This window comes from Hibiscus syriacus, unplaced genomic scaffold (genome assembly GCF_006381635.1).
Source record: "Hibiscus syriacus cultivar Baekdansim isolate YM2019G1 unplaced genomic scaffold, ASM638163v2 tig00110185_pilon, whole genome shotgun sequence".
Taxonomy (NCBI): Eukaryota; Viridiplantae; Streptophyta; class Magnoliopsida; order Malvales; family Malvaceae; genus Hibiscus; species Hibiscus syriacus.
Genome location: NW_024062616.1, coordinates 28,539 through 97,032, shown reverse-complemented (window position 1 = coordinate 97,032; position 68,494 = coordinate 28,539). Strand labels below are relative to the sequence as shown.

Below are 68,494 nucleotides of genomic sequence, written 5' to 3'. Positions count from 1 at the left end.
CTTATCATCCCAAAAATCAAAATTAAGCTTAAAACTCAGGAATTAATCAGTTGAAATTAAACTTACCTTTGCTATGGAGCTTACGTGAAGAGAATAAGAAGAAGGTTGAACCAAAGTCTCCAGACTTTTCTATTTTATTTTCTCCCTTTCCCACATGCCATCTCCTATATAAAGGAGGAATAAAAATCTTTCTTATGAAATTACTATTATACCCTTAAAATTTTCCATAATTATCATTTAATATAACATTGAAATTTTCCATTTAAGTCATTGAACTTTTAACTTGTTTCAAAATTGAGCACAAAGTTTCCAAAAATTACTTTTTAGTCACTAACTCTGATTTGGAATGTTACATAAATCCTCCACTTTTATAGTTGAGTTGGTATTATATGTTGTTCCGAAATAATTAGAAATATGGGTCTTATTCATGTGAAGAATTGAAACTACACTCCCATTAATCTTCAAGCTAGAAAATGACATTGATCTTATTTCTATTCAGAGCACAAAGATGAAAGAATCTTGTATTTCTATCCTTGTCTTTGATCCATCTCATTCTTGATTTCTAAAACCAAATACTTTCAACAATCCTATGCAGCCTCCAAAGATTATTTCTAAACTGTAGCAGCTGATCCCACTCCTGAGGAGAAAGACTACTAACATACGAGTATTTAGCGACGTTTATGATTAAAACGCCACTAAAGTACGAGTCTTTAACGATATTTGTATAAAAATTCCACTAAAGTACGAGTCTTTAGCGGCGTTTGTATTAAAACGCCACTAAAATACGAGTCTTTGGCGGCATTTGTATACAAACATCGCTAAAGTACAATATTTAACGACATTTATATAAAAACGCCACTAAAGTATGAGTATTTAGTGGCGTTTGTGCTTAAAACGCCACTAAGTGCGAGTCTTTAGCGGTGTTTGTACAAAAACACCACTAAAGTACAATATTTAGTGGCATTTATATGAAAACGCCACTAAAGTACGGGTATTTACTGGCGTTTGATAAAAAACACCACTAAAAATGCCGCTAAAAACTCATTTTGCTGTAGTCATTTCGTTTTTATTTAATTAAATATGATTATCAAGGGTTAACCGATGTTAACAATTAATAGAATATGTGACATGATAGTTGGTATAATCACACATTTAATCCCTGTTATTTATATATTCTCTCAATTTAATCATACTTTTAAATAAAATTTAACAAAAAAATATATTTTTTACATAAAACCAAAAAAAATATTTTTAAATTAAGTTAATAATAAAATATATTTAATAAGTTAATATAAAATATTTTTAAGTTAATATATATTAAATGTTATGAATTTAAGTATTTATATACTAAGATACAAAATATATGCACCATGTTGTTTTCTATAGACCAAGCAATATCTTGGCTTAATAGTTGGATAAATGTTTAGTTTCCTAAGTGACCAAGGTTTAAATATTTTCTACCCTAATTTGCTCTCCATTATTTTCTTTCAACCAGAGGGTGATATATGTTATTTTTTGATTGGTGAAAATAAATATATTAAATTAAAATAAAATTAGTCCTCCAACCGAATGATGACACTAGCATGACATGTGGCATCATTTGATTGGAGGATTAAATTTATTTTAATTTATTAAAAGTATGACTAATTTGAGAAAATACGTAAATAACAAGGACCAAATATGTGATTATATCAAAATATTTAACTGTTGTTAACGATTGTTAACTCGGGGTGACCACATTTTAATTAAATAAAATCGAAAGTGACCTTGTCTTATCTTTTTGAAATTAGTGACCAAAAGTAGATAAAACACAAACATAAGTGATCGTCCATGTAATTAACCCATAAATTTAAAATAAAACATAAAATGAGAAAAATATTTAAAACATGAAAGGATACAAAAACAAATGTATTAACGTGTTAAATTAAACAAAATGAAGGGTAGAAAATATATAAGCTTATTAAAACTGAAATATGCATAAAATAGTATGAGCATTAAATATAATAAGTGGGTAAATTACTAATTTAGTACTTAAAACTATCAGTTTTAATCAATTTTAGTACATAAACTTTCAATTCTTTCCAAAATCATACATAATTTTTTCAATTTCATCCAAAGATACAATGGCCATGAAGATGAGCAAGTGAAGAATGGTGATGATGATAGGGTATGCAGAGTATGCTTGGAATCCTTGTAGACAAGTGATGAGACGAGAGAGCTTTGCATGTTTTCTCATGTGTTCCGTAAGGACTGTATTTAAGAGTGAGCGTTCGATTAAGTTAAGTAAAAAAAAATTGAGTTATTCGAGTTGTTGATTCCTATTTTATAACTCGGATTTGATTTGAAATTTTTTCGAGTTGAGCTGGTTTTAAAAATTTTGAGTCGAGTCAAATTTTCGAGTTTCTATTTAAATTTAATTATAAATATTTATAATACTATGAAATTGTTTAATTTTAATTTAAATGATATTTTATAATCATATACAATACATATATACATTTTTTGTATTTTTTTCATATGTGATTTACATATGTCATATAAAGTCGACGGACTCAACTCAAGCCTTGACTTAAACTTGAAAATCAATCTACTAATTATTAAAAAGTTCAAACAATTCGAGTTGTATTTTACAATGCAAACAATGTGTAAATTAATTAATTGTGAAATGTAAAGGCTCCAATGCAAACGGCTGAAATTGAAATAAATGCGAAATCTAAATATATAAACGTAAATAAAATATAATGCACTAATTGATCGGAGCGGGAATTTCACAAACTAGCCTTGATCTTAACTTGTATCTTCATTTTAATGCACTAATTTATTTTCTATAATGTCTACAAAGGTAAATTTATGTTCCGATGCATTAAAACAGATTAAAATTAATAATTTAGGTATTAAATACGTAATTTACCCTTATTTTTTCTTTAATTTAGTGTTCTTCTTCATTTTCAGAAACTAGAGTGTTATTACCGTTTTTCTTTGTAACGGTAACTTTCGGATTCTCTATAAAATCAAGAAAAAGATTTCTTCTTATTTTTGGTAAGTTCCCTCTCATTCTATCTTTTTCTTTTTCTTGATTACATTATTTCAGTGCAAGTTCCCAAGATATTGTTCTTGTTTTTTGTGGGCATCACAGGAACAAGTTTTTGATTTTGTTGCGTCTTCAATTTGATAATCGGGACTGTAAATACCGTTGAAAATCAAGATTTACTTGGAAGATTGATAACTTCTCTAGGTACATTGCTCATTCCCCTGTTGATAAATTCAAATTCTGAGTTTTGAATTTCTTTAGCGTTTACCCTACGGATGGAGTAGATAATAAAATCCATGATGATTTTTCAATCAGAAGAGGTATTCATACGCTTACTATTTAGTAATCTTTTTGGGTTTGTAACATGGTTGAAAAAAATATTATGATTTGATTTTGTTATAGGGGGTTTCACAAGCATCTGTTTTTTTCCCAAGCCAAGAACATCACTTATTGGTGATTTATAGGGGGGGTTCACGAGCATCTGTTTTTGGGTTTTGAATTATGATTTGATTTTGAACCATGTTAGTCTTCTACATGGTTCGGCAAAAATAGTAACAGATTCTTGAAGTTTCAGTATCATCAACCCATACAAATCAACACAATTGCTACAATGATTTGACGACAGGTAGTGGTGATCATCGGAAAAACATGATAATCTTTGCCAGCATTCAATGGCTTCTTTGTCATTCTATCAATTAAGTTAGTTTATAAAGTTAACCTTTAAGGTGGTCATCTTTTCTTAATAGTCTGCCTTTTTTATTTTTTGCAGATTGAATGAGCACATAAAGATGGTAAGGTGGAATTCCTAGATGGATCAATTGTTGATGCAGTTGCCATTATTCATTGCACTGGGTATTTCCTGAAATATTTTGTCCTTTTAGATTCAAATACATTTTTTCAATCCTTGAGGTGCGAAAGAATCTCTTGCAGGTACAAATACCATTACCCGTTTCTCAAATCAAATGGAGTAGTTAATGTGAACGAATATCATGTTGGACTTCTCTATAAACATGTATTTGCCTATCCCCCTGGCTTTCTTTTGTGGGACTACATCACAGGTAAACCTTTGTATTCCACTTGAATCTAGTATTTCCGAGGGTATTAACTATTTCTGAACTAGAAATCGACTTTGACACGATCAGGCAAAATGGGTATTTCTGAGGCTAGTAAGTGTTTAGAGTGATGGAATTACAAGCAAAATGGGTGGCAAAAGTTTTTTCATTTTCCACAACTAAGTCTGGTTTCTATCTCTGGCTATGTTCAGTTTCTTGATATTTCGTGGCAGGTTTGTAAGCTCATTTGATCTATGTTGTTTGATTATGAGGTTTTTCTTAGACAATGGTGACTTTGTAATTCTTGGTATGTTTGATATATGGTTTTAGTTGGTAGGTGTAATGCATGCTGTTTTTATGACCTGAACTCTTGTTTAATATTTCTTGTTTTCTTATTAAAGAAGTATTCAAGATCTTGAATTTTGAAACTGGAGATGTGTAAGTGAAATATTATGGTTTACCAATCATTTAATGTCAGTCAGAGCCTGTAGAATATGATCTTATTTATTGTTGTAAGCTCATTTGATCTGTGTTGTTTGATTATGATGTTTTTCTTAGCCAATGACTTCATCATCAATGCTCAGTACAAACCACAAAATGTTAGGTGCGATGATATTTATTGACACTTTGGCTGCTTATTTTATGAGTTTTAGTAATGTACAAAATCATTTCACTTTGATTGACTATTTTTCCTTTTAACAGATATGACTTGATTAATTATTTCCTTGGTTTATTTCTTGTTTGCAGGCATTTTTGTAGCGCTAGTGTTAAGATTTTTGTCGGAACAATCTTAGCAATATTTGGTGTTTGATTATACTTTCTTTCAGGATGGTCATAATTCGGATGAGTCAAAGCAAAACACTGCTGGTATGATTATTTTTGTGAGTTCCTAACCTTTTCTTTGTAAGATGAAAGAACTGCTTTTAAAGTATGATGTTGATGCTATTACCATGATGGCATCATCACTGCCAATTTTGATTCATTTTGAACTGTTAAGATTGCCTTTGTCGGATAATACTCTCCGATGGATTTAAATCAGTAATCAGTTGCTTTGGTTTTCTAATTTCCTTTATTATAAGTGTTTGATAACGATTTCTTTGATTTTTTTTATAGGTGCAAAATTTGCTTCAACAAATTGTGAGTTATAATTGGACCCTTTCTTGTTAGATTTTTTTATGTGTTGACGAAATTTTGTTTGAAGCAATCTAGGTTTCAAACAATGTCTGATTCCAATATCACCAAGAATATCCTTTCAAATGTTCTTTCATAAGATAGAAACTTTTGTCAACAATATCTGATTAAGTAAATAGTTTGTCGTAAATGTTACTTCTTACTGAAAATTCTCTCTCTTTCTTGTTGAGCTTCTAGTTCTATTGTTACATAAATAGATTGAATTGTGTAAAGTAGTCATTAGTTTAGTTATACATTTGCAGGAAATCCTAGACTATATGACTAAGATTCTTTCTGAGATAGTGATGTGAACCTATATCTAATAGTTTATATGATGGCCAGATTTGCAGTTCGAAGCTTTCTTATGTTTCGATGGTTTAGCATTACTTTTAAGTGAAAATAGTTCTGCATTACTAAGAGTGTAGTTAATTTTTCCATTTGAGAGGGTAGATTGAATTTGAGAGGGTCTAAATATGTAATTTTTCCATTTAACCAAGTTGTTGAAATTTGAAAAGACTTGCCTTGAGTTGTTAATTTTAAAGGGGCTAAAATTACTAATTTTTCATTTAACAAGGAGAGTTACAAGGTCTTAAAGTTTTAAATTTTGATTTTGGGATGGAATGAGATTGTAGTTTTCCCATCTAACCAAGGGGCCACTGCATGTTTTGATAGCTGTTTCAAATTGAATTGAGTTCTAATAGGAAGTTAGCAAGAATCATAGTTAGAGGAGTTGCAATAGAGATTTTCCTAGGAAACAAACAGTGCCAGTTATGGTTCCGACGTACTGATGCTTAGTTTGTTTTTATTAACTTCCAGATTTTTTCTCATAATTTTTTTTTTCATATTTTCCTCGAAGACATTCCACTAACTGAGAAAGTGTAGCTTCTTTGCGTGATCCTGGAAAGGAGAACATTCGAGACTCGAAATCTGTGGTTGAACTCAAAATCTTCTGATACAGAACACATACTCACAATGTCTTGAATGCTTCTATTTCATATATATGACATTTAAGATTTAATGTGTTCACAATCATAGCAATATTTGATGGTTTTGACTGTTATACTTTCTTTCAGGATGGTCATAATTCGGACGAGTCCAAGCAAAACATTGCTGATATGACAGTTTTTGTAAGTTCCTAACCTTTTCTTTGTAAGATGAAAGAACTGATTTTTAAAGTATGATGTTTATGCTAGTACCATGATGGCATAATCACTGCTGATTTTGATTTATTTTGAACTATTAAGATTGCCTTTGTCGGATAATACTCTCTAATGAATGTAAATCAGTAATCAGTTGCTTTGGTTTTCTAATTTCCTTTATTGCAAGTGTTTGATAACAAATTCTTTGATTTTTATAGCTGCAAAATCTTCTTCAACAAATGGTGAGTTATAATTAGACCCTCTTTTGTTAGGTTTTTTATTTGTGTTGACGGAATTTTGTTTGCAGCAATCTAGGTTTCAAACAATGTCTGATTCCATTGTCACCAAGAATATCCTTTCAAATGTTCTTTCATAAGATAGAAACTTTTGTCAACAATGTCTGATTAAGTAAATAATTTGTCATAGATGAAAGAACTGATTTTTAAAGTATGATGTTTATGCTAGTACCATGATGGCATAATCATTGCTGATTTTGATTTATTTTGAACTATTAAGATTGCCTTTGTCGGATAATACTCTCTAATGAATGTAAATCAGTAATTAGTTGCTTTGGTTTTCTAATTTCCTTTATTGCTAGTGTTTGATAACAAATTCTTTGATTTTTATAGTTGCAAAATCTTCTTCAACAAATGGTGAGTTATAATTAGACCCTCTTTTGTTAGGTTTTTTATTTGTGTTGACGGAATTTTGTTTGCAGCAATCTAGGTTTCAAACAATGTCTGATTCCATTGTCACCAAGAATATCCTTTCAAATGTTCTTTCATAAGATAGAAACTTTTGTCAACAATGTCTGATTAAGTAAATAATTTTTCATAAATGTTACTTCTTACTGAAAAATTTCTCTCTTTCTCTTTGAGCTTCTAGTTCTATTGTTACATAAATAGATTGAATTGTGTAAAGCAGCATTTAGTTTAGTTATATATTTGCAGGAAATCCTAGACTATATTTAATGTTTAGTTTAAGTTTTAATTCATTACATCACCGTAAAAAATTTAACATAACTGCTAACATGATATTGAATCTCTCTATAAACATGGATTGGCAAACATAGTGACTTTGTATTGGTAGTATTTTCTGTTGGATTTATAATAAAATTGAAGCACTCTTTTCCTCCTTCCAATGTTCATTGAGATACTATTTTATATTTCAATGGATATGAAAGGGTTTTTTTCATGAGGACTCCCTTTCTATAAAAAAATTGAACTAGGATATTCTTGATTGTTGCAGCGATTGGGTTGTTGAAGTTCAGTTTGTGATCCATGCAGGTCTGAAAGGGAGAAATCAATAAAGTTGATTTACTTAGTGATGTTTTATTTCTTTCAATATTAGAATAAATAGGCATTTAATTTTTTTTCGGTCACATTAGTAGCTTTTCTCGCTTGCTACCCTTAACAGATAAAATATGATCTTGTATACATCATTTGGTTTGAGTGTGCTTTTTCTTGTTGTATGTCTAGGACTCTTGCTCTTATTTTTTGTTTTTCACTGTATTTTATTCCCTTATGCCTAGTATAACTTCCTATTTATTCGTGAATGTGATAGATTACTTTTTATTGTTTAATTGCATAGATATAATGATGGGGAAGAATATCAAGTCTTTGTCAAAGTCATATCTTTATGAGTAAGCCAAAGTAAATTTTTGTTATTTTTGTATTTGTTAATTGCTTTTCCAATGCTTTTCTATAGCTTTTTATTTGATGTTTGATCTTAGTTGGTTTTTTGGTTAAATTGTATTTCCTTGTTTCATACAACATTTGTGACAATTTTGTTTTCGGTGCTTCTTTACTTCTTAAATCCTTTAACTTGTCAAAGCAAATCACTGCTGATATGACTGTTTTTTTTTGAATTCCTAACCTTTTCTTTATAAGATGAAAGAACTGCTCTTAAAGTATGATGTTTATGCTTGTACCATGATGGCATAATCACTGCCGATTTTGATTCATTTTGAACTGTTAATTTGACCTTGTCGGATAATACTCTCTAATGGATGTAAATCAGTAATCAGTTGCTTTGGGTTTCTAATTTCCTTTATTATAAATGTTTGATAACGATTTCTTTGATTTTTATAGGTGCAAAATCTTCAACAAATGGTGAGTGATTATGCAGCAATCTAGGTTTCAAACAATGTCTGATTCCATTATCGTCGAGAATATCCTTTCAAATGTTCTTTCATAGGATAGAAACTTTTGTCAACAATGTCTGATAAAGTAAATAGTTTGTCGTAAATGTTACATCTTACTGGAAAATTTCTCTATTTCTCGTTGAGCTTCTAGTTCTGTTGTTACATAAATAGATTGAATTGTGTAAAGTAGTCATTAGTTTAGTTATACATTTGCAGGAAATCCTAGAGTATATTTAATGTTTAGTTTAAGTTTTAATTCAGTACATCACCGTAAAAAAATTAACATAACTGCTAACATGATATTTTTTATTTTCTAATGATGATGTGGCATTACCTTGTGGTGACACATTAACACTGTTAAGTTTTTAACGACGGGTACCAAAATGAAACCTAAATTAAATGTTAGGTATGCTTTTGACTAGGAAACAAACAGTGCTAGTTATGGTTCTGACATACTGATGGTTTGTTTGTTTTTATTAACTTCCAGATTTTCCTCGAAGACATTCCACTAGCCGAGAAAGTGTAGCTTCTTTGCCTGATCCGGCCAGGAAAACACTCGAGACTCGAAATATGTGGTATGCAATATTCAGTATCGATTCCATTTAAGCTTCATTGGAAATCTGTGGTTGAACATGAAATCTTCTGATACAAAACACATACTCTGTGTAAGTCCTTGAATGCTTCTGTTTCATATATCTGACATTGAAGATTTAATGTGTTCTGATTCTCATTTTTTGTTTCGTAGGGTTTATTTCTTTCACTTTAGAGTGTATGCAGAAATCCAAAGGTGAGGAGCTGGCAAGAACACTCTAGCAATGCTCAAGGCAGAAACGGAAGAACTAGAATCACCACTCCACAATGAGAAATTGTTGTCTGTCCAGCAAAAGCAAGAACTAGCATATGCAGAGGCTTAAAACATAGACCTGTGTGAGGTATAGTTTTTTCAGATGCATCATGGGGGGCCATGTAATTCTTCGACTGTTTTAATTGTATAAGTTTGGAAAAGTAGCTTAGAAAATTTACCCACTAAATTCCATTTACATCTTAAGAGCTCCAATCCGTATGTGGTCGAGTGCATGTGTGTTTATATAGTTTTCTTCCTCTTTATGGTAGTATTTTTTCTGAAAAATTCTTTCCCAAGAGTTATGAGTTTTTCACCCTAATTTGACTGTATTGCAGGTGGCTCGCGGTGGTCAATTTGTAACCCTTGTCGGAACAATCTTAGCAATATTTGGTGGACAAGATGCAGAGCAAATGCTCTGGAATGATCTACATATACTTGACCTAGAAACCTTGACCTGGGATGAATTTGATGTTGTGTAAGAATATTTTTGGCAATTTTGGTTATGCACTGCCTCTCCACATATGTTATTGGATGTCTTAATATTACTTTTATATGGTAATCATGCTTTGATTATGATTTCTTCTCATTTAACATGCTTTCTTAGTATTGTTATTCGTCAATCTAATTTTTATTTCAGTGAATTAAGTACCATTGTGAGTTCCCAACTCCCTTTACTAGTGTATGCTTTATTGAATTTTCTACTGCATTAGCTGCTGTTAGAATGGTACTAGGGACGTAAGTTATGATTTTGGAGTAGTTGTGGAATTTAAAAGTTACAATCTCTGCTTACATTTGATTAAGAAACTTGGTTTTTCAATAGATTACTTGATGCCTTACATACATAAGTAATTGCATTTACATTTTTATGAGAAAATGGGTAGGAGTTTCTGTTTCATATCTGTTGGATTTTAGAAGAAATATCATGAGTGAAGTCTGTGTTCATTTCAAAATTGTTTTTATACAAATGGAATGTTGAAAAAAAAATTATTTTTATCGCTTCCTTGTAGTTGTTTGCTAAAAGTTCTTGAATTCGTACTGGTTGTCTTTCTGCAGTTACATTTGATTAAGTTCTTTCAATTGTTGACCTTAAAAAGGGTCCTTCTGAAACTATCTAGGGTACTCGTTCTTTCCCCTTATAACTATTTGAAAATTTGAAACTATTTTTTCTGCTTCTTTCCCTTGTTTTCTTATTCTACTGTTCTGTATTCTTATGGCAGTATGGACATTTGATCTGCAAACCGGCACATGGTCAGTGTTGAAAATTTATGGAAAAGCACCGGTATTTATCTTTTCTTCTGGTTATCTTTCTTTCCCCTTTACCAACTAGAAAAACTATATTTAGAAACTAGCAAGTTCATGGTTATTGTTGTTGTGGTATTCACAAAAAATTACAGCACACGGCCAAGGTTGAATCCTTTGCATTAATCCCCTATAACTGGAACTAATCTTTCTATTTCTCATCAATTACAGTTGCTCCAACTATTGCTGTTCCCTCTGCTTCAACCGATGCTCAAATAGACTTACTGGATGTTCGGTCTGATTCATTTGCCATCGTCCTAGTTACACCTGAAAACCATGCTACTGAATTTGATGCCTGTGCCAACTCCAGTGCTATGACCACCTTTGTTACTAATCAGCCGACATTTAAATTTGGAAACCATGCTAATATGATTCTTTTAATTGAGGGACTTATTAAAAATTTTCCCCTATTTCATCTTTCCTGTCTCCCTCTTATTTACTCTGAACTTTTTCTTCTTTGATTCTAGTGGACTTGCAATATATATTTTAGTTAATTCGTTGCCATCTAAAATCATGTTATATGTTCTTGATTCAGGGTTTCATTATCCATTTGGTGATGATCCTTTTAAAGTTGTCCCTTCAACTGTTGTTCTGGCTGCACAACATATTTCTACTTACATGCCTATTTTTGTCCTGCTACAATGCAAAATGCATTTGTTCCTTAACCCCTTTATGTGAATTCGGAGACAACCACAAACTGCCAATGCTTACTTTGGAGACTCATTCTCTAACAATGCTTACTTTTCACCTAGCTTGTCTAGTGTTCAACCTCCATCAACAAACTGTCAGTTTCTGCCTCTAGAATTGTCAACTCCAAATGAGGAAACTGATATACTGCAGCGATATCAGAGATTGTTCCTGGCATACACTACGCTAGCATAAGAATATATGGTACGTCTGAATCTTTGTGCTGCTATGTTCTGTTTGCTCAAGAATTAAAGGACAATAACGAAACATAAAGCAATTTCTCGCATGAGTTAAATCCAATTTCTTATATTCCAATTTAATTTTTTTTTTAAAAAGAAACATCATCAGACATTTTCTTTGGGTTTGTGTTTGTCTTTCGTGTCATGCATTAATTACATACTAACACATGTATCGCGGACAGGGTGAAAGAGTTGGCAGGCAGTGGAAGTAAGTGGAAACTTTTGTTCAATGTATATGTTTATATATATATATATATATGACCAGCCAATAAAAAAATAGATTTTGAGGGCGCTCTTGGAATTGTTAGTTAAATCTGTGCAAGTTGGTGGTGGTATTTGAGCCACGGTCGTCTACTGTATATAGGAGGTAATATGATATATTCCTTTCTGGTGTATCACATGACACATATGTTCATTATCTATTCATCCATATTATTTTTTTCTCTTAATTAGGTTATGCTTTTGGATAATTTTTAGCTTCTTGATGTGTAACATGAGCGGTAGCATTTTGACCTAGATGCTAGTGCTCCCAGTTATGTAGAAGCACTAAGAGTGATTCAGATTCCTACCCATAATGAAAGGTATTTCTTTTTAGAGACATGTTACTTGCAATTATGCTTTGCTTGATAGTGCATACTGCTAAAAGTTTTGTTGATAGGGTTGGCCAAACTTCTGTAGAAGCTACTGCCGGGGGTTCTCCTCCTGCTAGCAATAATAATCATAACCAATGTTCTGAGATAAATGTTTCTTTACTTCCCAATGTTTCTGGAAAAAGGTCTATCTACGGTGCAGTTAAAGTAAAAAGGAGAAATAGTGTACTTAGGGATGGACCCTGACTGATGAACCACTCGACAAACTCTGCCAAAAACCATGTGAGTGAGAACTAATTACACTTTATTTGTATACCATTTATGATGTCACTGGCCTTTTTTGTTTTGAGGGGGAGAAATGCTCCCCAATATTTTGACCTAGCAACAAATTCCTCGGTGAGGTTGGTCACAATGCTTCTTTACTACTTGACCATTTTATCCATCTTTCGAATTTTCACCTTTTAAGAGCATTTTTAATGAGACAACTCAAAATTTCCCTGAACTTTTTCAACTTGACCATGGTATCTGCACAAATTGCCATTAGACTGCCATAAACTTGTGAAGAACTTAAAACCTTTATCGTTAGAGAGGCGACAGGAGTATATTAGCAAAGTTGCACCAAAAATTGCAAGCCAGAAGAGCCTTTTTGTCAATCAGGATAAGTTATCGATGCTAGTTTCTTAATTATTGTAGAATACTTTGTTGTAGAAAATAAGCATAACAACTTTCTGGGTAAATGTCTAGTTGAGTCTTCACTTTTACTTTCCAAATCACGGTATTTTTTATGAACCAATTTTCTAATTTACCTTTTGCGTGCCGACCACTTTGTCCCTGTTTATAGAGGGAGAAATATATTATTGTTCATGAACATACTTTTTCTTTGTTCTCGACAACTTAGTTCCTGCTAGCAATGTTTTAAAACTTTTATCCCAAGTGACAATCTTTATCAGTACTTTGGATAGCAGGGGAACTGCTGCTGACTCCTCTCAGTACATTTTATTTGAATTGCATATATTCTTGTTTTAAATAATTTTTTACTTTTTTTCATAGGGTTCATTAGTAGGAGAGTTGTTGCAACATATATGAACAAGGAGAACACTCTCATTGAGTTTGAAGAATGCTGGCACAACCTTTGTTCTTGCTAGCGATGCTTTAAAACTTTTAAAACATGGAGATGTTTTAAAACTTTGGATAGCAGGGAACTGCTTATCACTCCTCTCATTACAATTTATTTAAATTGCATATATTCTTGTTTTAAATCATTGTTTATTTTTTTCATAGGGTTCTTTAAATAAGAGAGTCGTTGCAGCAAATATGAATAGGGAGAACACTCTCATCGAGTTGGAAGAATGCAGACACAACTTAGTTCCCGCTAGGGATGTTTTAAAACTTTTATCCCAAGTGACATTCTTTATCAGTACTTTGATAGCAGGTAACTGCTGCTCACTCCTCTCATACATTTTATTTTAATTTCATATATTCTTGTTTTAAATCATTGTTTACATTTTTCCATTGGATTCTTTAAATAGGAGAGTCGTTGCAGTAGATATGAACAGGAAGAACACTCTCTTTGATTTGGAATAATGCAGGCATAACCTTAGTTCCTGCTAGCGATGTTTTAAACCTATCATCCCAAGTGACAATCTTTATTTGTACTTTGGATAGCATAGAATTGTTGCTTACTCTAAATACTTTTTATTTAAATTGCTTATATGCTTGTTTTAAATCATTGTTAAGTTCTTTCTCATAGGGTTCTTTAAATGCGAGAACACTCTCATCGAGTTGGAAGAATGCAGACACAACCTTAGTTCCTGCTAGCGATGTTTTAAAACTTTTATCCCAAGTGACAATCTTTATCCGTACTTTGGATAGCAGGGAACTGTTGCTCACTCCTCTTAGTACATTTTATTTAAATTACATATATTATTGTGTTAAGTCATTGTTCACTTTTTTCTCATAGGGTTCTTCAAATAAGAGAGTTGATGCAACAAATATGATCAGGGAGAACACTCTCATCGAGTTGGAAGAATACAAGCACAACCTTAGTTACTGCTAGCGATGTTTTAAAACTTTTATCCCAAATAACAAGCTTTATCCATGCTTTGGATAGCAGGGAACTGTTGTTCACTCCTCTTAGTACATTTTATTTAAATTGCATATATTATTGTGTTAAGTTATTGTTCACTTTTTTCTCATAGGGTTCTTCAAATAAGAGAGTTGATGCAACAAATATGATCAGGGAGAACACTCTCATCGAGTTGGAAGAATACAGGCACAACCTTAGTTACTGCTAGCGATGTTTTAAAACTTTTATCCTAAATAACAAGCTTTATCCGTGCTTTGGATAGTATTATTGTTTTAAATCATTCTATACTTTTTCTCATAGGGTTCTTTAAATAAGAGATTTTTTGCAACATATATGATAATTGAGAACACTTTCATCGAGTTGGAAGAATAAAGGCACAACCTTAGTTCCTGCTAGCGATGTTTTAGGACTTTTATCCCAAGTGACAATCTTTATCAATGTTTTAGGACTTTTATCCCAAGTGACAATCTTTATCAATACTTTGGATAGCGGGGAACTGCTGCTCACTACTTATTACATTTTATTTAAATTGCACATATTTTTGTTTTAAATTATTGTTTACTTTTTTCTCACAGGGTTCTTTACATAGGAGCATTGCCGCAACAAATATAAACAAGGAGAACAGTCTCATCGAGTTGGTAGAATGCAGGCACAACCTTAGTTCTTGCTAGCGATGTTTTAAGGATTTTATCCCAAGTTATCTTTGTCAGTACTTTGGATAACAGGGAACTACTGCTCACTCATCTCAGTACATTTTATTGAAATTGCACATATTCTTATTTTAAATCATTGTTTACTTTTTTCTCATAGGGTTCTTTAAATAGGAGAGTTGCTACAACAAGGAGAACACTCTCATCGAGTTGGAAGAATGCAGGCACAACCTCGGTTCCTTGTTAGAGGTGAATACAAAACTTTGTAGGTTAGACCTGGTCTTCTTTTCATCTAAACTACGTTTTTTTATGTAAATGCTAAAAGCTGGCATTTATTTTTGCTGGCATTTATTTTTGCTTTCTGACTCAATTTTTTCTTGTGTCTTCTACAGAGAAATTAGGGATTTACAAACTATGCTAGATAGCTCAAGTCTTCAGCTTATCATCAGGATGAAGTCTCTATATCTATAAAGGTAGTCTTTGTTTTGTTATTGTCTTTGTGTTTGCTTATGGGATCTCAAACTAGGATAAAAGAAAACACATTTAGGTGTTGAGTTTTACTTGACCAATCATTTGTTGCTTTTCTTATTTTTTAAACCTATGAGCTAACAAGAGGTAACATCAATTCCAGAGGTGTTACTTTTAGGTAATAAGTCTCTTGCTTTTCATATTCCTTTGATTTTCCATTTTTGAAGCTTTTAGACTTTTAGCCAACTCATCTAACTCCGATATTGTTCTTCATGTCTGTAGGATTTTCTTTGTGCTATCCCATGTTGTTATTATATTTTTAGGCGTTTCCTTCTTCTCAAACTCAGTATGTCATAATGTTGAGAAGAGGAAAGAATTCAAACTGAGGGAAAAAGATTTTCTGACATTAGCTAAAGTGATGCCACTTACAAATCTCACGGAATTTGAAGTTCAGAACGTGCGCGATGTTTTTAAACTTTTATCCTGAGTGACGATCTTTATCAATACTTTGGATAGCAGGGAACTACTGCTCACTCCTTGCAATACATTTTATTTAAATTGCATATATCCTAGTTTTAAATTATTGTTTGCTTTTTTCTCAAATGATTCTTTAAATAGGAGAGTTGTTGCAGCAGATATGAACAGGGAGAACACTCATCGAGTTGGAAAAATGCAGGCACAACCTCAGTTCCTGCTAGCGATGTTTTAATTTTTTTTCCATACTTTCGATAGCAGGAAACTGCTATTAATGGTCTTACACTTTAGATTCATGCTTTTAAATGTCCAAATCAAAACACATACTTCTGACTTGGTGCTTTCATAGTAAACCAAAACAAAAGTACAATCCATTTGGCTTGAAAAGCGGAAGAGATAAATATATGTTCTTGCTGATGATCTGATCAAAATCATGTTAGGTTTTTCCAGCTATAGAGTTAACCTGGATTTCTGTGTGTATATATATATATATATTATTGGAGTTATGCAATCTGAGGTATAGTTGCCTTGTTTTCTAATAGTCTGAGTCAACATCGCATGTTACAAGCCTCGTTTTGTCTGGGCCACCACTTTCGTCTCCTCTTAGCTTCCAAGACACGATAGTTCTCTTGATGGTCATTACAAAGCCCCTGCTGTGTCATCTAATGATGTGAAACAACTTCTACCTTTTGTAGGGAAGCTTTCAGTTGCTTCCTTGAGTGATGCTTCTAGCATTCAGAAAGTATGCCCGGGGACTTCTTGTTCTGTGATGCATGTGGAATTTTATTCTCTGAACTAATATTATTGCTAAAATTTCAGGCGCAGACTACAGTAACTGTTGCATCTATGCTTTTTGCATCCCCCGGTTTTGTTAGTCCTTCTCGGGGAGTTACTTCAACTAGTAATAATTTTCCATAGCTTCGTTGTCCAGACTTCCATAAAACATTGACATCTCTACAAGCTTACACAACAATCTCTGCTCTTTCTAAATACAGGATTTGGCTCTGCTTTGAACATTGAAACACTGGTTGCTGCTGCTAAGAGAAGAGAGATGCCCATAGAGGTATTTAATGAACCTTTATTTCCCTTCCATCTAGACAAGAGTATCAATCCATCCAATGATGATCATGGAAAATTGAATTTTGCTTTGTTGAAAGTGTCACCTTTGGAATGCAATCCTTTTATCACTTATATATTTGCAGGCTCCCGCATCTGAGATTCAGGTCAAGATATCATTCATAATCAATAATATTTCGGTTTCAAATATTGAAGCCAAAGGGAAAGAGTTCACTGAACAGTTGAAAGAGCAGTATTATCCCTGGTTATGAAATGGCCGAATTTTGATAGCCTTCTTTTCACTGTTCAATTGACAACTGCGTTTTCATAATTCTGCACCATTAAACTAACTTAATCGTATATTGTATTTTGCAGAGCCAGCATTGAACCAAATTTTCATGATTTGTATTTGAAGTTCCTAGACAAATTTAACTCAGGCTTTGAATAAGGAGATTATCCAAGGTACATACGAGAACTGCAAGGTTTCTGTATAAGTAAAATAGCCATGCATACTAATTTGTCCAGATAATGGAAAAAGTGTTTATCATCCCTTATATATCTTGTAGGTCTCGTTGGGATCAGAGCTTATAAAATCAAGCTCAGAAGAGCGGTCATTGCTAAAAATATTGGGTAGCTGGCTTGGGAAGTTAACAATTGGTCAAAATCAAGTTTTGAGAACTCGTGAAATAGATCCCAAATCTCTGATTATAGAGGTATTTTTTTCTTAATTAAACTTTTAGTTGATTATTTGCAAGGTTTCAGTTATTTATTTGTTCATCAAGGATCTTATGATCCAGTCTTGGTCGATTAGTTATTTTTAGTTTATCTTTTTTTTTCTCCGCCTCATTTTTGCTCTTTCCAGGCATATGAGAAGGGATTGATGATTGCAGTTATCCCATTTACTTCGAAGGTATGGTTATTTCTATAATTAACTTCTTTCCTTCTGCTAAGCTTAAGTTGAATTTCACAAATCTGTTGCTTCATGCATATTCTTGAGCCCTGCCAAAGCAGTCCAGCATATCAGCCTCCTAATCCATTGACCATGGGCATTTTGGCTTTACTAACTGAGATTTATTCGATGCCAAACTTGAAAATGAATCTCAAGTTTGATATAGAGGTATTCAAATATGTTTTAAGCATTTATATGAAGACAAGGCCTTTTTTTCATTATTTTAGCTGACCTCATAGAAGCTTGGAAACTTCTAATGTATCCTTTCATTGTGTTGTTTATTGGTGATTTAGGTTCTATTCAAGAACCTTGGTGTGGATATGAAGGACATAATACCGAGTTCTCTTCCCAAGGACCGTAAAAGGGAAATTAGGGGAAATTCCGATTTTTCTAACAAAGATGTTGGAGCATCTCAACCCCAGATGGTTGCAGAGGTTAAGTCAGGAATAATTTCTCCACTTAATCATGTTGACATACCTATTAAGGTTACTAGTCCACCTAATTCTGGTAGCCACATGCATATGTTATTTCAGGTTTGCATTTTCATTAATCATTTGCCATTTCTGTTAGCAGTTTTTTACATGTTTTGATAAATTATATCTTGGAGTTGTTTTAGTATGTTGGTCCCTTGCATCTTTCTTCTGGTGCATTGGTGGAGGATGAAAAACTAGTAGCTTTAGGCTTGTTTGATCTGCTTCCTTCTGCGCAAGGGCTATTTCAAGCCACTCCATCGCAGTCGCCTTTTACTGTTAGTCAGGTTTAGTCGATTTTGCTTCCATTCTTCAATGTTCGAGAATTATCAACTTTTTTGTTTATTCATATTGTTGGTCCTTGTCTTATATGCAGCTTTCGACGCCAATACCTAACATTGGAACTCATGTTTTTAACAATCAGAAACTAAGTGCTCTAGGTTTGCACTTGCATTTTCAGAGGTTGGATGCCATTGTAATATTATTTGTTGCTTCTTGTACACGTAGCTTGGTGCCCTGGTGTTGAACTCTGCATATAACGTGTTGAAGGGTGGTTCCAATTGCAATGGACAGAGCTATTAAAGAGATTGTAGCTGGTATTGTTCGGTGCAGTGTTTTTGTGACAACTCAAACAACTAAGGAGCTTGTTTTAAAGGTCTGAAAACTAATCTCAGTACTGCTTTAGATCAAACAACTTTTCACTTGATTTAGCTCATTTTGTTTTGGCAATAAGAGGACTTACCCCAGTCACTATTCTTGGTCTAATTTCACTTTAATTCAATGCAATTTAGGATTATACTATGGAATCAGATGAGACACAGATCTATAATGCAGCACACTTGATGGTAGCAAGTTTGGCTGGAAGTCTGGCACATGTAACATGCAAGGTTCACCTCTTCAACTTTTTGAGTTATTATTTTGCATATTCCATACCTTCTCAATTTTATCATATGGTTTTAACCTCACTTTTTCGTTCTCTCGGAATCTCTATGTGGCTCTATATCAAGTCAGCTGAGGAGTTCACTTCAGGGTTTGAATGTTGGAAGTGATCTTCTAGAACAAGCTGTTTAGCTTGTTACTAATGATAACCTTGATCTTGGTTGTGCAGTCATTGAACAAGCTGCTACTGATAAGGTTAGATTGTTCCTTTTAGCCATGTATTTTGTGGATTGGTTGTTAAGGTTTTTTTGGGTGTAATCTTTATAAATTTCATGGATGTTGTTCAGCAGTAGGGTGCTTTAGTGACTAATTTTACCAAAACAATGAATCTCATGCAAGACTTAAAGTTATGGACTTCCTCTGATGTACTATTATATTTAGATTTGGGTTCCCAGGCTTCTCAGTAATGTGTGGTTCATATTTGAGTTTTGTTTGAGTGGATGAAGGTTTTCTTCTGCATTGAGACGTGCTTCAGGAAAAACCATTTTGTGAATGGTTTTGAATAATCTTCTATGCTTTGGAGTTCTAACTTATGCTTTTCCCTTTGACTTATATATAGGCAATAAAAAACATTGATGGAGAAATAGCTAATCAACTTGCTATAAGAAGAAAGCATAGGGATCCTGATTTTTTTATCCTAGAATGTATGGACAAGGTTCTATGGGTGTGGTGCTTGAGGCTCTTCGACCTAAACCCGGTCACTTGTCTCTGTCTCAACAGCGAGTTTATGAGGTAGTTATACGGTTTTGCACAAAGGTTGCTTTGGTTTTGTGAAATTAGGGCACCGAGTCTAAGCTACTTCCCCTTTTCTTTTTCCCCTATCTTTTAGGATTTTGTTCGGCTTCCTTGGCAAAGTCAATCTGGCCAGTCCTCGCATTCTCTTTCTTCTGGACCTTCAACTTTATCTGGCGATACTGGTATAACTGGCACATTTAGTTCTACATCTGGGCAAGTTACCCCTGATTACACGTCTGGCCCAGGAAATTTGGGACAACTGGATGTTGCTTCTGAGGCAATTGATGCTACATCAGCAGCCCTATTGAGGTGCTACATTTTAAATGCAACTGTCTTTGATATTTTTTCCTGGTTCCTTGCTTATTTATCTGAAAAACATTTTTCTTGTAGTATTTCCCCGGTTCATATTGGCTCAGGTACTACTCTTGCACAGCAAATGACTGAAAATGATCCCCTTAATACTGCATTTCCTTCAACAACTTCTGCCCAAGTTACTTTCAGTGGAAACGACTGATGCTGTAAAAGTAAGAAACTTTGTATGGAAGAACATTTGTACTTCTAAGTTCGTGCCTTTTCACTGAGACATGCTGCCAACTTGTTGGTAGGAAATCGAATCTACATCACAGCTGTTACCTTCACCTACTGCCACAGAGTGTCATGGAAGCATCATCTCAGAGACTTCATTGAGCACAAGAGATGCATTGGATAAATATCAGATTGTCGCTCAGAAGGTTGAATATAACTCTTTTCTCTTTTTAACTGTTTATCTGTTGTCTGTTGGTGTTTGAGAGAATTTTGTTAGATCATTGTACGAGTCTGGTGTCTGAACAGAAGAAAGTGTGTTGTATATCTCATGTGGTAGTTGCCACTCCATAATCTTTTATTGCCGTTATTTATATTCCTTTTCCACTATCTTTTTTAACATACCACTACACAATTGTTGTGAGATGCATAAAACTATAAAAATGATGTTCATTGTTGTAATTTTTGCAACTATTGGATCTCCTCTCAAAGAAGACGAAAAAATAGGAAATGTAGTTTCTCACTACAGAGTAGGGAGGAGATCCCTCAGTTATAGAGTCTCTGATTCCTCTTGTTCTTGCATTCTTACAGTCTGAGATAGACTTTCATCTTTTAAACACTGAAATCTTGTGAAAACATGTTTACACTTTTTTATCAAATGTTTTCATTTGGAACATTTGGTGACAAGTGTGGGTAGAGAAGCAGACATTCAGGTATTTTGACCTTCTACTTTTGTTTATTGCTGCTGTATTTGTTTCTTCTGCTTTCATTAATCCCCCTAGGCACCTCCTTTCCAGAAATGGAATTTCGTTTTTGTTTGGTGAAATTATTTGAACAAAAATTTATTTGTTTGGTTCTCGGCATTTTTCTATGTTAGGGAGTGATCTCTGAGGTACCTGAAATCATACTCAGATGTGCAAGTCGGGATGAGGCTGCGCTGGCTCTGGCTCAAAAGGTGTTTTACCAATTGTGGGGCTAAACTTTTATTTGTTGGATTTTTTTGCTATCAAATGGTTCTAATCATTGCTTTTGTTTCTCAATGTTTATTCAGGTTTTCAAAGGCTTATATGAGAATGCATCGAACAGTCTTCATGTCAATGCTCGCCTTGTTATTCTGGCTTCTGTCCTTGATGTTTGCAAGCTTGCTGTTAAAGAGCAAACTAGTTGGGTATGTTGACTATGTTCTGTTCCACATTGTATTTCTCTAGAAATATCTTCTTCTGTGGTGATTGTTATTCTTCTCTTACAGGTGATATATTCAGATGATGAGCGAACGTTCAAAAAAGATATCATTGTTGGCCTTATTCGAAGTGAATTGCTGAACCTTGCAGAGTACAATGTTCATATGGAAAAGTATATTGACGGGGGTAGAAATAGTATGTATAAAGGAATTACCATTTTACAGCTACTTATGCATTCAGTAAACCAGCTAATAAAATTAAATTTCAGAAGCTGCAACGGAATTTGCGGTGTCACTTCTTCAAGTTTTGGACTATGATGAATCCAGAGTCATCTCGGAACTCCATAAGCTTGTTGATGCTCTGGCAAAGGTTGCCCCCCATCCTCCTCCACTTTTTCCCTTGATTTTGTGGGTGTGGACTCTTAACTGTCATGAACATGGAGGTTGCTTTAAAACCTGGATCTCCTGAATCATTGCAACAGCTGATTGAGATGGTAAGAAATTCATCTGCTAATATGGCTATTTTATACAGTGCCACTGTTGCAAAGGAGGATAAGTCTAGACAATCTAGAGAGAAAAAGGTCGACTGCTCATCTATATTTTTTTTGATAGAAGTAGGAGGCCTCATTAAAAACCTCCCTCGTAGTATTCCTATTCCCTAAAGAAAAAACCTACTAGCGGAAGGAGGAAAAGAGTACCTCAATATATTATTGCATAAAACATATTACATAAGACTTAAACAAACAACATAGCAACTGTTCCCTACAAATACACAAAACAGATAATTATTAAATCTTACAATCACCCAATCCCCTCCTTTGCTAACTTATCTGCCTCACAGTTACAACCCTTAGGTATCAATCTAAGAATACATTCCTTATCTGAAACAATAGACACAATGTCTTTTACAAGATTAATAAAGAAAACATGAGCTGAAGAAGGAGATTTAATCCAGTCCACTGCCGACTTACAATCGGATTCAACAATCAGCCTACCCTTCGAACCCCATTCTAAAAATAAAAAATCTCTAAACCTTTTTTGATAGCTTTCAATTTTGCTAGAGGGGGAGGGCTAGGACCAACATTCTCTGAAAAAGACAGAAGAATAGAACGATTCCAATCTCTTAAAATACCCCCTATACCTCCTATCATCCCATTACCACTAAAAGCCCCATCAACATTCAACTTAAAGAAATCAACTGGAGGGGGAGTCCAGCAAAACAAAGGCGTAGGTTGAACCGTAGAAACAGAATGTTTGTCTGCCAGTGAAGGATTTGCAATCAACAAATCTGCCTGAATATAAACATGAGAAAATTTGACTAGAAACCACTTAGCTAATCTGAATCTAACAATGAAAAAAGGGATGTTCTGTCCAGTTTTCCTCTATAAAAAACAATCTCATTCCTTACTTTCCATATAGACCAAAAAACAACCCCCGGAATAAACTTCCATATATGCGAACTATCCCTCAAATCAGACCACGAACTAAGAAGGGATGGAGGATCACGAGGCAGAGCTAAAGAAAGATCCCATAAGCTGATAATTTTGTTCCAAAGTTCCCACGAAAAAGAACATGATATGAAAAGATGTTGGATAGTTTCATCAAACAGATTACAAAACAGGCAAAGACTATCTTCTCCTAAGGGAACCCCCTTTTCTTAAACTCAAATCTAACTGCTAATTTTTGATGAGAAAGTTGTCAAAGGAATGTCTCAACTCTTGGAGGAACTAAACCCAACCAAACCCAATTCTTCCACAAAAATTATCCTCAGGAAGCAAAGAGATAGACAACCTACAAGCTTTAACCGATAACAACCCATCACCCCTCCCATAAAAAATATCAACTGAATCGGATAATCTAATGTTGCTCAGCTTTTCCATTAAATCCAACCACTGTGCCACTTCCCAATCACATAAGTTTCTCCTCATTTGAATATTCCACTCCCAACCATATGAATCAAAACTACCAAAATCAGCCACATAACCCCCCTTGATTTGTTGAAATAGCATAAATCCTAGGAAATTGAATTTTCAAAGGAGAGTCCCTAAACCAAACATCATTCCAAAAAAGAATAGATTTACCATTTTCAACTTGAAACTTCGCATAAGATCTTAGAGAAGCCCCCACAAAGTCATCTTTCATGAAGTTATTGACAATTCCTCTCCATATCCAAGAGTCCTGAGAAGAGAAAACTTGGTTAATTGCCATGGTATTACAACTAACATTGTATTTGCAACACAACAATTTTTTTCACAATGACTCATTTTCATTAGCAAACCTCCAAACCCATTTTCCCAACAAAACACGATTAATAATATTCATATCAATAACTCTCAGACCTCCATTACTCGACGGTTTGCAAATATTCTTTCAACTCGCCCAGTGAAATTTCTTATTCTCAGCTCCCGATTCCCAAAGAAAATTAGCCATCAAAGAATTGATCTTCTGACTTACTTTACAAGGTATCTTAAAAATAGATAAGAAAAACATGGGTAAGAAAGACAAAACCGATTTAAAAAACACCACTCTGCCAGCCATATATAAACAAGAGGCTTTCCAACCTGCCAACTTTTTGTTGAAATTCTCCAAAACCGGTTCCCATAGACTCAGAATTCTTTTTTGTCCCCAAGAGGAAGACCTAGATAAACCGAAGGGAACGAACTAATTGAACAACCAATGGTCGAAGCCCATTCTTGAAGGATGGGATTGTTTACATTTATACATAGAGTTTACTCTTATTTAAGTTTAGATGAAGCCTCGCCATTAAACTAAAAATCCTTAAAACTCTTCTGACATTTTTAATTTGAGTGAGAGAGGCTTGGCAGAAGATAATAAGATCATCAGCAAACTGGAGATGAGACAGTGTAAAAGGATTCTCAGTCTTACCAATAGAAAACCCTTGAAAAAACTCAATTCAACGGCTTTAGATAACATTAAATGGAGCAATTCACCAACAACATTGAACAAAAGAGGAGAAAGACTATAACCCTGGCTTAACCCTTTAGCCATAGGAAACTCTTCTGTAGGGGAGTCATTTACTAAAACGGAAATTGAAGCTGATGATAAACAATAAGAAATCCACGAACACCATCTCTCACTGAAACCCACCTCTTTCATTAATCTAAGGAGGATTGTCCATTCGACATAATCATATGCTCTACGAAAGTCCACTTTAAATACAACCCCTTTAAGCATTTTTTTCCTCCAAAAATCAATTCCTTCATTAGCCATGCATGCACAATCCAACAACTGCCTTGCATAGATAAAAGCGAATTGGGAAGGGCTAATAACATCTTTTACACAAGACTGTAATCTCTTAGAAAGAACTTTTGAGAGAATTTTATAAAGACTACCCACAAAACTAATCAGTCTATAGTCTTCTAAACTCTCAGGATTACTTCTCTTTGTAATCAATGTAATAAAAGCATGATTAACCCTATGATTCCACTTCCTTCCCCTATAGAAGTCTAGAAAAAACTTCATAATCTGCTCCTTTAGACTCGACCGGTATTTCTTGTAGAAACCCATTGTAAAACCATTTGGGCCAGCGGCTTTTGCATTATCAGAGGATGAAATTGCTTCCCACACTTCTTGTTATGAAAAAATCTCTTCAAGAGAAGCACTTTTAGAAGCTGACAATTGTGCAAAATTAAAATTCATAAGCTCTACTTCCAGCGTTGATTTGGTACTAAAAGCCTCATTGAAAAAGTTAGAAACACTAGATTTAATCTCCTCAGGATTAGATATTACCTTCCCTTCAAATTTCAAGGAATAAATAGCATTGACTTTATTCATATTCAGAGCATTAAGGTGGAAAAACCTTGTGTTTTTGTCTCCATCTTTGATCCATCTCGCTCTCGACTTCTGAAACCAAATGCTCTCTTCAATCCTCATCAGTCTCCAAAAGCTCCTTTTTGAATTGTATCAACTGACCCCACTCCCATACAGATAGAATTCATCCTTATGAATTAATCTCCAAAACATTAATTTTACCTTCCAACTCTGAAATTGAATCTGCCATACCAGTTTCTAATCACCTTTTTAATACCCTGCAACGTAGTGAAAATTCCTCCATTATTATTCTTATTCTTCGAAACTGCCAAAAAGGATTCCACTACCTCATCGAAACCTTCTTCCTCTAAAAGGTAATTAAAAAATCGAAACGGTTTAGGGCCCCAATTTAGACTACTACCCTCCAACACTACCGGGTTATGATCAGAAAGTGATTTCGGTAGAAGATGCTGCAAGATATTAGGAAAACTTTTCAGGAAACTGCCAGAATTTAGAAACCTATCAAGTCTAACCCATGTTGAAGAAACTCTCTTGCTGCACCATGTGTAAGATCCTCCAGACAAAGGAAGATCAATGAGCTCAGCTTGTTGGACAAAAAACCGAAACAGGTCAATGGTATGTCAATTTTGTGCTTTCCCTACCTTTTCTTCTATATATAGATATGCATTAAAATCATCCCCAAAGCAAATTGGAAAATTCACACTTGTTACATAATTTAGCAACTCCCTGAAAAACTCTTCTCTGTCAGCTTTTATTGAAAGACCATATACATTTATAAAAGCACATTCCATTTTGAACTCCTTAAAATTCCCCAATAATGCTATAAATCTACTGTTAATCTGTTGGCCTGTTACTTGAAACAAGTTTTCATTCCACAAACAAAAAAGCCCACCCGCAGATCCCTGTGCTGGAGAATAACTCACTCTTTTAGTAATTTTCTTGTAACAAAAGTATGGTCGATTTGATCTTCTTAACAAGCTTTTCAACTACTCTGGACTTCTCTCTTCTCCTTAAGCCTCTTATATTCCATGATATAATTCTTATTTTAGACATTAAAAAAAAATTAACACCAAACTCCAAAAAAGCCAAAATCTAAAAAACCACATTTTCCAACATTTCATCCTTCCCTAGCAACCCCCAATTCTTCCTCCAATTTAACAATATTGTCTATAAAAGCCTTTTTCCCTTCCTTAAAAGAGATTCCCAGCATCTGACATACTCTCCTCTTGCTGATGTCTTTTCCAGACCCTGAAACATCATAACAATCTGTTGACATACTCTCTGTCATCAGACTGAAATGAATAGGAATTATCGTATTATTCTTAGAATTGGCACACCCATTTTTAACCAATTCGTGTCCTTCACCCGAATCTGTTGAAATGGACATTTGATTAATTTGAAAACCTCTTAACTCCTTATCTTGTATTGTAAAAACCTCTGATTGATTCTGAACTACTTCATTACTCGATCGAAACCATACACACCTTTCTCTGGACCTACTGTACACTCTAGCATAACTCCCCTTCTCCCTTATTCCTTCAGGTGCACTCCTCATTGAGATACGAGTTCCACGGATTCCTTATATGAGAATCTTCCGAATTACCTTCATAATTTTCCTCATTCAGCCCTTTACTTCCTTCTTCCTTCTCAAAAAATTTTGTTTGTACTTTGTTAATTCCCTCACATGATTCCTCTGCAATAGGACCTCTTCCAGCAATTTTTTGAGGAATTAACCGAAACTTACATTGATTTTCAAAACCAGCCCACTTAAATTAAAAGCATGCCCAACAAGAGAGATTTTTTTAATTGGAGAAAAAGATTCCCAATTGCGATTCGATTGGACTGAAAATTATGGATCCACATCACTCCTTAACCCAAGACTCACAAAATCCCTTTTGGGATTTTTCCCATTTTCAAAGGAACCTGACACCCCATTAATAGAAGGTTCCGTGTAAGTCTTATGTTTCAGAAACTGTCCCCCACCAAAAATTTTCAAACTACTCTCTTCCCCTTGCATCAACCACGTGTCCACCTTTGACCGAACCTCCTCAGGAGACATTCCACACTCAACTGTTGTCTGTGCAAACCTTCCTCCCTCGTCTTCCTTCGCCGCACCATCATCAATGTACCACTCAACTAAACCCCTCTCATTCTCTTCCCCGATTAAAGCAGAACATTATTAAACATCGATCCCAATTTAATTTTGACTTTAAATGATCTGCCATAAGAACCTATTCCTTGTCTTCACAGTAATACATACGAACTTCCCCCATGTCCCTACCAGTTTTTCCAGAAACGATTCATTCCAGCTTAGAAGAGGAATTCCCAATAACTCAACCAAGCAATACGCCGAAGGAACACCTTCATCATTTAACAGAGGAGCCAACCAATCAAACCAAACGGAAAGCTTCTCTCTGTGATTAGACCACGCATTTGAGAAATCTTCATTTGACTTGAACATGATGATGCACAAATTCCATACATATCCCCATCTCACTATATTAACTTCTACTCCTTCCTTTGCCAAAGCTTTCTTCACCAAGTCTGCCTCAAAAATGACTTTTGAAAACCCCTGTTAACGACCATTTCGTTCAGCTGAATTCTTCTGATGGAACATGCATTTCCCATACATTCCTTAGCCTTTTACTACCTTCCATTGTACCTCCCCTATTAACCCCAATTTCTTCTTCGATTCTCAGTCTATTTTCTACATTCAAAACTTCCTTGTACGTTCTACCATCCCTCAAACTGCTCGATAACTCTACCTCCTCCTTATATCTTTTTGTATCACCCCTTGATGGTTTTTTAACTTCAGTCGGGAAACTGCTATCATCAGCTATTCTATTCCTATATTTGTTGTATTTTGCAATCTCCGCCGAAACTTTCTTCCTATCAACCATCGTTCCATTAATATTTTGTATTGCCCTTCTTCTACCATCCTCCTTCGCAAACTGGACAAAAGCGAACGTTGAAGTTTTATAATTCGGTTTGTTCATAAAGTTTGGAATGTAGACCCTCAGAACTTGACCATGATGATTGAATAATTCCCATAATGCTCCTCTAGAGACCCTCTTACTTAGGTTATCAACAAAAACAGTCCAATCCTCACTGGAGGAATGACGACCTTTAGGACTCTCTCTCTCTCTCTCTACCTCACGCACTCATTTTTTATTGCTCATCTATATAATTGCTTCATCTTTATGTATGCTAATGACTTCTGACCCGAGATCTTTCACTTGAAGCAGGCACCTGGCCATGCACCTGCTAACAGGGAAGATGGTGGTATAGAGGCTCCAGAACCAGATCCTGCTGGCTTCAAGGAGCAGGTGACTATTTGTTTTAAGATCCAAGGCATTGGTAGGATGTTCTGTGCATGTTATAGATTTTGCTGCCCATGTACTATGGAGTAAAAAATATGATATTGTCTGGATTGAAAAGTTTAGGAGGTTCAAGGAAGTTAAGGGTATTCGAAAAACTGGTGTCACGAATATAAACCTAGTGTTGTCATTTCTTTCAACAAAATGCCTATTAAACGCTCAGATAATATGATTCTCAGCAGAAGTAGCCTGTTGTGTCTTTTCCCGATTGTAATCATCTCAAAAGTAAAGCATTCAATCTTTGTCCCGTCTTCTGCCTCTATGAGTGGTGTATATATATAATTCTCGCCCAATGTATGGTCTAATTATGTATCACAAATTATAGTAATAACTACCTTTGATTTTAAGGAGATTGATCTTTTTTTAATTAGGATAGAGTTATTTAAGTTTTGAAGTACTCCTTTGCTTGCTGTTGCATATGTGCCTATTTATTCAATTTTTCCCCGCAACTTGCTTCCATTTGCAAATTTTCTTATACACTAATGCATGAAAGTGCTGATGTATGTATTCCTTCCGACAAGCCTGCACTATTCCAGCTGTTTTTTTTCCACTAATAATTTATCCTCTCTCTCTCTCTCTCCATGTCGTTCCTTTTTTCTATGTCTTCTATCTTCCCTCACGCCCGCTTTTTTCCTGCATGATAAGGAAAAGTTGGGATGTTATGTAATTCTTATATGTTAATTCTGTTTCATTTTTTTTGTAGGTTTCCATACTGTTTGCAGAATGGTATCAGATATGTGAGCTTCCTGTTGCAGATGATGGGCCTTGTAAGCATTACATCCTACAATTGTATCAAAATGGACTGCTTAAAGGGGATGATATAGCGGAACGCTATTTCCGTATTATCACGGTGAAACTCCCAACCCCACCACTTTACCTTGTTACTTTTAAATTCACCAGAGAAACTCAGGAGACCGAACTCATTTTTTTACCTTTATGTTAGGATCTGTCAATTGCACATTGCCTATCTTCTGAGGTAATGAGTTCTGGGACATTGCAATCACAGCAACAAGCACAGACTCTCTCTTTCCTTGCCATTGATATTTATGCAAAACTTGTGCTGTCAATCCTGAAGGTTTCTTATTTCCTTTGTTTATTATATCAATATTTCTAAATCTAACCTTGTAAACGCTTAACATCTTTTTTGGGCAACTCTTTTAGTATTGTCCAATGGAACAGGGATCAAGTAAACTCTTTCTTATGTCCAAGGTGCCTATTTGTTATCTTCCATTTCTGTGTTCCAGTCTTGTTTTCCAAGAACATATAACAATATTTATAGTGGCTTTTCAGATTTTGACCGTGACTGTGAGGTTTATAATAAAAGATGCTGAGAATAAGAAGGCTTCTTTTAATCCGAGACCATATTTCAGATTGTTTATCAACTGGCTGTTAGATCTTGGCTCCTTGGACCCTGTCACTGATGGTGCAAATTTTCAGGTATGATTTATTTGCATATGCTGAGATCTTGGTCATCAAATAGCTAATTCTTGTTGAGCCTGTTGCAGATTTTGGCGGCCTTTGCCAATACATTTCATGCTCTCCAGCCCCTTAAAGTTCCTTCCTTCTAGTAAGATTTGTCAGCTAAGTTTTCTTGAGAATATTGCATCCAGTAAGATGAAGTTAGCAAAGCACGAACTTGTTGGGCATCAATATTCGGCTTGCACGTTTACAATCTTTGAAGATGTCATCATCAGCCCTTCTGTTAGTTCTTATGGCCGTTGCTTGCTGTGCTTTTATAGCTTTGCATGGTTAGAGCTTGTCAGTCACAGGACTTTCATGCCAAAATTGCTCTCTGGGAATTCTCAGAAGGGTTGGCCCTATATCCAACGTTTGCTAGTGGACTTGCTTCTGTTCCTGGAGCCATTTTTGAGTAATGCTGAGCTTGGAGTGCCGGTTTGCCTCTGCCTAAAGACTGATTTCATTATTTGTTTCCATACAATTTACTCTGGTCCCACATACTCTCTAATGCTATATCTATATAGGTTCACTTTCTGTATAAAGGCACACTCAGGGTGCTTCTGGTTCTGCTTCACGACTTTCCCGAGTTCCTGTGTGATTATCATTTTACCTTTTGTGATGTGATTCCTACGAGCTGCATACAAATGCGCAATATCATCCTTAGTGCTTTTCCACGCAGTATGAGGCTGCCCGATCCATCTACTCCCAACTTAAAGGTGTCAGTTTATCTTTGATCATTCATTTCGGGATTGTTTATTCTTGATAATTAATTCTTTCATAATTTGTTCTGCAGATTGATTTGCTTCCAGAAATCAGGGAATCCCCTCCCATTCTCTCTGAGGTTGATGCTGCTCTTAAAGCAAAACAGATGAAGGCTGACGTCGATGAGTACCTCAAGGTATTCAAATTCATTATTTACTTCAACCTACTTTTAATCTAACATTTTAAATATGATAATTTGGTTTTTTCCATGTTACTTTTTGCTAGAAATTTAATATTCTTTTCTAATCCATTAATGAAACTGTTTTAAATTATTTGCACAATTCTTTGCAGACAAAACCGCAAGGAGGATCTTCATTTCTAACTGAATTGAAACAAAGACTGCTCCTTTCACCAAGCGAGGCAGCATCTGCTGGTACCCGTTATAATGTACCATTAATGAACTCACTGGTGCTTGATGTTGGAATGCAGGTATTTTATAGTTTCTTTTACTCCTTTTCTTTTTTTGTTTTCTAATCATTGTATGTATATTTCTTTAGTAGCTTTTGATACTTTATTTTAGTTTATTTTTAGTTTCTTAATATAATCTTTTATTAACTGGATTAAGGTTTTCCTTATGGGGAATAAAAGAAATATGTTTCTACCGGAAATATATCATCTGGCATTTAATGAATCTTGTGGCAAACTGCAATTAGGCCATCCAACAACTGCAGTCAAGAGTACCTCATGCACAGGGAACAGAAAACACTGTTCCACTGTCTGTGTTCCATGTTAGTGCGGCTTTGGACATCTTCCAGACCCTAATAGGAGACCTTGCGTTATCTTTTTCTTAATGCAGTTGCTAACCAATTGCAATAACCAAACAGCCATACATATCACTTCTCTTTCATCCTGAAGCAAATCAGGTGAAAATTTCTGTTTGATGATATTACACTAAGATGTACTGTATCTGCTCACTTGAAGTTAGATGAGAATAAGAGTCTGATCTGTGCAGGAAATTATCCAAGAGCAAATTACAAGAGTTCTGTTGGAACGGCTAATTGTTAATAAACCACATAGTTGGGGTCTCCTCATTACCTTCATTGAACTCATAAAGGTAAAGTTATTTGAACATTTGAAAGAAAAAAGGTTATGATATGAATGTGCCTTTGAAATTGGAGCCTGTTTGTTTATTCATGCTTATGTTTGTGAGGTTTGTTGAAATTCAGAATCCAAGATACAACTTTTTGAATCGATCCTTCATAAGGTGTGCCCGAGGTTGAAAAATTGTTTGAATCCGTTGCAAGATCATGTGGGGGCCTCAAACCTGTGGATGAGAGTATGGTTTCTGGTTTGGTATCAGAAAATGCACACTAAGGCTCTGTTTTAATGTCACGTTATGTAAATCTCCATTCTGTATATCATGATTTGTTGTTAAAACAATCAAAAACATGTACCTTAATAACTAGTTTACATTATGCTTCTGTTGATTATTTATTTCTATGTAAACCCGTTGACCTACACACCTCATCGGCTCAGGCCATGTGCAATTCTTTATATATGCGACTTGGGTTGGGTTTCTCCTAAATGCAAATAAGCAAAAGCCGTTTTATTTTTAATAGGAAAAAAATTACAAAAACGAGAACCATTTCTAAATTTGAACCTAAATAAATTGGATGGATAATTCTGCAGAGACGATGAAACGGAAAGGAGACAGATCCAAATTCAATTTAGTTGAAAAAAAGTGTATTATTGAATGGTAAGCTGTAAATGTATATAAGCATTGCTGTTTCTGTTTACATCAATGAAAAAGTCGATGACTACTTGTCAATGAAAAGACACAAATCTAACCTCGCTGATGGTACAACACTCAGCTCTAAAATACACTAGTAAATTCATGCGACAACTCTGCTCAACCAGGCTTCATGCGTGTTAGTCCTCTGTTATCACCATGATGGAGATCATCTTAAGACCATTGGAACCCATGCTAATCATACAATCTTGTATTGTTTGTTTGTATGTAAACTATGTGATGGCATGAGGCAGAAGAATCAGTCCTTGGACCTCTTGAAGAATCTACTCCTTTGTTTCCCATTCCTGTCCCTGCCAGATTTGTTGATAGAAGTTATCTGGAATCCGGCCTCCATTTCATCTCTTTAAGCTCGCAAAACAAAGATGCCAGTTCAGGTGTGATTTCACTATCCTTAATGTTATTACATGACACTACCCTTAATTGCTGAAGCCCTTTCCATGAAAGCACTACCGACTCCAAACCTTTTGTCGTCAGCAATGAGCATCCTTCCAGAGAAACAAGCTTCACTATCCTACAGAGTCGGGGAAAAAAATAGAGATCGGATGTCAGAACCCAAGCAGGGATATGGAAAGGGGGCTATTGTCGCAGACTGAATACTCGTAGAAAAGTGTTTGAAAGAAACTAGATAATTGGAAAATGAGTCGTTATCATCAATAAGCATTCCTATCAACTAACTATTTGGATATTATAAAATTACATAGAAAACAGGGAGGATCATAATTGGGTTTTTAAACTACATTGCTTCGGCTCTTCATTTTTCTTAAAAGTACTTGTGTTCAACACATATCAGGTCATGGGTATGGGAATAATGGCCCTCTAAGGGTCGTTTGATAACTTGTAACTGGCATACCCGTGTCTGCCACTCACATCCATGTTTGAGTAACATAAGTTTTAAAGGCACACCATGAGCATATCATTAGATATTTCCACATATTAAACATCAAGAACAAGGCAATGCCCACTTCTTTAACTGGAGTCCACTTGTGAACAATCCAGAAATTTATTGCTTTATTAGTGGCTTAGTGCAGGAACTAATTGTGAAGCCGGAGACCTAAATTTTCTCTTCTTATTGCAGTCATCACTAATTTTTACCTGTCAACCTGGTTAATACTTACACAACTCTATAGTATATCAATTTCCTAACAACCTACATCCTGCGTAACAATGCATTTATGAAAGACAACAAAGCATTTCTAGGAATAAAAGTATGCAAATAATCTAACATATCAGCTAGTTTTCTTTTCCCCACTCTTCAACTGATACAAAATATGAAACCATAAACTGAATATAGATGCACAATCGAGTAAAATTAATAAAGATAATGCGTATCCGTGATAAAAAGCCTCGTACCTACAAATACTGGCAAGGCTAAACACATCATCGTCCAAACCCCAACAATTGTGAAAAACAATACCCCTAACATTCTCGCAAACCAAAAAACAAAACCTTGACACTTTGCTTATCCCGAATTTGACAGCGTTCCAACTGCAGGTCCTCGAGAGTCAAACAAGACCCCAAATGTTGGTCGGCCCCTGGACTCTCATCAATACTTGAGCTTCAAAGTCTTCAAATTCACACAGAACGAAAGGGAAGCTAACCACCCACCATCCATCATATGATTGTAAAAGCTCAGTTCTTCAAGCATTTGACAGCGTTGCCCTATAGCCTTAATGCCATCGTAGCTCCCTTCACATCCACAAAGCTCCAGCTTAACCAACCTTTTACACCCTTGAGCTAACAGAGTCAACCCAATATCTGAAATTACAGAATTGTAAAACCCATCAATAAAACCAATCAATTTCACCACTTGTAAGTTTTTAGTCCCTGAAATGCCCTTCAAAGCCAAATCACCACAACAATGTAGTTTCAGTTCCTGTAATGTAGAACACTCCGCCGCAACTCTTATCAATCCTTCTTCGCTTGCCCCAATCGCTACTAATCTCTGTAAATTCGGGTACTTTTCGGCTATCAATGTTAGCCCGTGGTCAACCTCATTTGACGGCAAGAATGCTGTTTTTCCTAGAAACCCATCGACGGTATAATTGGTATCGACATGAACCGACATCGTTTTTCGGGTCACTAATATGCCAGAGTTTCTCGGTATCTGAATACAGGAACGAGCGAGGTCTAAACCGGTGAGATTGGCGAACCGATTAAAACTCCGACGCGAAGAAACAAAGGACCAATCCGTAACTTTAAGGGATTGCACCACCTGGCCGTTAAGGTACAACTAACGCTTGCACACCAAGGAATTGGAAACATGTTGAGAGACGGGAAGCTTCGAGAATATTTTAAGGAGGAGTACGTCGGAGAGGAGGGAACTACGATCTGGTTCAATAGGGTCTAACGGAAGTGATTGAAAGGGTGTTAAATCAGGTTCCGACGGCGGCGAAGCAGACGGCGTGCGGCTGAGAGGATGGTTGAACTGCTGCTGCATCTTGTGAATAACATGCTTTAGACTTTGTTGTTTGAACCAAATGTGTTGTAAGCTTGGAGCCTCCGGCCTGGAATTGGATTTTAGCGATGGAGGTGGATTGAATTAGGGTTGGGATTTGTCTTGGGTGAATTTGGTGATTGTGACATTGTGTAAGGTTTTATCATTAAATATAACTTTTTTAAGGAAATGTAAACCAAGAGCATGAATTGGCGGCTTTTATTATGAAACGAAAGGAGGAGGAGAACATTGTGTTTGGAAATAAAAGAATAGTAATCATCGGTAATAATACTAAAATGAAACAGCATAGGTGAAACAATTGGAGAAATTATAGATTTCATAAGGGGAAGTTTTGTAGGACCAATCCAACAGTGTAAGACAAGGGATTTAATTGGTTTAGCAAGTGAATCTTCGCTGGCTGCAATTTTTACAGTGTCGTCACGTCTTATGAGGTTACGTTAAATCATATATTAAGCATCATATATTCTTTCTCCTGTTGCCTGTGGACCAGAATCCTCCACTTTCTCTTGTATTCATTTTGATTCTCATCTCCACAATAATAACGGCTATAGGGTCGCCTCTCACTTCAATTCCCATTACCACTCCAAACACAACCCAAATATATAATCTAAAACATTACAATTTTCAACCAAAATTGATTGCTCACTAAAATGAGTCGGTGTGTTCCTAGTTGGGATCTGGATGACAATCCACGCCACTCCTTTCGTTTCAACTCAAATTCCACTTCCCCCGATGTTCCCATGTAGCAAATCCCTCTCTTTTCGTCTATATAACGCCCGAGTTTACCATTTTTGGTTGATGTTGTTGCTGGCTTTGCAGGTTAGATTATCAAGTGACAGAGTTAACATGGGAGAATGGGCAACTAGCCATGCACAGCTTAGGTCCGCCACACCTTCTGCCCAAGCCACTAAACTCTACTACTTGTGATAAACCCCTAGCTGGTGGCACTTTGGAGTCCATAGTGAACCTGGCCACTTGCTTTCCGTATCGTGAGCCTTCTCTCGATGGTGGCGCAGAAGAACTCGTACCCTGGTTGGACCACCACCGGGGTGTGGCTTCATCCGCCACCATGACTATGGATGCTTTGGTCCCTTGCTCCAACAAGTCAGAGGACCGGACCACGCATGTGATGGAATCTATGCCGGGGCTTGGTGGAACATGCGTGGTGGGATGCTCCACTAGGGTGGGATGCTCCACTAGGGTGGGATCCTGCAATGGGACGGTTAATCCCCAAGACGACGAGGTAGTACTCCTCAAGGGGAAACGAACGAGGGCGGCGCGTGTTCCTGTAGGAGCCGAGTGGTGCAGCAAGGAGAAAAGTGCAAGCGCCAATGACAGATTCGGAAGAGATAGCCAATACATGATCGTTAACACATATGAGAAAGACATTCGTGTGGGTTTCACCTCGATTTCCAACACAAGCTCTGCGAGACACTATAATAATACCAAGGCCACAACAGCCGATGACCATGATTCTGTCTCTCACAGTAAAACCCAGGCAAAGTTCTTCACTTCAATTATTATTATTGCTTTGTGCATGTACTTTTAACCCCTTTTTTTCATTTACGAAATATTTAAAAAGAACCCTTCCTTTTGGTACTTTTTTTCTTTTGCCGTGTTAAAGGAGGAGGCAAGTGAGGAAGACAGGAAAGAAACTGGAAAATCTTCAGTTTCAACAAAAGGGAGTAGAGTTGCTGCTATCCATAACCAATCTGAACGTGTAAGCTCTCTTTTGAACGGAAAAAAAACATTGGTTAATTATTGTTGAGTTAATCATGATTGGATATCATCAATGGATAAAACTTGATAAAAATGGTAATAATTGTTTTCATCTATGAGACAATGAGGCGATAAGCACCTTCAATGATTGGATTCGATTTTTAGGCTAGTTGCCAAGGTGAGTGAAAAAAAGGAAGGAAAGTAGCTTGACTTTTCTGAATGAGTAATTATTATAGTACTTGTTTTCTTTGTGATCAATATTAACCTTTTATATTCTCTTTCTTGGACTTTCCCAGAAAAGAAGAGATAAGATAAATCAAAGGATTAAAACCTTACAGAAACTGGTACCGAATTCAAGCAAGGTATGAAAATTCTTCGTCTCTGCTTTTTATTTATTTATTTATTATTTATTATTACAGACAAGTTTATTAAATCTCTGCAAACACTGGGCATAGTCAAAAGAAGTAAGCTTGAGTACGGTAGAGATAAGATTTCCCCAGTAGAAAGGATATACAATAAAAGAGAAAAAGCTGAGCAATCAAATAAACTAGCATTGAGTTATTTCACTGTCACCCAATAATTTTGTGGGGGGCAACTTAGTGGTGTAATTTCTTTGACAGTTACATTTTTGTGGTCTAACTAGAACCAAACATTTAATTCTTGCTAAAAAAGATGGCATAAACAACCATTTGTATCGTCCAGGGAATGAGAATCTTTAAATCGGATATACTCTTTTAGGCATACTTTTTAGCAACTTTTTCACCATTAAGCTTACAACAACTATGTCTTACGAGTTATATACATTTTTTTATATTATACCAATCCAAAGACACAATCCCATGAATAAGAATATCCAACATTTACTCCACATGTTAGCTATCTGTTGCAATGATCCTAAGCCACATAACCAGTTTGCCATGGGGACAGCTTAACAGGAGCTAGGTTGATTGGTGTGGAGACAATCACCTGCTACCACATAAATGCAGTTTCATGGTAGGCCCTTGTTGGTCTTGGACATGTCTGAAATCTGTCATTGCGTTGATTTTCATCTTAATGGCATGGGGAAGTAGTTTTGGTGTACACGCCTTAGCGAGTGGGTCGTGCATTTAAGATTAATATACATATATTATTTCCATTACAGACCGACAAAGCTTCGATGCTAGACGAAGTGATTGAATACCTTAAGCAATTACAAGCACAAGTTCAAATGATGAATAGGATGAACTTGCCACCAATGATGTTGCCGATGGCAATGCAACGGCAACTCCAAATGTCAATGATGTCGCAGATGGGGATGGGGATGGGGATGGGGATGGGGATGGGCATGGGCATGGGCATGGGAGTCATGGATATGAACAACATGGGCCGACCAAACATCATCGGCATCTCTCCTGTTCTGCCTAATCCTTTCATGACCATGGCTTCTTATGTTGGCTCTAATGACCGCTTACAACCTGTCTCACCCGCTGTAGTGCCGGACCCTCTTTCGCAATTCCTCGCCTGCCAATCACAGGTAAAACATTTTGCTTCTACAGTAGCAGATTCATGTGCATTTTGCTTGTTATAATGATATATTGATTGTTAGTTGCAGCCGAATGGCCGCCATGTTTCAGCAGATGCAACAACCTCCGGCTTCTAGTACAAAGAGTTAAAGCTTGGTGCCTTACTGTTAGTTGCGTTTTTATACACAAAAAAACCTGAACGTGGGTCGTAATTCTTTCAGTAGCACAGGGTTCTCGTATGATCGAGTTCATAATGCTTATGTGGCTGCAAATTTTTCTCTTAGAATTTGTAATATCATTGGCCAACAGCTTCTGATCTTCCCCTTTCCTCGGACTTATAAAATATGACGGTTCAGGGTTTCAATAAGTAAGTTAAAAATAAAACCATGAGCTGAGTTTAGAGCAATAATTCTGAAACTGGAACCAATCAATATCTATCTTAATATTATATTTCAATACATCAGATCAACATCTGAATTATTGTTCATGGGAAGGATGAACATATAAACGATGATTGAATTCTCACTTGTCAACTTGTGTTTAGGATTTATCACACGTTTGTAGTAAGGGTTTCCACGCAGTTATCATTTGCCTCTCTCTCTCTCTCTCTCTCTCTCAATGACTGAGGCCTTTCTGGCCGAAATCATGGGAAATGCAAATTCTCAAGCCCATAAGTGGAAAAATATTTTTCTTTTCCACGTTTGATGTTTTGGTTTCGTTTTTCACGCTTTCTGTTGGTTTTGGAGAGTTTGATCCATCAGACAAGCTACTGCACCAAATCCACACAATAGTTATCCGATTCCCTGTCGCTGCTGGAATTATTAATCGCTTAATTTCAATTGGTTCAACTTCATTTCTTGGACCACACTATACAAACAACTCTGCTGATATTCCGTCAAGACAATCACTTTTTACCAGACCAAGGATAACTCATACGTGATATTCATCCCTTAAAAGATATTCCTCTTATTGTCTTATCATTGAACCCATCAACTGACCTCAACAATTAAAAGAAATATATTGTTTTCTTTAAACATTCTTATTATCGGAATTATGTTCGGACATCATCATACCTTTTCAAAATTTTCAAGAACTCTTATCAACGAGTCTCCATGTTTGATTAATAAAATATACTTTTCTAATAAAAATATATGTAATTGACAATGATTACATGAAAATTCATCATCCTCATGTACAAGTTATGAGCATTTGTATAATTGGTTGTTTGGTCGGAGCTGAATGTGACAAAACTTGATCCATTTTGAACGAGGAAAAGAAAGGACCGGAGCCCAATAGGCTCCACGTTTAGCAGTTGAAAAATATCCTGAATTGAAAGAGATAGGCAAGTGCAGGCACAATGTATTTAATGAAAAGATAGATATAAAGAATGTATGATTGGAGAAGGAAACGCTTGGACGAGGAGAACGCCACATGCTTTCGTCCTCACCCGCCCTTAAACAGATTTTTACGAAATGAAAGTGAAAGACTATTTGTTTGAGGATAAATGCTTGTTAAACCTTATCGTTACATTAAAAGTCAAAAACCACATATATTTTAGGAAAGTCGTTTGCTCTTAAAATAGTAAAGATTCTACCTCAGTCATTGTCATGAAATCCATTGAAAAGTGAGGGCATGATGCAAAGGAGAATCGTATGCTCTCTCTCTTTAGCTGCTATGATTCGATTTTTGAACAACACAAAAAAGATTAATCTTCCATAGCAACTTGAGGAAAACTCAAAGACCAAAATCGAAAGCAATTCAGCCAAGTTGGTGCATTTTGCTTGATTCAACAATCCGAGGAGGAGCGGTTCCAGTCCCAGAAATTGATGTGCATTTGTCTACTTTTTCATTCAGCAAATTGGGCGTATAAAGTTGAAGTGCTGGAACCAATTGAAAGCTTGTTATCTCACAGCAGATGCCATCGGACCATTTTTTTATAGCCCATATCCCACCAGACTAGGTCATTGTCAAAATGGCGGTGTTTTATTTTGCACGGCTCGTTTTCCTTGAAGGAATCTCATGATTGGAAGATCATATTCTAAATTGAAGAATATAGGGATCTAGTAGGCCTTTGATGCCCATTGGACTAAGGTTGATGAGACGATTCTTGTTGTGCAAAACGGCCATATATCATCTGGGCTCTCTCTTAGGCATCCGGGTAATTTGTAAACACTAGTATCCAATAACCAACTTTTCCACATCAAAGGAATGGGAACTGATTTGCAAATGCTCTGGCTTGGAAGTTGGGCCCACCTCAACTTGTTTGGTTCAATCATGGGATGCTTAACCCAATTGTTGGTTCCAATTTCAAATCACAACATTTCCTAGAGGTAATTCAATCTCGAGTTTGTTTCCCAACAATTAAGACAAGAAGGAATCACATGCATGGACACATTATTTTTGGTTATATATCATATAAAACATCATACGTTCACAAGTCTATAAAAACATATACAAAGTTAATATATTTTATAATTCTTTTGAAACTAATTAATTAATCTTCAAGTTCACAAGTCTTTTTTTTATAATTCTTTTTTTTATTAACAAATCATCAATAGACGATATTTAAATCTATTTTGATAAATATATCCTTGTAATAAAATCACATAGACCCAACACCACCACCACATGGTAAACTAAAATAGTTGAACATATATAATCCAAAATTTGGTCAGATTTTTTCCGGATCCCCTTGAAATATTTAATATCAACAATTTCATAATTGGTAGAAACAATGGAAGACTCAACTAGACCCACATTGGAAGACTGGATATGTATATATTAATGCAAAGGGGTTTTCTGTGATCATTTAGTTTCATTACTTTGTTAATCTAATCATAATCATTTTAAGCTTTGGCCACTTGCATAATTACAAAATATAGTTTCTTTATATATAAAATAACAATTGGTACTAATATCAGAAGTATCGATATATATAAATATAGGTATATTTAATCATAAGTGTTTTTTTTTTCAAATGCAATTTGATTGTGTGCAACATGCAAATATATGAAGTGGAGATTCGGTCTCAGGTGAGCAAGAACAAGTTGGTGGGTTTATGAGTGGAATAGATTTTTGTTTGTGTTATTAGAAATTAGAATCAATAAACCAATAAGAAATTGCACGTGGTACAGCTACTGAACGTGCAAGTGTGTAACCGGAAAGCACTTCACTTTTTGAATTTCACTAATCCCAAGGCCAGTATAAGTAGTTTGTATTTTTATTTTAGTTGAATTTTAAAATTTAAGTCCAAACTCTTAACCGGATCTATTTGAGCGAACTCATAGGTCATAACTAATCCAACTTTGACACATATGTCTTGTGGGTCCAAAGTCCAAAGCCTTAGGACCAGGGAAATGAAGATTTCTTTCATGCTCTTCAACCCACTGTCGGCTACCTCTATTTTCATTTCACAAACTTGGGTGATATGTCCAAAGCTTAGTTGGTTTTCTGTACTGTGGTTTTTACAAAAATCTTTAAGAAAATGATTCTCGTAATTATCTTTGCCCGCTTTCCACCAACCTTGCAAATCTCATTTCTTTATTCATTTTCACACCTAATTCATTTAACCTCCCATTTCTTTTCAAATACAAATACCCTCCATTTTCTCTCTGTGTAAATCCTTCAACAATGGCTGCATCTTCGATTGCAATCTCCCCAAGAAAGCTTCGATCCCATCTCTACTCTTTTTCCTATCATAGTGACGCAAACACTCCACTGGTGATATCAGTTCTCGCTTCTCTTATTGAGAGAACAATGGCCAGAAATGAAAGGATTGCCAACAACTGTAGAGGGGCAGTGAGAAGCAAAGTTTTCGATTGCCATGAAGCACCAGACATGACTATTCAATCCTACCTGGAGAGAATCTTCCGGTACACCAAAGCCGTACCATCAGTTTACGTTGTTGCATATGTATATATTGATCGATTTTGCCAGGCAAATCCTGGGTTTCGGATTACTCCTAAAAACGTACATAGGCTTCTCATTACAACTATTATGGTGGCTTCCAAGTATGTCGAAGACATGTAAGTAATGTTTCTCTCAACGTTAATGAAATTCGTAAGGGAGATTTATAACGGGGTTAGTGTTTGCTGTTGAGCAGGAATTACAGGAACTCGTACTTTGCACAGGTGGGAGGATTGACAACCAAAGAATTGAATACGTTGGAGGTTGAGTTGTTATTTATGATGGGATTCAAGTTGCATGTGAATGTGAGTGTGTTCCAGAGCTATTGCAGTCACTTGGAGAGGGAAGTGAGCATTGGAGGAGGATACTACATTGAGAGGACTATAAATTGTGCTGAAATTTTCAAAGTAGCACAAGGAATATACAATAAAAATGCTCGCATTATGTTGTAATTACTTCATCAGTTAATGAGGGCAAATTTCTCCGTCTCCGTCTCTGGATTTTGCTTTTGCATTAAGTCTTTTTTTTTTGCCTGTTTGTGCGTACGTATTTGGTGTATAACAAATGTCATGGTTTGTTTCAAATTAGGGCCAGTACAGAGGAGTAATATGTTGTAACTATGGTGTATGTTTATGGTTTCAACAGATGTAATACTAGTATTATAATGTATGAATTTCGTCAGTCAAACCACTTGTGTAAATGTCAAATGATGAAATTTCATTCTTTATTTCTTTTTTCCTGGTTTTGCTCCACCAGACCCTTAGAATATTAGTCATTATAATCATATTGTTGAGCTTTGTGTGGGCCTCCAGAGAAAGTTAATTTTTCAGGCTGTTTGTTTTGACATAATAAAATAGTTAAAAGGAATAATATAGAGTGATGATGAAAGTATTATCAATCATCAAAAGAATGGATATATTATGCAAATTGCAATGGGTTAAATGATAACGAGGGAAATTTTAGATCCAAATTATGGCACCGTGGCCATAACGTTGTAGCCTTAATAATTTCAGTATGGTTTATAATTGTTGGCCGGGGACATGTGTACACGATGCAGCAGTTGGGATAAATAGGCCCAAGCATAAAACATTTATTTCTTGGGCCACTCCCTCGTAATTGTACTATAGCTATAAATTCTGGGGTGAACAGCCCAAGATAAGACTGCTTTAAATTCACAAGGACTCTCGCTAGTGGGAACCTATCATGTATGAAATGGTAGGTGATCATATGCATATTTACAATAAATTATATCAGGAACACGGCCCCAATCATGCAAGTGCTGAAAATGCAGTTGATGATTAGACTGCTTACTTGAACTTGGCTGTAGGAATGCTTTGAATTAACGCAAGGCAACAGAATTATCAATGGTTAAAGAAACTAATTCCCTACTCATTGAACCAAACTTATGGCTTATCCTACTATGCTTCCCTCATTAGCAAGGATTTAAAAAAAATAGTAATTTACCATCACACCGGTGATTAGTTTGCCACTATTTATACATTCATCTATTGGCTACAAATGACTTGTTCCAAATGTAAACCAATTTATGTATAGATGATGTTTAACCATTTTGCCTAGATAAAGCAATACTATGGATTAAGTGATGCAGCTCAATATCAGCCTTTTCCTTTCTATTTTGGGAGAAAATATATACACTGTAGAAGAGGTCAAATCCGTGTTTAAAATAAAAATAACATGGTTAGCAAAAGAAAAGATAATAATAGGTAAATGTAATAAAGAGTGAGAGAGGTGTAAGAAATCTGTGGAAAAGCCGATAAAACCAAGCGACAGAGAAGGAGAAAGCAATGTATGGGTTTTCTTGGCTTGGAATTGAAGGGATATGAATACATCATTTAGGTATGGCAGTTAGAGCCACACTCTCTCTCTTTCACTCATCTCTCTTACATCAATTGCACACACTCTCCCCGGAAACACTGGTTGCACGCGACTCCCTTGGTTTGGCCGTCGGCGCCACCACAAAGCCGTAGAAAATGTCTCCTTCTCCTACCACTTGTCACCTCACTCCCCCATTCCTCAACTCTCCATTGCTCTCTTCTTTCCTTCCCCTAATCTATCTTTCGTCCACAAATAACCAAGCCATTACTCTTACTAAAAACGACTAGTCGCCCTTCTCGCCATTCAACTCTGCAACAACCTTTCACTATACAATTACATTTTACGACTCACCCTTCTTTTCCCATTCATTCAAAATTTTCACAGATTCTTTTTTTTTAATCCTTTTCCTTTTCGTTGCATGGCTTTCATCGTGGATCAACAGTCAAACTTTAAACACTTTTGTAAGATTTGCAAGAAAGGATTTGGCTGTGGGAGGGCGCTCGGTGGGCATATGAGAGCGCATGGAATAGGCGAAGACACCGATCACATTGACGACGATGATCCCGCTAGTGATTGGGAAGACAAACTAGGGGAAAACGTGCCACCTAGCAACAAGCGCATGTACGCCTTAAGAACCAACCCTAATCGGTTAAAGAATTGTAGGGTTTGTGAGAATTGTGGTAAGGAGTTTCTGACGTTAAAATCGTTTCTCGAGCACTGTAAATGTAGCTCTGAGGATCTAGTGTCGTCGCCAGGCTCGGATGGTGATGACGGAGTTACAAGGAGAAGACACGGTTGGTCTAAAAGGAAAAGATCGTTGAGAAGTAACGTGGGTAATCTCAACTCCATTTGTCCGTCAAGCGAAGAGGAAGATCTTGCTAATTGCCTTATGATGTTATCCAACGCCACCGTCGATCCTTTAGTGACCGAGCTAGAGGAGTCTTGCGCTTCCGCCAGCAAAGAAGAAGAAGAAAGACGAAACACGATGAATTTCATTGCACCTATTGCATGTGGGATACCAATGGAGAATGCCAAAGGCGTCGCCAAAGGGTTGTTTGAGTGCAAAGCATGCAAGAAAGTGTTTAACTCCCACCAAGCTTTGGGTGGACATAGAGCTAGTCACAAGAAGGTCAAGGGATGTTTTGCAGCCCGGCAAGATCATCTGGATGATAGTCAAGCCGATGAAGGCCACGATGCTATCACGCACGAAGAGTTCTTCCCAACAAAATCTAGGTCACCTTTGCAATTTGATCAAGGAACTAGTACTACTGCATTGAAAAGGAAATCAAAAGTACATGAATGTTCAATCTGTCACCGTGTTTTCTCATCCGGACAAGCATTGGGTGGGCATAAAAGATGTCATTGGATCACTTCGAATTCACCCGACACTTGTTCTTTGCCTAAGTTTCATCAGTTTGAAGATCACATCGAACAGATTCAACAAAGACCAAAGTTCATCGACAAATCCGAGCCGCTCGATCTTAAACTTGATCTCAATCTTCCTGCTCCATCCGATAATCATGTACATCGAAACCACATTAATCCATCGAATTTTGATGTTTCTACAGAAATGTATTTGCAGCCTTGGATAGGAAAAGAAAAGGAATATATTAATCAACACCATTTGCAAGCTGACAACGATAACAACAATGATAAGAACAATACTTGTCTGCAAAATGCAGATGACGAAGCAGACAGTAAGGCAAAGTTAGCTAAACTAAGTGAACTCAAGGACACCAATACAACCGGAGCTTCATCTCCTTGGCTGCGAGTTGGGATCGGTTCAACTACCGATAATGTTGGCTCTGATCCTTAAATTTTGTGATGCAATATTGCATTATGGGACCATTCTCACTATATTTACTTTGAAATTGATATTTTTGTAGACATTTTGTATTTATATATTAAAAAAGAAACTGTAATTACAAATTTAATCAAACATGTTTATTATTGTCGGCATGTTTTTGGTATTAGGTGAAGAGAAAATGAAATTCACATAAACGGCTTATTGATGCCACCATCTGCTTAGTCTCTCACTTCGTTCCAACTTTGTATTTGTTTTATAATACTTGCTTATATAAATTAATCAATCGGTGTAATTTACAAGTTGTAATATTAGAGGTGTTGGTAAATTAACAACACATAATCCATCGGGTCTTAGCCCAGTTGTTACCTACTAGGTCGCTACCCTTTTTATTTTCTTTATTCAAGCCTCCTCCTCTACGTTCAAGTTCAAGTTCAAGTGGAATCTTGCTACATCACCGGTTTGACTTTGGAAGTTTCCCACTGTATCAACTAGCAATTAGCAATTACTATTAATTAATTGGGTTTGGGTTGTTTCTTAAATGTTGCTAATGTTTGGGATTACTTTTCACAAGCGACTCATGAAAGCCAATATAGACAGGTAAAAATAATTACATCATGGAGATAATGAAACATGCTTAGCATAATTAATCAACTTCAAACCAAGTTTACTTTAATATATGACCGTAAATACATTGGAGCGACCCTTACGGGTGTAATTGGAGGAAGCAAGGGTTTGGGGTTGGTCTTTGGGCCCCACGGATTGAGTCTTAACCGACGACAAATGCGGGACGAGTGATACTTAATGGAACCTGTTTCTTATGAAACCCATGCATTGCCCACCCACAAAATAACGTCATTTTCATAATCTGAACTCTTTTAATTAATTATTCGTGTGATGTTACAAACCACCTTTTACTTTCTTATAATCAATCAGTACTGTTCCAATTCATTATTCCACGCGATCAAGTCTTTTGTCACTACCAAATTTACAAAACAAAGACTAGGAATGTACTTCTCTGCAAGGAGGAACCTTCCCAGAATTTCACCACCAACAATGCCTCCATTCAATATTTTAACTTATAATTGCTCTGAATGTTTTCAGTGGGTCTGGAATTCGACCCAATATTATACGCGTTGTGCAGCCAACGTTATTTAGCCGACACTTGCAGCGTACGTAGTGCAGCTGAAGAAGCACCATAAAAAGAATAATTTTGACTTAACTCGGGGCCAACAATGCAAATACCATTCACCTAACAGAGTCCTTACTTGTATTCTCGTTTTAGTGAAGAATACGCGCGATCCCTTTACCATTTGTCCCAACTCCGAACAACCATTGATGCTACCCATGTCTGTGAAAAGATTACTTCAACTCATAACCCTCTCATTTACACAACTCTCTTCTTCTTCTCAATTCTATAACTAGCACACGAGACATTATCAAATAAAAAATTCGTCTCTGAGAGGTTTTCAAATATACTAAAAAATTTATCATTTAATTTGGTGGAGTATTCATTCCTACTCGTGATAATAAAAATATCACCTTAGATAAAACCTATGAGTAATGATTCAAAATGATAAATTTAATTTTGTGAAATATTTATCAATTAAGTACCGGAGTATATCTCAAAATTTCGTTATAAACTCCTCTGATTGTATGTTCTTATTCGTCTTTAAAGGTGAAAACTCAACTTTTCTCCCCTTTCATGCTTCACAGTTCCATCCATTTGTTCCGAAAAATGGCAATTCCAAATCATTTCAATGTCCGTGATGATTAGCATATCCGAAATTGATCCGACTGACACCATGAGACAGGACATAAGCAGTTATGAGGAGGTGATGGAGGCAGTTGGTGGTGCCTATCCATGCACCTAGAGCCTGCTTCAGTGAAAAAAGCAGCGTCGTCTGTCCATCATTTTTCATCCTCTTTTGTTGCCCAAATGCACACATATGATGAAGATGTGTACGGGAATCAAGTCTAAAGAGTAAAGTGTTGGTTGCAAACCCATCCTTGCTACTCAACATGCTATATATGTTCATTGTGCTCTAGTTTCTATGCCTTTTGAATTGCTCTAACTATACTGAAAACCACACCCAAATGCTTTTGCTTTTACATCTATCATCTATGATCATGTAAGAAAGGCCACCATCTCCTTTCCTTTTCTAAAGTTTTTTATTTTTAAATGGGGTAATTGCACTACACATCTCCCACTATGATCCAGATTCTAAACTAATCCTGAAATTTCAAAATGTTCTAATTAAATCTTCTAATCATATCAATCCCGTCCTTCTATTGGCTTAACAGTCAGTTTAGACATTAAATGTCAATTAAAAACTAATATAAATGAAGATTATTTATTTAAACACGTCAATCTAAATTATCTGCGTATATACTTCACTCCATATTAAGCACAAGAAGTTTTTTAATTATTAATTTTTATTGCTGCCAATGTTAGGTATTCATAAATTTTCAACCGGCAGCAACTGTTGAATTCCAAGTCTTTTAAAGCTGAAAAATGTGGGACAAGCCACATTTGATGAGAGGTAAAACTAGGATAAATTTAAACTTCAAAACGCCATTAAATAGTACTGTAGTAGTTTTTGAGTTAGGCATAAGCGTTGGAATGGACTTTTGGTGGTGAACCCCCCACAACTAGAGCTTTACTAGGACAATGTCCACATGAAAGAGTAGGATTGGGTCTACCAAACCCTAGCAAAACGGCATTTACTCCCCATACAAAAATCCTTCCTCAATGGGAGGTTCTTAGTTTCCTCCCCCATTTCCCCACCCTTCATTTCAACCAATAGATCTAAATTTAAAGGGAACTTTACCCTAACCATTTTCACATTATACTGCTCTTTTACTATTTTTCATTTCATTCATACCCCTATTATTAATTATTATTATTTTCATCATATATGATGCCAAAAACCAGAAAGGGTAGGACCGGCCCACCTGGCATGCTAAAGCTATCTACACCAACAGTTGCCCCAAATCTCACCCGCTAAAGATAAACTACTCTTTTCATCACATAACTTTGGCCGTGTTCTTATTTTCATCACTCAATTTTAAAAAATTATAATTTCATTACTCAAATTTCAAATTGCTCCAATTCTAATCACTCAACTATTAAGTGTCTTAATGCTTTTTTAACTTTCTATGGTACATTTATGCAAAGTTTTCCTCAACTTAGATTTTAACAATTCATTTGATTTAAATAATATCAGAGAATTTAAACCCAAATTTGAACATCGGAAATCTTAAGAAGAAGAATAAAAATAATATATTTTCATTTCACACCGATTAAATTGTGGAGATTATAGATTGAAGTAAGATAGATCTAAGTGTTAATTTGAATTTTATCAATTTCGAGAGAAATCAAGTTGGTAATAAGAAAAGGATGAGGAATGGAAACATTTTGATATCGGTTGCATTGTAGAATGATGGTCGACAACAATCGATCGATGTTGGAAGATGATTCTTGCCACAATGGTAGAAAGATTAAAATTTTAGATAATTTTTAGAGTAAAAGTCTCAAAATGGAACGTTTTAGTGTTGTCGTTAGACACTTGACAATAGAATGACAAAAACAGAAATAATTCAATAATTAATGATAATAGAAACTTTTTAAAATCGAATGACTGAAACATGAATACATACGAAGTTAAATGATGAAAAGGCGTGATTTACCCTTTAATTAATTGATTACACTAGAAAAAATATACGAATTCAACATCATTTATTTTTATTAAAATGGAATTCATTATTATAATAACAAGAAATAGTTTTGTAAAGGTATCATTTGTTTGTCATTTTGTTGTATGTCACAGCAAAGGGAAGAGTTGGACACCGTGTGATTTGGTTTTTCTTATTCTGCTTCGTCGTTGCAACAAACCCCAGCAGTTTTCTTGACTTTGTACGAAGCAAAGCCACGGGCCACCGGCTTATTCTGGTAAACCCTCCCCCGTTAATTCCTAAAATACCCTTTAGGCTATAAAACTAAGGAAGAATATGGCTGTCCCGTAGGGGTGTTCAAATAACCGAACTAATTCGATTAATAGATCAAACCGAATTAGTTCGATTAATTCGGTTCGGTTATCGAATTAGTTCGGTCGGTTAACGGTTAAGAAAATTTTTAGAATTTGGTTAACGGTTCGAATTCGGTTAATTAACCGAATTAACCGAAATAACCGAAATTAAATTTTAAATATTAAATATATTATATATAACATATGGGCTCAACCTAAATCATTTAAAACCCAATTAATAATTTAAGATCCAATAACTTTTAAACTTAAATCAATATTAATTAATTAAAAAAATATATAAATTTTTTATTTTATAATTATATATTATTTAAATTATTTGTAAACTGTTTTTTAATTAAAAAATATTAAATATATTATATATAACATATGGTCTAAGCCCAAACCATTTAAAGCTCAATTAATAATTTAAGATCCAATAACTTTTAAACTTAAATCAATATTAATTAATTAAAAAATTTATCTAAAATTTTTATTTTATAATTATATATTATTTAAATTAATTATAAACTTTTTTTGAATTAAAAAATATTTAATTTTTATATAAATTAGAAAATTTTAAAAAAAATTCGGTTAATTCGAAATTAACCGAAATTTATTCGGTTCGGTTAATATATTCGAAAAAAAATTCGGTTCGGTTAACGGTTAAAGAAAAAAAAAGTTTAATTAATTCGGTTATAATTAATTCGGTTCGGTCGACCACCATTTTAACCGAATGAACACCCCTACTGTCCCGAGTGCGAGTATTCTATATTCTGTTGGTAAGAAAGGGCGGTTTAGGAAATATGAAAAATTAAGGAATTGGAAGGGAATAAATACATACAGAGAAAACGGGCAAAGTCTCGCATGTTACATGTCGCTCTCTCCCTTCATGCATACGCTTTTAAAAAACTTTTTATTTATTGGTATTTTCCGTTTTAAAACAAAAATAAATTAACCTTTTAAATAATTAAAAAAAAACCAATCTTGCGAGAAAACTTTAGATGTTTCGTTGTATATATCTCCTGGCGGAGGATTGCTTGTCAGTTGTCACCTACTCCTTTTTTTAGTTTTTGCACTCTCTTTCCATGCTTCTTTAAAACTCTCTCTCCCTCAAGCGAAACACAGAGTCCAGAATTCATAGAATTTTCAGAAATAAACATAAAACATTGAGCTCTGTTTCTGATTTTGTAATGGAGAAACATAGGTGTAAGTTATGCTTGAAAAGCTTTGTAAATGGAAGAGCTTTGGGTGGCCACATGAGGTCTCATATGTTGAATATTCCAATTCCTTCTAAAGTCAAAGAACCAACGATTCAACCGAGTCAAGAGTCCCAGGCAGCTTCAGCTTCGTCTTCATCGGACGAAGATGAAGGGCAGATAATGGGTCAGTGTTATGAGCTTAGAGAGAATCCAAAGAGAAGTGCTCGCATGGTAGATCCTGAGTTTGTGGATGCTGGGTCGGTTGTTCTCCAAGACAGGGAAAGTGAGACCGAGTCGTCTAAGAACCCAACTCGGAGACGATCTAAACGGACTCGGAAAATACTAGACCAAGAGGAAGAGGAAACAAAGAAGCTTAAAGTTACTATCAACCAACCGAGTAAGACCGAGTCTTGGCCTGAACCTGAACCGGTGAGTTCGATCTCTGATACTACAACCGAAGAAGATGTCGCTTTCTGTCTTATGATGCTTTCAAGGGACAAATGGAAAAGCAAAGTACATAAAGATGATGATGACGAAGACGACGATGAAGAAGAAGAAACGGATGAATCAGAAGGGTACTTTAAATTAAGCCAGGTTAATAACAGAACAGCTTGGGCTAAGTACAGATGTGAAACGTGCAACAAGGTTTTTAAATCGTACCAAGCACTGGGTGGACACAGAGCGAGTCACAAAAAGATCAAAGCCTACTCGCAGGAAACAGAGTTGAAACCAGAAAATGTGGCTAATTGTTCAATGACAGAAAAGAAAATCCATGAATGCCCTGTTTGTTTTAGAGTCTTCTCGTCTGGACAGGCACTGGGTGGACATAAAAGATCTCATGTAACTGGTCAAGCAGTAGCAACAACCAAAACAAGTATTAAAAGTTGCAAAAAGTTGGGAGATGGTTTGATAGATCTTAACCTTCCTGCTCCAATTGATGACGATGATGCTAGCCAGATTGAACTGTCCGCCGTGTCTGATGCTGAATTTGTCAGCCAGGTCTAGTAATGCAAAGAAAAAAAAATCTTCATCGCCTTTGGTTTGCACAAGTGTTTGATCACAAGGTAAACAAATTTTGGTTGCTCGTTACCAATCTTTGGGATCTAAGACTTTTTGCCACTTTGTTCGACTCTGTTTCTAACCGTAATTCTTTTCTCTGCATTCGTCTTTTCAACTTCTGCTTGTAGCAACTGATCATTTAGAACCTATATCAAATATAAAACATGCTTTTGTTTATTTCACTGTTGGATTAGATTTTCTGGCTTCTTTGATTTTAACACTCATTGTTGTTAATGGTTTCTCTTCAATTCAATCCAAGTCTCTTACTTTTTCTAGTAAAATTGTTTTACTTCGAAACCAGTAGTCTTTTTTTCCTTCTAAAAAAAAAAACACTGTTCTTTCTTTGTTCATTTTAAAACTAAAGGTAGCTTCCATTTGTCGTCACTGCCATTATTACAAGTTCATCACGAATTCTCTGCATTCTGTCTAGTTTTCAAACCATTATTAAAATATATATTTCCTTTCAAAGCATTTTGGTGCCTGCTTCTTTCTGTGTTTCTGTCTGAAATTGTTTCATGCTTTACCTACTAATCAGCTAAACCAGTAGACTAGGACAGACATAATATTTATTTACTTTTACGTAATCGTTAGTATTATTTACAATAAACACATTTCAATACGTAAGAAAAAGGTGATATTAAAAAATTATCAAATGAAAATATTTTTGAAGTGTATGAGACCAAAACAAATATTAAATTAAATAGTTTACACATTAACTAATTACTAATGAGTATATTTGTTATAAAAAACTGTAAAAAAGGGGGGGGAATATGGTAATTAAAGCTAACAAGAGATACTGCTTAAGCTTATTTGACAAGTGAGAAACAGAATCGAATTAAAGAAAATATATAATATCGTCATATCCTGCTATTTATGTAACCCCACATATCGATAAGGGTAATCAGATCCGGTCCGGGGTGTCACATTTGGGCCACCGGAGCGACTCACTGTAAAAATAACGAAAAATTTAAAACTTTTTAACAGCACATGTAAAATAATAAAATCAATTGTCACCATTTAAAAATAAAACAGATTTTCAGACTCGTATATAAATCAAAATACAATTACATGCCCCCTAATCACATGCACCATTCTCTGGAAACAACGTAGGAAGAATTCCTTTACAAATGTCGATAACTGCACTGGTACAATTCTTTTAACCTGCAATGGTGAGTAATAGAGTGAGCTTTGGAAAGCTCAGTAATACAGAACTACCAGATGATGCTGATGAACATGCAGATACCGATAAATATATATTTCCTTATTGTTTCCGAACATTTATAGATTTTTATGCTGAGCAGAGATCCTACTGATATTTCAGGTGGTAACGGAAAATGAGATTTCGTTTCAGAGAAATATTTCGGGTGACTGAGTTCAGGAGATCAGAATAGGTTTTCTAGTGTGTTCCCAAAAACCATGTAACTTTTCAGATCTTTTTAAAACATATATATATATACCCCCATCCGTCACGAACAAAATGTGTAGGTTCCCCAAAACCATACAACCCCGTCACGTCCAGTAAGGCCCTGAGCACACAGCCGAGGAACCGGTAAGTAAGGCCCTAAGCACACAGCCGATGAACCTCCAGGTATTCTTCCTCCAACATTAACCCCCCAAATAAAATATGTTCCGTCCGTAAACGAATATATCAAAAATCAAATCATAATTCACGTCAAGTATCATATCAAAATCCAGGTCAAGTAACATATCATAATCCAAGTCAAGTATCAGATCAGAATCCATGTCAGATATCATATCAGAATCCATGTCAAGTATCAGATCAGAAATCAAATCGAAAATCAGGTAAAATATTCATGTGAGTAGGGAATACACCAGAATTTACAGATAATATTCAAAGATATTGTATAATCTTAACAAGTAGGGGAACACAGATCTTTAGTATACCGATAGAATATCGTAATTCAGAATCACTATTGAAAGAGTTTAATAACTGACAGAATCATCAGTTATTCAGAATGTGACTTGAGCTGATAAGGAAGAAATGAAGGTTCAGGACATTTATATTATTTATCGATTGATCGGATTATCGGACAACTCTTAGATGAATAGTTCCCAGAACTAATGCTTGTCGATTGGTCAATTCATTGTTCTTCCAGGGTATTTACTCTTTAATACCACAAATTCTTGTCCGTAGACCATTTTCGGAATCATCGCTGAATAAATCTTCCAATGTCTTTATTTCATTTCCACGCTTCCACAATATCATGAAATGCTGACGTACTTGATTAATTTGTTCATAACCCATTGTAATTGTACACTACGTAAACTCATCAGAGTTTCCAGACTTATCCAAATCACTTATTAAATCCTCAGTCATTGAGGTTACCTAGTTCATTTAGCAATCATGTCCATTCCAGTTACTTCAGGATTTTTCAGAGTAATTCAAACGTTCCTGAATTTCAGATACATGTTGTACTTTCATTCCATTCAATTTGGTCTTCGTGGTTGATTTGTCGAACAAACGTCCAATTCTTAGTACTGAATACGATCTAGAGTTGAGCTGCGCTGAATACTTCCAAAATTTATCATTGAGCCAAACTTGAGAAGACGAACACATGTTCCAGTAATATCTATGCCATTCAGGTATTGATATAGCTTTAGGGTTGATCTACTCACTTAAATTATTTTCCATTACCTTTAAAGGTAGTCCAATACCTATGCTTACTTGGATTCCTTAATTAATCCAAGATATTTACTTAATTTAGGCCATAAGGGTATTTTGGTAATTTTGATATTCGGCTTTATTCCATTTATTTCAGAGCTCGAGGATATTCAATCATTCCTGAGCTTGGTGATATTCTTGAGTCATATACATTACAGGGGTATTTTGGTCATTTTACAGATTCAGCGTATTTCAATCCTTTTCTTCCGTCCGATCTTACTATTAAATTCAATCTTATCATTTATTTCAGTCCTTTCGAACAATTCTGACAATAGAGCACCCCGATAAATTATTCTTCAGGTATTTACTCATAACTCGGATATTTCTAGGTCAAGTGTCTTCTCAGATTTTACAAACGGAATATCAGGAATTTTCCTGAACTAAGTCAGGATCTTAACAATCAAATTCGTACTTAATCGAGTTAAGTTCGAATCCTCAAAGTATTTTCTCATTCAGGGTTAACTCAGACTATTTTACCTCTCAAGGCATTTCCATAATTTCTTAACCATATAATTTCAATATTAGCTCTTAACGAACATAATATAATTTAGAGATCCTATGATCAATTGTTTTCTTTAACACTCTTTGATCTTGACGGTTCTCTTAACAGACTTCTAGTATCCTTCACAAACTAACACTCTCTGATCTTGAAACTGTTCTCTTAACAGACTTCTAGTATCATTCACAAACTCTCCTAGGATTAAAACCGGTTATCCATAATTTCCAAATAAAACTATCATTTCTTATGCACATCAATATTTTTATCAGATCAATATATCTGTAAAATCCTCTTATCTAACTTCTATATTCAAATCTTGTCTTTTTATAACATAAGGGTATTTTTGTAATTTTACCCTACCGGAGTATTCTCATAATTTCTCATCCAAGTACCTTTAACATTTAACCTTTGATGAAATAAATTATAAGTTGCAGATACAGGGATGATTTCTTTATCACTAATCACAAACTTGTAATTTAATCTAGCAATTCCTCAATCTCTTATATTAGTCATTCGATCCATAATTAGTTACAAAATTTCTACCACATCATATTAAGTGTATAAATTATTCAACTCCACCAAAGTGACCAACATTATCTTGTTCATGCATTTATCAATATAAACATGTTCCATAAAGCATAAAGAGGTAGTAAAGTATTACCTAGATTTTCGTACAATACTGATCGACCATAAAAATTCCATTCGAACGCCTTTGATCTTCAATTCAACTTCCAATGATTCCTCAGATACATATCAACATAAATTATATAAAAAACGGAGCTTAATTACGATAAACGGATTGAATCGGGTGATAAATCAATGAAAATAGCTTACCGGGTTCGAATTTGGCGAAACAGACTTCGGATTCAGGAAGTCGGAAGCATAAAATATGACTTTTCGGAAATTTGGAATTTTCGGTCAAAATCAAAGTCAACGGTTTGACCGACAATTTCGAGGTCTTCGGGTTCGAATTTCAAAAAACGGAAAGCGGAATCGGATTTGGAACGTCGAAAAATGTCATGATAGGTATACTCGGTCAAAGTCAAAGGTCGTTTAATGCCCGGTCAAAGCCAGTTAAAGTTTTGGTCAACAATGGTCAACGTCGGTCAACGATCTACGGTCTACGGTCAACGGGTCGGGTCAATGGGTCGGGTTGTAACCGGTCAAACCGGTTATTTGGACCATCCCAACGCGCAGTGAAGGCGCGTGGGAGCACGTGGGACCCACTCCGGTGTTCTATAAATCACGTAAAAATTTCTAAAAATTATTTTAAGCGATTTTGAGATACTTACAAAGCTCGGTTCGAATTTTTGAACGACGGAGAGCTCGATTTCAACGAATCGGAAACTTTGACCTCTTCACCTCCTCACGCGCCGCCTTCGACGGAGACCAAGGATGACACCGGCAGACTCGGAACGGAACAAGGAACACGATGGTGCGGGAGGTGTCGTGAAAGGATGACCGGATCGTCGTGAATCGATGAAAAACCAACTAAAACTGAGTTATTACCGATGATTCTTCCGACTAAAATTAACGACGAACGGCGACGATTCACGACGAAAGGTTTGAGAAGTTTTGTTCCTTGGTTGACAACGAACACGATGGTGGTTTCGACTCGTCGATCGGAGGTCAGACGGCTAGTAGATCGGAGTTGGAAGGAGGGTTATTAGAGAAGAGAAATCTGGAAAATATGAAACCTGCGCACGGGGAAGAACTTATAATTCATCATATATAAGAAATGGTTAAATAATGGGTTTAGCCACTGAATTTTCTATACTTTATAAAATGGTATGCCAACTTTAAAATTTTACAATTTAATCCCCAATTTCTTCTAAAAATATCAATTAAATTCACCACTTTATAATTTCTTAAATTTTAACCCCTAAATTGGGGTGTTACAATTTAATTATAACATTTATTCCATCAACCTAAAGTCAAAATACATTCATATTATCAAATAAACGTCATACAGTAAAAAAAGTAATTAACACTTGACATATGAAGGGATGAAAAATAATATGTTATTTAAATGAGGTTTTGGGTTCGAATTTTGTAAAAAAATAATATTAAAAGAATTTATTTAAAGAAAAAAATGAGATTGGATCATATTTGGTTTTAAATATAAATAAAATTTTTATTACTACATATTAAAGAATCTTAAAAATAAACGGTGTCCATAAGATTTGTTTAAATTACATGCAAAATCAAATAAAGTAAAAAGGAATATGTTTGTTTTTTATTTTATATTATTTTCATATGGCTTGGAATATTCACAAGCATTGTTTTATTTCTACCATTGTGTTCATCTTTTCCTTGTTTAGCTTTCTCTTTTCATCATAAATAGACATTTAGAGATCAAATTAGTTGATACAAGGCAAGTGGGTTTAATTAATTTTTGAACGTCCATTAAAAAGCTACCTTAATGACTTTGCCTCGGGAAACTTAAAAAGGTGGATTTTGCACCTTTTTCCATCAGAATTTCACAACCATCCATCCTTAAAACTTGGTTCTCAACAATGTATTAATATTTATTCTTTAACTATATTTTATGATAATGCCGACATAATCCAGCAGCAGGCACATCACAATGTTGTATGAATAGCATTGCCATTACAGCTTGAATTGGTTGGCTGATTGCCCTTTGTAGTTGAAAGATTTTGCCTGGCCATATCAATAGGTGGGTCATATGCCGGCTTATGAGCCTCATTCACTAAAAGAAACGAGGTCAACAATTCCACGCTACACTTGTTTTCCTCTTCAAAGGTGTACCAAACTCTACTTAATCATCATTGAAAACCCACTTTGTCGCCTTTTCGCTTCTTATTAGTCTAAAAACAGTAGCAGCGCGGTGATTTACACACACCGCTATCATTAATTTCTGATGCTTAAGTGCTTAGTAATTTGCACAATGCTTGAAATCGCACTTTGATTTCATTCGGGATGAAAAGATAAAAGCTAAAGCCTTAGCAATGGACATGGCGTGATTGCCGCTAGCTGCGTGTTCTACTCTAGTGTCACCTTTTGGTGTTGTGAGTCTACATCTCTTGACTCTTGTGGCGTTGCTCATTTAGGTATTTGCTTTTATTCAAAGACAACAAGTGCATGAACTTGGAAATTGTAAGTTAAAGCATGGTCTCTCCTGATGATGCGAGCTACTGCATTTCTACTACAGGTAAATATGAGGCTTGTATTCCTTATTAGGTCACATGAGGCATTAATAATTTGTCACACAATTTGGTTGATAAATCTAGGAGAGTTATCATGTTGTCTTAATTGTTTTTGGCCACCAGCATCGCACGATGAAACAGGCACAAAAGGCGGTCAGATTCACTAACATTTGCCATTGTCTTAACAAGGGCTTAATGTCTTGGTTTTGGAACTAACATTTTGTATGAGCAACTTAACTGCCAAACCTAACGAAAACAACATTTCGACAACCCCAAACCCACCTGCCAAACTAACATGCTTTGTTTTTTTTTCATTGGGATTGTTGTGGAAAAGCACCACTTTTGTGTTTTCTTCATTCGGCTTTTGTTTTCATTTGCAATGCTTGGCTTGTGATGTAACCCGACAATAGCATCTCACTCAACTGTGATCTTATATTCCAATCCTGTATTTTTATGTTTCCCTTTACCTCTCTTTTTGAGTTATCTTTAATATTTGTAAGCTATATATGTTAGGGTTACCTAGTATATTTTAATGGTTACAAAGAGAAGAAATCTTCCTTTTTGGACAACTATATTTGGTTCACGCTACAAAACACCATCATTTCATGCCCCTTCCCATAAGTCATATACACTCAAAGGCAGTGCTTGTATGTCTCCCATGTGATCATCTATCCATCCAACGGTACACGGCCAAAAGCCATTTGAGAAGATGCTTAATTTGAGCAAAATTTTATCATCTTTTTTTCTTCTCTTCCATATTCCCGTATGATATCCACCAAAGGAACGTGTTGGGTCGTGCAGCAGGAGAAATGGGAAACCTGTGAGCGGTACATAGATAACTTATGTTGCTGTCTAAGCTAAGAGTCTCTTGGCCTTGGGATCTGCTTTATTGATTGCCGGTTTCAAGCTTCACTGTTGTTAATTTAGCTTATGTTGTTACTACGTCAGGCATTTGATCATTGTAAAACTCTGCTCGTTTCCCGGGACTATTACCAAAGAAAACTGACAATTCCCACCCAAGGGTAAAGCATGTATTTTCAATGAACCAAAGAAAGAGGGAAAACACTTTTGTGGACCACAAATGAAAATCATAGATTCTTTGAGGTCAACTGCTCAAAATTAAAGAGCGGTTATGGAGATGAAGGTGGTAAAAAAGCGTCACGTACCTTTTCCTGCACGTTAGGTTAAATTACACAGCAAACTCTCGATTCATCCGTTTTAATCCTAAAACGCTTGCTTTTATTTTTTCTTCATGTCTATTAATACGTGGGCTGCAGATAAACCATACCCTCGAAATTGATTGGAATTTTGACTTTCCTTTGGAGATTATACAAGGAAGAAACTCCTTTGACGGCTGAGGGTGATCTTGTCTTGTTCAGGCAATGCTTAGTATTTTCTTCTAATTAAGCTGTGATTAAAACCGCGTAACGAGTCTGAAAATTCCAAGTTATAGAATTTTTAAGTTGTTTTGCTTGTGCTAATAGGAAGTGTATTGGAACTGTTAACATATACGGTAAAAGTAGTTTGTAGGTGAAGGGATCAAACCTGTTTTGCATTCTCAGACAACTGGTGCTGTAAACCAAAAATCCAACTACTTTTTTCAACTGCTTTAAAAAGGGTCGAAAAGGTCACAACATTTACTTGTCATAATTTTCTTATTATAATTTCATGGGGGAAATAGATAGTTTCGGTGGTACGCTCAAGTCCTGCCTGCTCATTACGCAATGGATTTTGAGAAGTTAGGCTTTGGTGACCAATTTGTTTTGCCGTTTGCCGATCCAATTCAACCAAATGCCTTGGTTTAGGTACTTTTCCTTGGATCTATCAACGGTGTTAATAAATACAACTGTATTGCAACAACTAAGATTCAATAAGCACATTTTTAATAGTTTTTATTTACAGTATATATATAATAAAACTTTATAATTCTAATTCTAACATGACCATTTTATCCTTTTAGAGAGAAATAATGTCTATTTTTTAGCTACCCACTCCAATGCTTAGTAGGTATATGGTGGCCAAAGCCCAACAGCTATTGATTGGCACTCTATCGTAACCCATAGATTAGCAAAATCCGTAGAATTTTATCCGAAGAAAATGAGAACCCAGACATAATAGGTTTGGATTGCAGAACTGGAAGCTCAGTGTGCGACTCTCCATCTCTAATGTGTTCACTGCAAGTACAATCACATCCACTTTTCAACCTATCTGAAATATTCTCAAAATGTACATCTTCACTGCCATGTTTCTCAACTCCAACCCCTGTTTTTTACAAGCTAAAAGCCAGGGCCTTGTCGTCGTCTCTCCAAGAGTTTCCCCCCAACGCCCTTCGTCGTAAGGCCAATCCCCAATGGAGAGGAGGGTTCAGTCTAGGCGTGGATTTGGGTTTGTCCCGCACAGGCCTTGCCCTTAGCAAAGGTTTCTCTGTTCGTCCCCTCACGGTATTATAATATCTTATATCATCCTTTTCAAACTTGTTTAAATTTGGTTTCTTTTCCTGCTTCTTCAACGTTTTCATACCTTTCTAGGTTTTCAAATTGAGAGGACAAAAACTTGAGCTACAGTTGCTTGACATGGCTGAAAGAGAGGTTAAAAATTACTTGCCCTTTTAATTGAAAGCTTTCCATGAAATTGCTGCTTTAACGGAAGAGGAATATTGCAGGAGGCTGATGAATTTATAATCGGGCTTCCTAAATCTTGGGATGGAAAAGAGACTCCCCAGTCCAACAAAGTTCGTAGTATTGCCGGAAGGCTAGCCGTTCGAGCTGCGGCGAAGTAAAGTCTTATGTTTCCTCTTACATCCTTATTGTTTGTGTATTTGCTTCGTTTTGTTTGCCTAAGTTTTTGTCACTAACCATTTTAGTGGATCACAATTTGCCTCAAAATCACTTCTTTTCTGCGCTTTTATGTCATCTTCACTCTAATTCAGGGGTTGGAGAGTTTATCTACAGGATGAACATGGGACATCATCAGAAGCTGGATACAGGATGATTAACTTGTACTAAGAAGTTTACCCAAATTTTATATTCCTCTATATTGCACTGGACTGGAACATGATTCTTTCACTTGTCCTTCAGGGGTCTCGACAACTCTGCTCGCCAAAAAAGCTCTGATGCTTATGCTGCTGTGGTATGTATTATGTAATGAGCCTACTTATCAGTTATCACATTTTTAGATTCCGATGATTGAAGAAGATGCTGCATTTCTTCCTTTTCCTTTATGCTTTATAATACTGTATTTCTTCAATGTTGGTGGTTGCAAACTTTTTTTTCATTATGTGAAGTAGACCATGGATTTCATTTTTAAGGTCATTTGTTTTCTTCTTACCCCTCTTTGTTTTGCTCCCTCTAGATATTACTAGAGAGATATTTTGCCATGTCGGGCAAGGATGTCGAAATTGTTTTGCCGAAACGGATAGATTTGCAAGAAAAACTTAGAAGAGGGGCTCCATGGGACATTGATTTTTCACCAGAATAATTTGTTGAGTGACACCTTGACGGGTACCGAAAGAAACCCTTATTTTCTGCTGTAGACAAAAAGAATTGGAACTATATTCGCATTGTATTGATTCTAGTGTTTTATGTAGAGTTGAGAAAATATGAATTTAAAAGTGCATATGGGGTGCTTTACAATTGCGGTTGGGATCAACGTTTTATTTAATGAAAAATATAATACCATTTAACTCAAAAGTGTTAAACTACATAAAGAATCTGAGAAAGAACTTGCCCAAACAATTTGAGAATTCATATAACTATCCAATTTGCTGAGCTCGTGAGCTAAATCATTGCGACTCATGGTTAAAGAGAATGTTACCGCATTGTAAAGAAATATCTGGCCATCACTATAAGCTAGCTCTTTGTTGGCAAGTTTCAAATCTAATTCTATTATGGTACTCCTGAATTCCATCACTATAAGCTAGCTCTGCATCTATCTTAATGGCCATCACTTTCGCATGGAAAGGAGAGAAAGCAGGAGTTGCTTTAGAAGTTGCAAATGCATATCATTCCCCATAACAATATGTTAAAAGATGCATGAATATTTGTTATGTCAAAAATCATTAAAACCAATAATAACGAGCAATCAAGCTTCTTATTAGGTTAAGAGCCGATCACCGGCTAACGAGGTAAACTGATAATACGTAGTCAGGCAGCTTCAGGACCAGGTACAAATACTTTAGAATATGGGGGCCTCTCTCTCCTTCATCGCAGCCCTTTACTCTAGTATTTTTCGTTCCCTTGTTTGTTATATTGATTTAAACATCAGACAGAGTTTCAGGACATAAGTTACCATCCTTCCTAGCTCACGCAAGAGCCCAGAACCATTTACGTTCTATCCAATCAGCGCCAACAAGAACATGACAATTGGCACCGCCATTTATATTTAGTGAATCCCTGTTTGTGTACATTTTAAAAGTTAAAACTAATGAATCAGAAAGCAATACCATTGGTTAAATGTTCCTCTCTATGTCTACAATACCCGAACCAGCGACTCTTGTATATCATATTAGTTAGTAACCGCCACTTCATCACGCCAAGCATATGCTCTTCCACATTCTGGTGATCAAGTTATAGGCAGAAAACTGAAAACCACAGGTCATGGGGCTTAAAGTGTGTCATTGTTTTATTAGTCGATAGGGTCCGACATAAGAAATCTAAATAAGTGCGATGATCTGAACTATGTAGTGGGTAGCGGTAACATATGATGAAGTTGGTTAGGAAAATAGATTAATGAGTTAAAGATGGGTACAACTGTGTTTTATTTTAATACGTCAAAGTGAGTTTTATCTGATCAAAGATCATATCTGCATATATGAGAGAATTTAACATTTAGGTGACAAAAATGAAAAAAAAATCTAAAAGTTGGATGACTAACTGAGTAATTCATCATTAATGTCATTAGGAGTTCAATGATTACAATGAACAATTTCTCTGGTAGTAGTGAATAAATTAAAATGATTTTTGTGTGACCTAAATGAAAGTTGGATGACCATTTAAGCAGTTTATCCTATTCAAAATAGATGATACCTTAAGTTGATTTGCTGTTGTAGGGTTCTTAAAAAAATATTAATTGAATCAGGGTATCTAAAATTATTTTTTGAAATGATGTGATTGTTATAGTAACGGAAAAGTCGTTGAGAACAGTACGACTTTGACGTGTTATACTAAGATCGCTGTGTGACTTTAAATAAATGAGGGGAGACGGCAGGATCTCAGTGCGTCTCCCCCTGAAATTGTAAATGTAGCTTTCAAATGAGGCATTGCACCATGCTAATTGTAATTTGCAATTTGCAGAGGTGATTGGATCTAATTGAGATGCATTGCACGCATGGATTCACACTGATTACAGTACGATTTAGCCGTAGAAATTACATTACGCATTGTGTTTTCAGCGACTTTTGATAGGTACTATAGAATTCACATTAGATCAAAAAACAATTTCGGTAAGATCATATTTCGGCCAATAATTTTTTTTCATAACACCGAGCAAATACCTACCTTAATTAATATCTAGAGATAGAAAGACCATTATATCCCAAAATGAAATTGTAATAATGGGAACTGGAAACAACCGGTGGGTCAAGTCGGAAGCAAGACAAACGTCACTGTCTTACGGTTTTGCTTTTAAGCTCTCACATGAAACCGCTCTCTTTTGTCTTAATCTCTACCTCCATCCATTTTTCTCTTATTTCCACTCTCGCTGGAGACCAAACCTCCACCGGCTCTCCGAAACCTAGCCGGAGCCACCAATATTACATATCTCTTAGTCGACCCTAGCAGGATGAGCAGCGGCGAATTTCTCAGCATCGAGCCTCATGAGATTCAGTTTCCCTGTAACCATCGTCCGAAGCCTTTTATTTTTACCATAAAAAAAAATCAGATTCGCATTGCTCTCCAGATCAATTTCTTCACATTCCCACTGTTTTCGAATTCTTAACATTTGTTGTTCCTGAACTAGTTGAATTGAGAAAGCAGATTTCCTACTCTCTAAACTTGTCTAACAAGACCGACAATTATGTGGCTTTTAAGGTAATCCCACTATTTCTTAAATCTTTTTTGCCTGTTACTTGTTTTCTTCGTAAAGATTTATGCTAAAACTGAAAGAACTGAACTTGTTCTGAGTAAATTAGTATGTAATTTGTTGTAACCTAAGAAGAGTTCGATTCTTATTAGTCTAATTTTTTGTATCTGTCGTTTTTCAGGTCAAAACGACGAACCCAAAAATGTACTGTGTAGGGCCAAACACTGGAGTTGTGCTTCCTAGATCTACGTGCAACGTTATTGGTCTCTCTCCTTGTCCATTTCTAGCTATAGTTATTTTATTTAATCATGTATAAATATTTAGTTGTATTATTCCTTTTTTTTCCTTGTGATAATTTCATGGCAATAAATAGTTAGCTTTGCTGTCAACTTTTTCGTTACATTTCTGTTGTTAATAGTTGGTTTATTTATGGAACCAGTTACAATGCAAGCTCAAAAAGAAGCACCTCCGGATATGCAGTGCAAAGATAAGTTTTTACTACAGAGTGTGGTCGCTAATCCTGGTGCTACACCCAAGGATATAACTCCAGATATGGTATCCATCATACTCTACTGGATTGGTTTTTAAATTTGGGTTTTTGTCTTCTAACCATGTTCTTTTCGATGTGTTAGTTTAATAAGGAATCCGGGCATAAAGTTGAGGAGTGCAAATTATTGGTTGTTTATGTAGCACCTCATCGGCCTCCTTCCCCTGTTAGAGTAGGATCTGAAGAAGGCTCTTCACCTAGGGCTTCAGTTTCAGACAGTGGTAGCTTTAGTGTTGCAGAACTTTCATCTGTGAGTTTCCTTTCCGCTATGTTTGACATGGAATGGTGTTTTGACTTCACTGAGTGGTAATTTACAAGGCAGTTTTAACATTATCATGCACTACTACTACTACTACTGCTACTACTAATTATGGTGTTCATTTCTTGCGTGTGCTGGGAATATCTACTTTTAAGTCGTAGTCTATTTGATTAGCACTATCTTCTTTCAAGATAGGTTAGGTGTCATTTAGTCACCTCTAACGAAAATTACTTTGTATCAGGCTTGTGTTTGCAGACCACACATGGTGGCTTAAAGAGAGCAATTTTAATATATCCCTTTAATGCTATAGAAAGTTAGCAACAACGGGGTACTGGACTTATATGCTAGGGCACACTAGTGTGCACCCAATTATGCAGACAAACTCCTCTAAAAGCTTGTAGAAGATTCAACCTCCGGCCTTCTCTTTTCATGCACAGTTGATGTGACAAATAAGCATGGATCTAATATTTAAATGTGGTCTCCTCTTCCTGTCAAATAACGAATGCTAGTATATTTTTTTATTCTTTCACGTCAAAATATTGATGCTATCCTAAACATTTGCATTTATCAAAAATAAAAAAGAAGTCTTAAAAGATTGATGCTTTGCTGTGGCGTTCTTATTCTGAAAGATACCTTTTAATTGCAGATGAAGTCTCTCATTACTTTGCCATTCAGTAAAATAACAAGCTTCAGCATGAACTGGTAAGTTAATCAGTTTCTTGCATTACTTTGGAATTAAACCTTTGGATCCTCTACTCAGAACCGAAAGATGAAGGAATTGAGACACAAAATGCTAATATGTTATAGCTATATTAGTGCATAATCATTCAAGCATGGTCACCTCCCAGCTGTCAATAACTTATCATTGCCTTTATGTTCATTGCGACCTTACATCAAGACTTAATTTGCAGGAACTCTTGAGACGTGAAGCCAAAAGAGGTCATGACGGTGATATTCCATTCATATGTATCATTATTGTTGGATTAGTTGGCATCATTTTGGGATACCTCTTGAGAAGAACATGACTGCATATCACCAAGGTCCTCCCTTGTTCTTCGACGCACCTTCTTGGGAAAAAAATGAGATGTAGAAAATTGAAAACTCAAATAATTTGAGTGATGAGCTGTAGCTTTTGTTGAATATATTATTTACTATGAATGCTAGAAAAACACGTCCAATGTGTGATGGGTAAGCAACTATTCCTCATGCGAGAAAGGTGCCATTGATGACCAGAAGATGAAGGAAAGTAATTGACAGTGAATGAAGATGAGAAGCTGTAAAAGAGGCAACTCTGTTTACTAAATGTGAAAAATGAATTACAAAATGCTTGAGTCTTTAACCCATTACAACAGTACTTATATAGCACCACTAAACTAAGTTTAACAACTTGATCTAACAAACTAACCAACCTTTAACAAACTCAGTTAATCTTGACTAAACCAATACCAACTAATTACATTCTATTATATTCTATTTCTAACACCTCATTGTATTGCCATGCATTGACAGGTGGATCTTTCTGGTGGGAATTACTGGATTTCATAATCTACTTGGATGCGTTTATATAGTAGCAGGGCATTTGAATTTAGTGTGCCTTATGATCACAAGATTCTATACTTTCCAGAAGGGAACATAATAAGTAAAATCCGTTTGATATTATGAACAATTAATAAAGTCCCAAGAGAACTTTTAATTTTGGTAGTAACTACAACTATTTTCGGCCCACATACTTGTGTTGGATTTGGAACCCATGAAATTTTTCCTTGTATTATTTCATTGGGTTTAAATGGTCTTCTTATTCAATTGCTTTGAATAAATGTGATGGAGGCAAGAATTGAAAGACAAACGAGGCTGCCGAATCCTTTTAGGTTTCACATGGACTTGTCTGTGCTAAGGTTAAATGGCTATGTCGTACAATAATGACAAGCCAACAATGTCTTATTGCCAAATCAAATATGCCTTTCTCTTGTCTTATTCTTAAATCTCATCTAGCTCAGTTGATAGAATGCAAAGCTCTTAATCTTGTGATCGTGGAATCGAGTCTCACTGAGGGCAATTCATAACGGAGATCTTTCACAGAAGCTGCTCTCAACCTGACGTTGGGGGTAGCCTACTACCCTACCTCTCCTATTCTCATTACATATAGAATAGGACCAGCTAATTTTTTTTTGGGTTCATCCCCAGGACTACTTTCTGAGTTTTGTAGGCATATTTTTATGATCCATTAAAAGATTTGAGATGAATAGAATGACGGTCAAACCCTCCACCAAATATAAGAGAAAGAAAGAGTCTTGAGCATGAAGAGATAGGGGAAATAAAGAAAGCCCAATAACGTTAATGGATGGCCATTGCCTTTTTCAAAAAGAATCCAGTGCTTGCTTTTTAGTTTTGTTAAAAATGGAAAATCACTACATAAATAAAAACATTGTGGGATGCGTTGTTTGTAAGCTGACTAAAGGAACAGAGAGTTTTTTAAATAAAAGAAAATGAGGGAGAGAAAGTTAAAAAAGAAGATATGGTGGGCATCTATTGATGAAAACCCATACGTTTTGTTGCGGACGCGCGCGCACCCTTGTATCTCACCTATCCCCTTTAGCTTTTCTCCTTGGATGCTCACTAGGGTTTTTGCCTTCATTTGTTTTTAATTATCACAACATTATTGGTTGATGTTTATTAGTTGCCATCATGCATGGTGCTTTATGTATACCTCAACCAATTCTCACTTTTCCTGTACTACTATCTGCATCATTAGCATTTTTTGGGGGATTAAGATTAGCATTTTGTGTTAGTTTCTTGGTTACAAGTGAATTGAATACTGGTTAACAATCATTTAAAATGATTGGCACATGAAGAACACAAACACATTGCTTAACTGCTAAGACAACATCCAGTGCCTAAAAGGAATGTCAAACTCCAGATATTTAAATTTATTGATGATTACGTTTTTAAAA

At 35.6% G+C, this 68,494-nt stretch overlaps 7 protein-coding genes, 2 long non-coding RNA genes and 1 pseudogene across 10 annotated transcripts; 9 read left to right on the top strand and 1 right to left on the bottom strand.

The window, feature by feature from the left end:
- The first annotated feature begins 5,043 nt into the window (after window positions 1-5,043).
- Window positions 5,044-6,812, top strand: LOC120217144. The gene is made up of 3 exons (XR_005525128.1): window positions 5,044-5,089; window positions 6,547-6,634; window positions 6,700-6,812. It is a non-coding gene; the product is annotated as an uncharacterized LOC120217144 (long non-coding RNA).
- Window positions 6,813-28,426: 21,614 nt separating this feature from the next.
- LOC120217143 lies at window positions 28,427-29,946 on the top strand. The gene is made up of 3 exons (XR_005525127.1): window positions 28,427-28,841; window positions 29,596-29,742; window positions 29,836-29,946. It is a non-coding gene; the product is annotated as an uncharacterized LOC120217143 (long non-coding RNA).
- A 98-nt stretch (window positions 29,947-30,044) lies between these two features.
- Window positions 30,045-32,494, top strand: LOC120217142 (CCR4-NOT transcription complex subunit 1-like). Its single transcript, XM_039214350.1, has 9 exons — window positions 30,045-30,101; window positions 30,183-30,329; window positions 30,398-30,785; window positions 30,875-31,066; window positions 31,144-31,248; window positions 31,404-31,541; window positions 31,766-31,975; window positions 32,065-32,166; window positions 32,279-32,494. Exons 2-7 carry the CDS (start codon window positions 30,313-30,315, stop codon window positions 31,901-31,903), a joined length of 978 nt encoding a protein of 325 aa, XP_039070281.1. The 5' UTR covers window positions 30,045-30,101; window positions 30,183-30,312; the 3' UTR covers window positions 31,904-31,975; window positions 32,065-32,166; window positions 32,279-32,494.
- Window positions 32,495-32,914: 420 nt separating this feature from the next.
- Window positions 32,915-35,406, bottom strand: LOC120217151 (annotated as a pseudogene).
- Window positions 35,407-35,809: 403 nt separating this feature from the next.
- On the top strand, window positions 35,810-38,902 carry LOC120217149 (transcription factor UNE10-like). Of its 2 annotated transcripts, none has more exons than XM_039214355.1 (7): window positions 35,810-36,059; window positions 36,137-36,815; window positions 36,942-37,037; window positions 37,333-37,398; window positions 38,178-38,341; window positions 38,387-38,549; window positions 38,628-38,742. In XM_039214355.1, exons 1-7 carry the CDS (start codon window positions 35,968-35,970, stop codon window positions 38,673-38,675), a joined length of 1,308 nt encoding a protein of 435 aa, XP_039070286.1. In that variant the 5' UTR covers window positions 35,810-35,967; the 3' UTR covers window positions 38,676-38,742. The 2 variants fall into 2 exon arrangements, with proteins under 2 accessions (XP_039070286.1, XP_039070285.1); XM_039214354.1 differs by having other exon boundaries at window positions 35,811-36,059; window positions 38,622-38,902.
- Window positions 38,903-42,168: 3,266 nt separating this feature from the next.
- On the top strand, window positions 42,169-42,896 carry LOC120217159 (cyclin-U2-1-like). The gene is made up of 2 exons (XM_039214367.1): window positions 42,169-42,563; window positions 42,641-42,896. Exons 1-2 carry the CDS (start codon window positions 42,169-42,171, stop codon window positions 42,894-42,896), a joined length of 651 nt encoding a protein of 216 aa, XP_039070298.1.
- Window positions 42,897-44,686: 1,790 nt separating this feature from the next.
- LOC120217157 (zinc finger protein ZAT9-like) lies at window positions 44,687-46,096 on the top strand. The gene has a single exon (XM_039214366.1). It carries the CDS (start codon window positions 44,699-44,701, stop codon window positions 46,094-46,096), a length of 1,398 nt encoding a protein of 465 aa, XP_039070297.1. The 5' UTR covers window positions 44,687-44,698.
- Window positions 46,097-51,111: 5,015 nt separating this feature from the next.
- Window positions 51,112-52,438, top strand: LOC120217148 (zinc finger protein ZAT9-like). Its single transcript, XM_039214353.1, has one exon. The coding sequence runs from the start codon at window positions 51,303-51,305 to the stop codon at window positions 52,314-52,316; it is 1,014 nt and encodes a 337-aa protein (XP_039070284.1). The 5' UTR covers window positions 51,112-51,302; the 3' UTR covers window positions 52,317-52,438.
- Window positions 52,439-60,443: 8,005 nt separating this feature from the next.
- LOC120217156 lies at window positions 60,444-62,317 on the top strand. Its single transcript, XM_039214365.1, has 8 exons — window positions 60,444-60,518; window positions 60,783-61,160; window positions 61,248-61,307; window positions 61,382-61,494; window positions 61,649-61,717; window positions 61,797-61,848; window positions 62,071-62,246; window positions 62,280-62,317. Exons 1-7 carry the CDS (start codon window positions 60,444-60,446, stop codon window positions 62,194-62,196), a joined length of 873 nt encoding a protein of 290 aa, XP_039070296.1. The 3' UTR covers window positions 62,197-62,246; window positions 62,280-62,317.
- A 2,106-nt stretch (window positions 62,318-64,423) lies between these two features.
- LOC120217155 (vesicle-associated protein 1-1-like) lies at window positions 64,424-65,594 on the top strand. Its single transcript, XM_039214364.1, has 5 exons — window positions 64,424-64,549; window positions 64,675-64,745; window positions 64,919-65,000; window positions 65,177-65,292; window positions 65,370-65,594. Exons 1-5 carry the CDS (start codon window positions 64,498-64,500, stop codon window positions 65,592-65,594), a joined length of 546 nt encoding a protein of 181 aa, XP_039070295.1. The 5' UTR covers window positions 64,424-64,497.
- Window positions 65,595-68,494: the final 2,900 nt, after the last annotated feature.

Bases quoted from the DNA above. Each gene is read 5' to 3' on its own strand.
- LOC120217149 (XM_039214354.1), top strand. From the start codon at position 35,968: ATGAGTCGGTGTGTTCCTAGTTGGGATCTGGATGACAATCCACGCCAC. The intron at 37,038-37,332 runs GTAAGCTCTCTT...GGACTTTCCCAG, and splicing joins TCCATAACCAATCTGAACGT to AAAAGAAGAGATAAGATAAA. The intron at 38,342-38,386 runs GATGGGGATGGG...GGGAGTCATGGA, and splicing joins CAGATGGGGATGGGGATGGG to TATGAACAACATGGGCCGAC.
- LOC120217155 (XM_039214364.1), top strand. From the start codon at position 64,498: ATGAGCAGCGGCGAATTTCTCAGCATCGAGCCTCATGAGATTCAGTTT. The intron at 64,746-64,918 runs GTAATCCCACTA...GTCGTTTTTCAG, and splicing joins ACAATTATGTGGCTTTTAAG to GTCAAAACGACGAACCCAAA. The intron at 65,001-65,176 runs GTCTCTCTCCTT...TTATGGAACCAG, and splicing joins ATCTACGTGCAACGTTATTG to TTACAATGCAAGCTCAAAAA.
- LOC120217157 (XM_039214366.1), top strand. From the start codon at position 44,699: ATGGCTTTCATCGTGGATCAACAGTCAAACTTTAAACACTTTTGTAAG.
- LOC120217156 (XM_039214365.1), top strand. From the start codon at position 60,444: ATGGATTTTGAGAAGTTAGGCTTTGGTGACCAATTTGTTTTGCCGTTT. The intron at 61,308-61,381 runs GTTAAAAATTAC...GGAATATTGCAG, and splicing joins TTGACATGGCTGAAAGAGAG to GAGGCTGATGAATTTATAAT. The intron at 61,495-61,648 runs GTAAAGTCTTAT...ACTCTAATTCAG, and splicing joins GCCGTTCGAGCTGCGGCGAA to GGGTTGGAGAGTTTATCTAC.
- LOC120217148 (XM_039214353.1), top strand. From the start codon at position 51,303: ATGGAGAAACATAGGTGTAAGTTATGCTTGAAAAGCTTTGTAAATGGA.
- LOC120217159 (XM_039214367.1), top strand. From the start codon at position 42,169: ATGGCTGCATCTTCGATTGCAATCTCCCCAAGAAAGCTTCGATCCCAT. The intron at 42,564-42,640 runs GTAAGTAATGTT...GCTGTTGAGCAG, and splicing joins TCCAAGTATGTCGAAGACAT to GAATTACAGGAACTCGTACT.
- LOC120217142 (XM_039214350.1), top strand. The intron at 31,249-31,403 runs GTATTCAAATTC...AATTCTTTGCAG, and splicing joins ACGTCGATGAGTACCTCAAG to ACAAAACCGCAAGGAGGATC. The intron at 31,542-31,765 runs GTATTTTATAGT...AACTGCAATTAG, and splicing joins TGCTTGATGTTGGAATGCAG to GCCATCCAACAACTGCAGTC.